The 72089-nt window shown below is 39.2% G+C and overlaps 2 protein-coding genes and 1 long non-coding RNA gene across 11 annotated transcripts; all 3 read right to left on the bottom strand.

Moving 5' to 3' along the window:
• Positions 1-29027: 29027 nt before the first annotated feature.
• On the bottom strand, positions 29028-44172 carry LOC110898751. Of its 9 annotated transcripts, none has more exons than XR_004891492.1 (11): positions 42809-44172; positions 42426-42719; positions 41308-41396; positions 36402-40422; positions 36019-36312; positions 34901-34989; positions 33278-34014; positions 30542-30602; positions 30419-30478; positions 30197-30311; positions 29028-29256 (listed from the first exon to the last, which is right to left on the bottom strand). It is a non-coding gene; the product is annotated as an uncharacterized LOC110898751 (long non-coding RNA). The 9 variants fall into 9 exon arrangements; XR_004891494.1 differs by having other exon boundaries at positions 29028-29524; positions 33841-34014; positions 42809-44170; XR_004891493.1 differs by having other exon boundaries at positions 33841-34014; positions 42809-44170.
• On the bottom strand, positions 30609-32073 carry LOC118491369 (glutathione S-transferase zeta class-like). The gene is made up of 3 exons (XM_035989106.1): positions 31804-32073; positions 31245-31298; positions 30609-31152 (listed from the first exon to the last, which is right to left on the bottom strand). The coding sequence occupies exons 1-3, from the start codon at positions 31882-31884 to the stop codon at positions 31042-31044; spliced, it is 246 nt and encodes an 81-aa protein (XP_035844999.1). The 5' UTR covers positions 31885-32073; the 3' UTR covers positions 30609-31041.
• A 2-nt stretch (positions 44173-44174) lies between the features above and the next one.
• Positions 44175-46492, bottom strand: LOC110898742 (glutathione S-transferase 2-like; the record flags this gene model as incomplete). Its single annotated transcript, XM_022145579.2, has 7 exons — positions 46414-46492; positions 45895-45955; positions 45746-45801; positions 45032-45117; positions 44887-44958; positions 44324-44377; positions 44175-44240 (listed from the first exon to the last, which is right to left on the bottom strand). Coding segments are annotated over exons 1-7 (474 nt in total), but the record flags the coding sequence as incomplete, so codon positions are not given.
• Between the last annotated feature and the right edge of the window lie 25597 nt (positions 46493-72089).

Genomic DNA, 72089 nt, shown 5'->3' with positions numbered 1-72089 from the left:
AGGATATTAATGGGGTGTCCGAAACATAAGCTTTCGATGCTGCCTTGCAACCCCCACAACTTGTTCGTTTCTACACCGACAAGCTAATAAACGACATTTCCGACATCGAAAACAACCAAATGAAAGCTTTGGTGAACTAGTTAAGCTTATTTTGAGATTCCAAATCCCTTTATACATCTCTTGGTTGCGGATTTACAACTTACGGAAAAACTTCGTCGGTAAGAATTAAAAGTGCTTTTATAGAACCGACGACCAAACGGAAGTCGTTTAAGATATCAAAATATAATTTCTACTAGTTTAGTAAATTTGTTAATAATAGATAACATTCCGAATCACTAATTACCCCCTAATGGTGAAAGATTACCCTAATCGCCATACTTAGCCTAATTACCAAAATATCTAGATATTTTGGTAACTTTTATAAAAAAAAATAATAATTACACTTTACCCTCCCCATGTGATGAACGTTTTTAAGTGGGTCCCACATCCTTCCTCACTTGCAAAAATATCCTAGATATTTCCTTTGTTGCAATTTGTGAAGATATGGATGATTAAAAGTCTAGTAATCCTTATCATCACCAACACTTTTCAAGAACTCTTACACCTCCCAAAACAAACACTTAAGACTCCATTTTCTTCTCCAAAAATTCAGCCATATACACCTCTAAATAACCTTCCTTTCAAGCTATTTGTTGATGATCAAGATGTACTTCTATGGAGCCTAAGGTGATCTAAGGCATCTCTAAGTTAAAGAAAGCACTTTCATCCATCCAAGAGCTTTCTACCATCAAGATCATCATCTTCTTTCCTCATCATATTCACTAAGATCATCCCTAGCCACAAGTGCTAGAAGTGAGCTTCTAAGTCTATTTTTTTTATATAGTTATTTATGTTTATGATTGTTAAAATAACTAGTAATAACTAAAGAAGCATACAAAATATTAAGAAGATACAAAGAAGCAAAATAATAATCATTGTGACACCTGTGTCACCGCGACCATCAAACAAATACCAAGCCGATGAAATATTGTATTTCATACTTGGGATCTTGTATAAATATGTGTATGTTTTGCACATATCAATTATTGTTCAATTTCAAACTCTACATTGCTTTCTAGAGCATTATACGCAAACTGGTGCGTAAACGTACTCAGTTTAATGCGAAAAATACTCCGGAACATCAACATATACTCAACATACCTTAAATAACCTTTACATAACTTAGAAATAAGTTTTGAAGGCTTGGGTATAGCAAAAACAAGTTAATTTGCTTACAGGGACTAAACTTGACAAACTGCGAAAGTATGCCAATTTGAACTGTAACGAACATTCCGGAACATGTTCATAAGTTAAACATACCCTAAATATCCTCTACATAGCTTAGAAATAGGCTTTGAGGTGTTTGGTATGCTAAAACAAACTTTTGGATCATTCAGGGACTAAAAGTGTCAAAAAGTGCACAAGTTTGCACTTTCGCGCATAACTTACGTTCTGAATACATCCGGACATCCAAAAATTTATGTAAGCATCCTTATATTATGCCTTAGTGTTTGGCATGAGAAAAATCCATTCGTCGCGTCATTTGGATCGTCTTTCGCGCTTATGCGCATTCCGTCGTAATTAAGCGAACATCGCGATCGTACGGCCAAACGAACCGACATCCGGAATATTTTTGAGCATATTTCAAGTCCCCTACACTTTAACTTCATCTTAGAGCCTTGAAATGAGGTTAACGGGGCTTAAACGTGCCAAAAATGGGCCAAAATACGTGTTTCTGAAGTGCAGGGACCAAAATTGTAAATTCTGAGCTGGGAACCTTAGGCGGGGCGCGTAAGGATTTACCAAATCCTTACGCGGGGCGCGTGAGACTGTCAGACAGATTCAATGTATCTATTTAATGCAGTTGGCCTTTCGTTCGATCAAGAGGCAATGCCCTTTCACCTAATCAAGAGCCAAGGGGCAATTTCTGACTTACCACAAGAATTTGACAAGTGTACGCTCGAGATCGCGGCACGATATTCGATAAACGATCCTAACGGTTCCACTTTTCCTATAAATACCCCCCCCCCCCGTTTTGTGTAAAAACCCACAAGAATCAGATCTAAAGCTCTAAGTTGGAACCATTGTTTCATACCTGAGCTATTTGATCTAGATTAGCACTCGGGGACCCTCCGTAAGTCTTCTTTCGCTCTTTTATTCGGTTTTCGAGTCCGAAAGTCAACGTTTTGTTGACTTTCTGCATTGACCAGCTTATGGTCGATGCGAAGTTCATGGAACTTCATAACGTGAGCGTGATCACGATGGTTATGGTCCGTAGTGACCATACCTACTGATTACCCCGTTATCTAGGCTCAGTGACGAGTCGTAGTTTCGGCCAAAATGCGCATTCTTGCGTATTTTGTAACCAAACTACTCGTGAGCATCAAAGCCGTTTGTTTTGATGCCAAACCTGTTTTCTAAACTTAGTTAAGCATGTTCTAACATGCTTAGCTCGTCACGTTTAGTATAGTGCTTATATAGGGTCGTAAGGTAAGCGATCTAAACCATCGCTTATACTTTCGAACCCGACCCATTTGGTCGATCTTTAGGATCCGACCAAACATATTAGGTGACCATAGCTATAACCTTCCGAGGTTATACCTTGTGGTCGCAATGTTAGGCGTTCCATACGCGTTCTACGCGAATGACGCGTTAGGGTGGCATAAGCTACCTCAACGGGTCGTGATGGACCGTAAGCACTTAGGTTAAGTTTCATTTTAGTATGTAGGCTTTGTTAAACCATATTACACGAGTCTCCATACTCGTTTGGTTTTCGAACCCGCGTACTGTCCGATCCTTCCGATTTGGTCCGGTATATTAACATAAGCTACCTATTAGGTGCCGTTGGTATTCCGTGATCTTTAGCATTATCTGGTTATTATACAAGGAACTCAAAGCAATCTCAGGTGAGTACATTGAACCCCTCTTTTACTGTTTTCTAAACTGTTTTGGGGTGAAACACATGTGCCTATCTGTTACTTTCATGCTTTCCTGTTTTCACATCATATACTTGCTATGTTCAATAGTACATATATAGTACATGATTTCATTGTGTTTATGCTATGTATGTCCATCGTGTGCATACTTAGCACAACACTTTACATTACATTTTCATGCTATGTATGCCCATTGTGTGCGTACTTAGTACATTGTTTTAGATTACATGCTATGTATGCCCATTGTGTGCATACGTAGTACATTGTTTCACATTGCATTTCTGTTGCATATGCTCATCCAGCATATGAACACGTTATACTACATTTTGAACCGTTGTACTCTACAATACATTTCATGCTACGTACGCCCATTGTGTGCATACGTAGTACATTGTTTCACATTGCATTTCTGTTGCATATGCTCATCCAGCATATGAACACATTATTCTACATTTTGAACCGTTGTACTCTACAATACATTTCATGCTACGTACGCCCATTGTGTGCATACGTAGTACATTGTTTCACATTGCATTTCTGTTGCATATGCTCATCCAGCATATGAACACATTACACTACATTTTGAACCGTTGTAACCATTTGACTATGTGAACCGTCTTACCCCTTTAATTTCATGAACCGTCTGTAACCATTGAACCGTGTAAACCAGTTGTATCCGTTGACATGGATTACATTTGACAATAGACATTTGACTATACATGAACATTTCTACCGTTGTTAAACATTTCATCTTGATGGTTTGGTTTGAGTAAGTGATTAAGTAACGAGGCGTGTGTAATATGATACAAGCATGGTGGATACGCCGCTGGTACTTCCTATATATAAGTGTTTGTATGGTATTACATATCGTAGCGTTATTTGAATCATTTCAATTTGAGACATATGACATTTTATACAAATAACACACTTTTCATGAGACATTGTTTTACAAACGACTTATCTTATACAAACTCATTTTACATGGTTATCCGTTTAAACATGCATTGTTCTCTTATTTATACATATCATTTGATCTTACCGTTTTTCAAATGATTTACAAGACAAAGCAAAATACGAGGTTCATGACTAAACATTTTCTCAAACTCAAGTCATGAATTCCGTTTTCACAAAACCAATGTATCTCACAGGCATTTTTATGCTGACGTACCTATTTTCACAAGTGTTTTCAGGAGATGATGCATAGGACTTATCAAGACATACTTAGGCGGACCTGTGCCTTAGTGACTTAAAACGAGACAAGAACTAGTTAATTTATGTTATGTACACTTTGATTCTTGTTCAGACAATGTAAACTTTCATGTTTGATTTATAAAATGAAACTTCATTTGCCATGGATTTGAAACAATTGATTCTGTTACAACACTCCCCGACGTTTCCGCCACGTTTTGTATGTTCTACGTGGTCGGGGTGTGACAATCATGATATATGTTTGTTTGTTTATGTTGTGATTTATGACTTATTACTTGCATATTTGATCATGTCATGATGAATATCATAAGAATAAATTTTTAGATGATGTTTAAATACATGATTTAACAAGTATACATGTTTATGTTAAAAGGTTTTTTTGTTAAACATAAATTTTATATGGATGATCATAATCTATGGTGTTGTTAAAGTATTTAGTGTTTGTCATTAAAAACAATACTTCTACAAGATTATGAAAACAAACATACAAGATGGGATTTTTGTAAAAGTGGTTAAAACTAGAATTAAAGCATGGATTTGAACTAGTTAACATATGTTATGATCATACCAAAAATCCTACATGATTTTGATATCATCTTAATGAGGTTATGTTATAAATCTCATGTGTTATTCTTTAAGAATGTTATGAGTAAATTGATTGGTGAATTCGAAAAGAAAATGCTATGTTTATTTAAACATGGTAAAGTTCATATTACAAAGGTTATATGGCCGATTTTTATTAAAAATCATATGTTAACAAAACCATTATTTTTGGCTAAATCTTTACAAGACTAAAAAGATTTTAAAGAATGTTTTTTTTTTATAAAAACAAAGTTAGATAAATATATATTTTTGAGAAAAATATATATTTGGTCACTTTAACAACTTACGTGCAATATGATACTTGGTGTATTAGTTATACATATCAAAACAGAACTTGAATTCAATGTAACAAATAAACATAAGATACATTACAATCAAAGTCTTACAAGACTACATAGAAATATGTTTTAAAAATAAGTTACGGACGATCCGAATGATCGGACACAAATTATGGTCAAAACGGACGACGGGCGAAGCTATAAATAACGCCAATCCGAGGAGTTACTATGACGTTTAGATGATCTTTCGATGCGAAAAATAAATATGCTATCGATAACAAAATTCGGATGTTTTTAAACTTATAAATTTTTATGTATTCTTATGACTAAAAAGTCTTTACTTAGTGATTTTATAAAAAAATGATAGAATATAATACAAATGGGCTATTTTTAATAAATGGACTTATTTTATACAAATGGGCTTGTACTTTCAAATGGGCTTATATCTTTACTAATGGGCTATTTTTAATAAATGGACTTATTTTATACAAATGGGCTTGTACTTTCAAATGGGCTTATATCTTTACTAATGGCTATATTTACTAAATGGGCTTAACATAAATACATGGGCTAAGCCCAATATCAAAACTCATGGGCTAAGCCCAATACCAAACATATGGGCCAAGGCCCAATAACATTAAGCCCAATACTATTTAGGCCCAATACTATTTAGGCCCAATACTATTTAGGCCCAAAACTATTTAAGCCCAATACTATTTAGGCCCAATAATATTTAAGTCCAATAACATGAAAACATGGGCTCTGCCCAATGACATATAATTGGTGAAAATACAATTATACAATTTATTCATATAAGACATAAAATCAAGAGGACAAGATCCGATTATACAACTCACAAGATACAAGATTTCATATATATATATATATATATATATATATACTTGGTGAAATATATATATATATATATATATATATATATATATATATATATATATAACAGTTTAACAATTCATACATCTAATACACAGTTCAACGAATAACAAATACAAACAAGTCTTAATACATATTCAAGATAGAAGACTTGTACATGAGCCAATACAAAGACCGAAGTGTTTAACAAATCTAGGACCTTTGTAGGTCGTGATACAATTCAAGACAACTACAAGTGAGGTTACAATTACATACAGTTTACGGATGCAATTCTGTGAGTTCATGTCCCCTTTTTATCTTAAATGCTTTTCAAGCTTTACAACTATCGGGGAAAATACATGTACAATAGTATGATAAGTCAAGGAATGAAACACCTTAGATCATGTGAGAAATTAGGGCCATAACTAAAGCTCCATTAATCCAAGTTTGGACCAAGGAACAAAAGGGTTAGATCTAATGGGTTTTAGCGAGCCCCACTCATGGTCATTCATTTGCCTAGGAGTGCGTTTGTTGCCCTACGACATGATGTCGATACAATTAAAATCGTCTAGGGTTGGATTGCTTCCTATTTCGTCACACATATTAATGTCCTTGCAAAACATTAATGATCACGATTTCATTGACGCTTTTCATACTATATTTGATTCAAATACGAATACATTCTACATTTTTCGGATGTATCATACACAACTAAACTGCATGAACTCGCTCAACGTTTGTTGATTTTTCTACTTAAACATGTATTTCAGGGAATTAGTGGACCTTGTCAGGGATTCTAATTCAAGAAACAAGTATCAAGACTCCATGCCATCTTTTGAAGGGTTTATCTATTATACTGCCGCTTTGCGGTGGCATAGTGGACAAAGCCTTAATGTTTAAAACTTTCGTTTTGGATGTATGAAATAGTAACAACTTATTTTCTTTGAATGGTTTGTAAATTATAAACTTAATGTATGTTGAGCATCTTTTGAACAATTATGGTAATGGTAATGGAGTATGTTTTATTCATTTAGTATGTTTACTTATATCGTTATGCAATGAGAACCAACAGATCACACCTCGCGCTTCCGCTACGAGCAGGGTGTGACAGATTGGTATCAGAGCTTTGATTGTAGTGAACCAGGATTCTTTCTTGAGTCTAGTCTACAATCACTAGGAACCTCTCACGAAAACAATTTATACAAGAACGAAAAGTTTTCATTGCATAAACATTTTTCAAGGTCCACTACAAACAAAAATTCATTTCATAAAAACCAAGCAACGACATTTCCATGGGTGAAGTCTATGAGAGATAGGCGCATTACATTAATAGACTATGTGCCTACAATACATTACATTATCAGTGCTTATACATGATAGACACATTACATTATCAGTTTACACATCATAAACAGTTTACAAGTTAAGCATATACAAATTCAACTTATGCAAGATAGAAATCCTTGTTAGATAGGATTTCATGTGATTTTATATATATATATACATGATTTATTTATATATGTGCTGTACAAAATATTTTGCCAAGAACAAAATACCTTCGACTTCAAACTCTATTATTATTTATTTACTCACACGATGAAAATATCGACCTCACATCTACTGCGGAGCTTATGGCGAACATGATTCCCAAGTGAAATCTTAAACTTAATTCCGTAAAATATGGTTGCTTTCTCGCGAATGCTGACATGCCTGACCATGATAATGACGGCGAGGCGGAGGTGGTAACCTTGGACAACAACTCCATTAGTGGGACGAGATCCCTGTGACTCATACCAATCAAGGTTGATATACTCTTGTCCCTACAAAGAAGATGAAGTACTCATCTTGAAGGTGCCCCTTCAGTTGTTATTGTTACGGATTCTTTCCATTTCTATTTCATCTAACGCAGTGCCGTTCTGTGAGTAATGACAACGAACGTTGACACGTGAGCTATCACGAAGGTCCCTCCGATGTTGAATGTATATTGACAATAGTGTTTCCTCTCTTACTGATCGGCTGCTTCGTACGAGAGAACGCTAGGGTGACCATGCATGGCAATTTATTATTATGGTGGCCAACGTAATAACAACTTGTAGTGCATGGGAATTCTGGTGGACTTTGCGGGTTAAGCTAATGATCACTATTCGTTCAAAATTCTTAAGTTATTACTTGAGATTCAATTTTTCTTATCTATTAGAACACGAACTGAGGTGGTTAGTATAATACAATACAATACAATACAATACGATACAATACGATACAATACGATACAATACGATACAATACGATACAATACGATACAATACGATACAATACGATACAATACGATACAATACGATACAATACGATACAATACGATACAATACGATACAATACGATACAATACGATACAATACGATACAATACGATACAATACGATACAATACGATACAATACGATACAATACGATACAATACGATACAATACGATACAATACGATACAATACGATACAATACGATACAATACGATACAATACGATACAATACGATACGATACGATACGATACGATACGATACGATACGATACGATACGATACGATACGATACGATACGATACGATACGATACGATACGATACAATACGATACAATACGATACAATACGATACAATACGATACAATACGATACAATACGATACAATACGATACAATACGATACAATACGATACAATACAATACAATACAATACAATACAATACAATACAATACAATACAATACAATACAATACAATACAATACAGGAAGACGACACGTATTCGTTCACACCTAACATTCGATCTATATCACGATTCAGTTGAGACTAGTCAGTTAAACAAACAAAACTTGTTAGCCACTCATGGAGGATTTTCCTCAACATTCTCGAAATTCTTGAACATGGGTTGGTTCCGTGGTGTCTATGACACTTTACCCTCCTTTACCTTACCTTACCTTATCATATTCCACCTTATCATATTTATTGGAAATGATACAATAAATTCCGTCGCTTGACATTTGTCTTTTCCCAAGGAAGGGTATGGCATGAAACATGCTGAAACTCCCTCATTGCATTCTATTCGACATTTATGGAGATTCTAATAATCTTGCTAGAGCTCATGAAACTCAAGCACTATTACCATAACTGTCACATGGACATGTAAGACAAAGGATTTTCTCTACTTAGGACGATCGAGGTCCATAGAGTAGGGAATACATATTATATGGACGAAGACCACTGGTTGGTTTCCCCTCCTCAACGAATTACTTTTTTTAGACATATGACCAATACACGCAAGAGGCATTACACCTTTTGGTTTTGGTTATCTACATTATTATTTATTGAAACATGTATGAACAATGTGGTCTTGAGGTTTTCATGACCGATTGATTGCATTCTTCATTCTTGGGCACATGATAGACAATATTCATCCAAATATATGCCTAGATTCTTTTAATAGTGTGTATTAAAAAGATCATGGCGTTAAAAGTATCAAATGTTTAAGTCAAAAGTTATGTGTTAAAAATCATTGCTTTTACACAAGACATGGTTTATACATGACATTGTTACGCAAGACATTGTTATACATGGAATTTAATGTTGGTATACACAAGACATTTTTGGTGGTTATTTGTAAGTGATGAGACGTGTGTAATATGATAAAAGCATGGTGGATACACCGCTGGTACTTCCTATATATAAGTGCTTATATTATATTGCATATTGTGGTGTTATTCAAACCTCTTCGACAAAGACAAGACAAGACATGACATTTTTGCACAAGACATGACATCCTCTACACAAGACATAATATTCTATTTCAAGACATGATATATTTATACACTACATTTCTATTGGTTATTTATTTAACCATACATCATTCTTTTATATCATCTGATTTTCATATCTATTTTCATATGATTTTATAAAAGAACTCGATCATACCTGGAGCCAATGTTGATGGTTACACTTGATGCTTTCATGGTCTCTCAAGGGTTGTTCCATACTGGGTAACACCCGAATTCAAACACACTGAGTGTTACATTTCGGGTTTAGCCTCGGAGATCCGAAGCATGACCGCATCATCCCACCCTACCTCAATCACTCAAACAGTAGTTACTCGACACGTTTCCAATCAACCAACATTTCACATCCATGTTATTTGATACTGGTGCCAATTTTAGCTTCATCTCAATATTTCACATACATGAGTTTCATGGCTAGGGACGAGATTGTCCTAGCTACAATTAAGGATTGGGTTATCCTACATCTAAACATATGGTTGGGTTATCCAACATCTAAACATATGGATCGGGTTATCCTACATCTAAACATATGGATTGGGTTATCCTACATTTAAACATAGGGTTCCTAAAAATATAGAGTGAAGTCCTCTCCACACAGAATTCCAAATGTACTTGGCCTAGAGCCATGTAAGCTAGACGTCTCCTCATTCTATAGAATCGACATACGGTAAACTAGTCGAGTGTAACATTTGTGCTTGTAATCATCATGAACAGTTCTATTATCAATAAAATAATGTTATTTGATCCCAATGTTTGTTTGGTTGTGTTTTACATTTTTCATATTTTGACTTTTGTTCAATTTCAAACTCTACATCGCTTTCTGGAGAGTTATACGCTAAGTGGTGCTTAAACGTACTCAGTTTAATGCGACAAATACTCCGGAACATCAACATATACTCAACATACCTTAAATAACATTTACATAACTTAGAAATAAGTTTTGAAGGCTTTGGTATGGCAAAAACAAGTTAATTCGCTTACAGGGACTAAACTTGACAAACTGCGAAAGTATGCCAATTTGAACTGTGACGAACATTCCGGAACATGTCCATAAGTTAAACATACCATAAATATCCTTTACATAGCTTAGAAATAGGCTTTGAGGTGTTTGGTATGCTAAAACAAACTTTTGGATCATTCAGGGACTAAAAGTGTCAAAAAGTGCACAAGTTTGCACTTTCGCGCATAACTTACGTTCTGAATACATCCGGACATCCAAAAATTTATGTAAGCATCCTTATATTATGCCTTAGTGTTTGGCATAAGAAAAATCCATTCGTCGCGTCATTTGGATCATTTTTCGCGCTTATGCGCATTCCGTCGTAATTAACCGAACATCGCGATCGTACGGCCAAACGAACCAACATCCGACACATTTTTGAGCATGTTTCATGTCCACAATGTTTAGGCATCATTTTAGGGCCTTAAAGTTGGCTTTACAGGCCTTAGAAGGGCTGAAAATGGCTTAAATACGCAACAGGCACCAAAAGTGTAAATTCTGCAAGTGGTGCAGATCAGAAGCCTCAGGCGGCCCGCGTGAGTTTTGCCTGAATGTTGAGGCGGGCCGCGTGAGACTGTCAGACAGAATAAATGTTGCATTTAATGCAGTTTGGCCTTTCGATCGATCAAGGGGCAATGCCCTTTCACCCAATCAAGAGCCAAGGGGCATTTTCTGACTTACCACAACATTGCGACAAGTGTACGCACGAGATCGTGGCACGATATTCGATAAACGATCCTAACGGTTCCACTTTTCCTATAAATACCCCCCCTTTGTTCCAAAAACCCACACAATCTGATCTTAAGGCTCTAAGTTGGAACCATTGTTTCATACCTGAGCTATTTGATCTAGATTAGCACTCGGGGACCCTCCGTAAGTCTTCTTTCGCTCTTTTATTCGCTTTTCGAGTCCGAAAGTCAACGTTTTGTTGACTTTCTGCATTGACCAGCTTATGGTCGATGCGAAGTTCATGGAACTTCATAACGTGAGCGTGATCACGATGGTTATAGCCCGTAGTGACTATACCTACTGATCACCACGTTACCTAGGCTCAGTGACGAGTCGTAGTTTCGGCCAAAATGCGCAATCTTGCGTATTTTGTAACCAAACTACTCGCGAGCATCAAAGCCGTTTGTTTTGATGCCAAACCTGTTTTCTAAACTTAGTTAAGCATGTTCTAACATGCTTAGCTCGTCACTTTTAGTTTAGTGCTTATATAGGGTCGTAAGGTAAGCGATCTAAACCATCGCTTATACTTTCGAACCCGACCCATTTGGTCGATCATTAGGATCCGACCAAACACCTTAGGTGACCATAGCTATAACCTTCCGAGGTTATACCTTGTGGTCGCGATGTTAGGCGTTCCGAACGCGTTCTACGCGAACGACGCGTTAGGGTAGCATAAGCTACCTAAACGGGTCGTGATGGGCCGTAAGCACTTAGGTTAAGTTTCATTTTGGTATGTAGGCTTTGTTAAACCATATTACACGAGTATCCATACTCGTTTGGTTTACGAACCCGCGTACTATCCGATCCTTCCGATTTGGTCCGGTATATTAACATAGCTACCTATTAGGTGCCGTTTGATATCCCGTGATCTTTAGCATTATCTGGTTATTATACAAGAACTCAAAGCAATCTCAGGTGAGTACATAGAACCCCATCTTTTACTGTTTTCCAAACTGTTTTGGGGTGAAACACATGTGCCTATCTGTTACTTTCATGCTTTCCATGTTTTCACATCATATGCCTGCTATGTTGTTAGTACATTATAGTACACGATTTCATTACATTTCATGCTATGTATGCCCATTGTGTGCGTACTTAGTACATTTGATTTACATTACATTTCTGTTGCATATGTTTACTCAGCATATGGACACATTGATTTACATGAACATTTCTGTTGCATATGTTTACTCAGCATATGGACACATTGATTTACATGAACATTTCTGTTGCATATGTTTACTCAGCATATGGACACATTGATTTACATGAACATTTCTGTTGCATATGTTTACTCAGCATATGGACACATTGATTTACATGAACATTTCTGCTTCGTATGTTTACTTAGCATACTTAGTACAATTGTTTACATCACATGCCTTCATTTTGTTATGACATTTGGTTTGTTTAACATGGGACAATACATTCATTAACATTAGCTACGCCGTTCGTTAGTAGGTAGTGGTACCATAGGAATTGACAACTCCCATTCCTGAAGTCTTGGGTTTGATAGGACTGGAAGGAGTGACCGAATTCGATATACATAACTTAGATGAACCTTTAATTTGTTTAAGGGTTTATCGCCACAGTCTCAAGGCTTGGATGTATGCATAGTTTACAATAACGCATAAATGTTAATATCAATAGAGCATGCATTTTTCCACTGAACATGACGTTGATTTAAACCACGTTTTACTTCAACGACTTGTTTTGTGCATTTTACATATGGTTTAAGTTGATACATTTCGCTTACCATACATGATACATTTTGGGATACACATTACATGATTTACATTGAACATAAACACGTTGACATTGACATACACATTTGGTGGTTTACATTGAACATAAACATTTGACATGGTTTACACAATAACACTTGACATTTGGTTTATACATGAACAATTTACATGGTGGATTGGTTTGGGTAAATGGTTTGAGTAACGTGCCGTACGTAATATGATACAAACATGGTGGATACGCCGCTGGTACTTCCTATATATAAATGCTTGTATAGTATTACATATCGTAGCGTTATCTAAGTCATTTCAGTTTTGACTCATTACATTTTACACAAAAAACATATTCTTCGCAAGACATTATTTTCACAAACAACTTATCTTATTCAACTCATTTTACTTGGTTACTCGTTTAACCTTACACTTATCTATACATATCATCTGATGTTATCGTTTTTCAAATGGTTTACAAAGCAAGACAAATTACAAGGTTCATGACTGACTGTTATTAAACATTCTTTAAACTCAAGTCATGAATCCCATTTTCACAAAACCTATGTATCTCACAGGAATTTTTATGCTGACGTACCTACTTTCACATGTGTTTTCAAGAGCTGTTCCATAGGATGTTGATCACGATACTAGGGCGGACCTGTGCCTTAGAGACTAAAACTGAAGATAGACTTAGTTAACTATGTTATAAACTCTTTGTTTTCCTGTTTAAGACAATGTACTACCCTTGTTTAATAAATAAAATGTAACTTTAATTTCCATGGTTGTATAACAATTAATTCTGTTAACAACACTCCCTGGCGTTTCCGCCGCGGTTGTATGTTATACGCGGCCGGGGTGTGACAGAAGAGTTGGTATCAGAGCCATTGGTTATAGGGAATTAGGTTATTAGTAATGCTTTGACCTAGACTATAACTTTCTAGGACCCTAACACAAGTTATCTTGTGTTTAGAGTTTAAAACATGCACATCACCTATCCTTAGGTGATAACCACAAGGGGAACTTCGGTTCCGAATCCGCTTTGAAAATTAATCATCTGTTCTAGGATGATTGATTGCTAGGTTTTGAACCCTCTGTTATAAGGTTTTGAACCCTCTGTTATAAGGTTTTGAACCCTCTGTTATATGGTTTTGAACCCTTTGGATGCTCAAAAATCTCGTCAAGGTTTTGGGGCTTTAATAGTGTGAACACGTGCGAACTGGAAGAGTGAATGCCTGTACCCTGAGTTTTCTGTCTAAGGCTAGAGTGTTCGTACAAATCCACATAATCGGACCAGTCACTCTTACCTGGGAACTCTTGGGGTGAGTGTTCACTTATAGGCGAGCATGTCTTCGCGATACACTAATTCTGACCCATTTACTTTGACTAGACATTTCATGTCACTTATTTGCTTTGCGATGCATAACCGCCATCTTTGCTTTTGTTGATTTTGCTTCATCTCATTCTCTTCATCCAATCATCTCACTCGTTTCATTTCATGTTTTTCTCTTCTAGAATGCCTCCTCGACGCGACAACCAGATAGCTACTGCCGAGCTGGCGGAGATTATTGCGCAGCAGATGGCTACTCAATTCCCGAATCTCTTCGCTCAATGGAACCAAGCCAACAACAACAACAATGGTACATGCAAATACAAGGATTTTAATTCGGCTAAGCCACTCAAGTTTAGTGGTTCTGAGGGAGCAACTGGGCTTCTTCAGTGGTTCGAGAGCATCGAGAACACTTTTTGCCACGTGCAGTGTCCGGATAATCGCAAGGTCGAGTTTTCTTCAAGCGTGTTTCAGAAGAGGGCTCTTACATGGTGGAATGGGGTTATGAGAGATCAAGGTGCAGAAGTTGCTCTAGCTCAGACATGGGCTGAACTGAGAGCTCTTATGATGAGGGAGTTTTGTCCTCGTCATGAGCAACGAGCGTTGGAGAAAGAATTTGATGTTTTGAAGCAAGATAGTGGCGAGCACAGGGCTTATACGGATAGGTTTGAGGAGTTGAGTCTGCTTTGCCTAACTATGGTTACCCCACTCGATAAGGCCATCGAAAGGTACATCGACGGCCTACCTGACTCAGTACAAGACATCCTTACTGGTAGCAACCCTACCACACTCCGTCAGGCAATCGAGTTATCAGCGACACTGACTGAGTCGCAGATTCGAAAGCATAAGCTACACAGGAAGGGTGACAAGGGCAAGAAGCAGTCGGCTAACAAGGAAGATAACAAGAAAGGTCAAAACAAGAAGGGAAAGGATTCTGGTTCCTCTAGGGGGTCAAGGAAGCGTAAGGCTTCCCAAAACTATGCTGTCACTGCCCAAGCTAACCAGGCAGCTCCCAACCAGCCTCCAGCAAAGAAGCCCTATTCAGGGAGTGCACCTTTGTGCAATCAATGCAACAGTCACCATCAGCCGCAATATCAGTGTCGTTTCTGTACTAACTGTGGGAAGTCGGGTCATCTTGCCGATGTTTGTCGGTTTGCTCAGAATCGCGCAGCTCAGAACCCTGCTCAACAAGTTGCTCAACAACAGGGTCAGGTTGCATGACCAAACTACCCACCAGGTGCTTGTTATAACTGTGGGGATCTGACCCACTACAGAAATCGGTGTCCAAGGCTAGCCAACCAGAACCAGAATGCAAACCAGAATCAGGCTCAGGCTCGAGGCCGAGTCTTCAACATGAATGCACAAGAAGCACAAGCAGACAACAAGGTGGTGAACGGTACGTTCTTTATTAATAATCAGCCAGCATCTGTTCTTTTTGATTCGGGTGCCGACAAGAGCTTTGTGTCATTGTCTTTTGAGACAATGCTTCGCGTGTCTAGAACGAAACTAGGTAAACCTTTGACAGTAGAGGTTGCCAGTGGTGAACCCATTGTTCTAAATTCTGTTCTACGCAACTGCCAGTTAAACCTTAACGACCATATTTTTCCTATTGACCTCACGCCAATGCAACTTGGAAGCTTCGACGTTATAGTGGGAATGGATTGGTTATCCAATCATCGCGCGGAGATAGTTTGTTCTGAGAAGATTGTTCGTGTACCGCTGTCGACAGGCGAGATCCTACAGGTTCGTGGTGAGAAGCCTGCCGGTGGTCTCAAACTCATGTCTTGTTTTAAAGCTCGGAAATATCTGCGAAAGCACTATGTGGCTTTCTTAGCACATGTTACAGCAGATAAAGGCAAGGGTAAGACTATTTCAGATATTCCTGTCGTTCGGGATTATTCCGAAGTTTTCCCTGAAGAGTTACCCGGTTTACCTCCAGCACGCCAAGTCGAGTTCCGTATTGATCTCGTACCTGGTGCAAATCCCATTGCCAGAGCTCCATACCGTCTTGCACCATCAGAGATGCAAGAATTATCTAAACAGCTTCAGGAGCTCTCCGACAAAGGTTTTATCCGTCCTAGCTTTTCACCTTGGGGTGCTCCCGTTCTCTTTGTAAAGAAGAAGGATGGATCTTTTAGGATGTGTATCGATTATCGTGAGCTTAACAAGCTTACCATCAAGAATCGATATCCCCTACCTCGCATTGATGATCTCTTTGATCAATTGCAAGGCGCTTCTTATTTTTCAAAGATTGATCTACGATCTGGATATCATCAGCTTCGGGTGCATGAAGAAGACATTCCCAAGACAGCGTTCCGTACTCGTTATGGACATTATGAGTTCACAGTCATGCCATTCGGTTTGACTAATGCTCCTGCTGTTTTCATGGACTTGATGAATGTCTACAAGCCTTATTTAGATAAGTTCATCATCGTTTTCATTGATGACATCTTAATATATTCCAAGACGCGAGCTGATCATGAACAACACCTTCGTCTTACTTTGGAACTCCTAAAGAAAGAACAACTTTTCGCCAAATTCTCCAAGTGTGAATTCTGGCTTAAAGAAGTTCAATTCTTAGGACATATTGTCAACGAACAAGGTATTCATGTAGATCCCTCCAAGATCAGTGCGATTAAGGATTGGGATACGCCTACTACTCCTACTGAGGTTCGTTCTTTTCTTGGTCTAGCGGGTTATTATCGCCGCTTCATTGAGAATCTCTCGAAGATTGCAGTTCCTCTAACTGCTCTAACTCAGAAGAACAAGCCATTTGAGTGGGGAGTCAAACAAGAGGAAGCATTTCTGACTTTGAAACAAAAGCTTTGCGACGCGCCTGTCCTAACATTGCCTGAGGGCAATGATGATTTCGTCGTTTATTGCGACGCATCTAAATTAGGTCTTGGCTGCGTCCTGATGCAAAGAAACAAAGTCATAGCATACGCATCAAGACAGTTGAAGATACATGAGAAGAACTACACCACTCATGATCTTGAGTTGGGTGCAGTTGTCTTCGCTCTTAAGATTTGGAGACACTACTTGTACGGTACAAAATGTGTGGTCTTCACGGACCACAAAAGTCTTCAACATATCTTTAATCAAAAGGAACTCAACATGAGGCAAAGACGTTGGGTTGAACTTCTAAACGACTACGACTGCGAGATCCGTTACCATCCTGGTAAGGCGAATGTCGTAGCCGATGCATTGAGTCGCAAGGAACGTACTAAGCTTCATTGTGTACGTGTTCAATCTGTTATTCAAACTGATATACAAGCCCGTATTTCTCAGGCTCAACAAGCTTGTGTTTCACAAGGCTTGATGGATAAGGAATTTCCTTATCACATAACACCTGCTCTTGAACTGAAGGACAATGGATCATATTACTTCATGGACCGTTTGTGGGTCCCGAGCCAAGATAATCTTTGTACCTTGCTTATGGATGAAGCCCATAAGTCTCGTTATTCTATTCATCCTGGCTCAGATAAGATGTATAAGGATCTTCGTATACAGTATTGGTGGCCTGGTATGAAGAAAGACATTGCCTTATACGTATCAAAATGCCTTACTTGTCTTAAGGTTAAGGCTGAACATCAGCGTCCTTCTGGTTTATTAGAGCAACCAGAAATCCCAGTTTGGAAATGGGAAAACATTACTATGGATCTCATTACTAAACTCCCGCGCACAAAGAAAGGTCACGATGCCATCTGGGTAGTCGTTGATCGTCTTACCAAGTCAGCGCATTTCTTGCCAATCCGTGAGGATTTTTCGGCTGACAAACTTGCTCAAATCTACGTGGATGAAATTGTAGCACGACATGGTGTTCCTTTGAACATCATTTCTGACAGAGATGCTCGTTTCACTTCTCATTTTTGGAGAACCATGCAATCTGCTATGGGGTCTCAACTCAATTTGAGCACAGCTTATCATCCGCAAACGGATGGTCAATCTGAAAGAACAATCCAGACACTGGAGGATATGCTTAGAGCTTGTGTGATCGATTTTGGTGGTAGTTGGGATTCGCATCTTCCATTGATTGAATTCTCCTACAACAACAGTTATCACTCCAGCATCAACATGGCTCCTTTCGAGGCTCTCTATGGTCGAAAATGTCGTTCACCAGTCTGCTAGAATGAGATTGGCGAGGCTCAACTTACTGGACCTGCCCTCATTTTAGAGACAACAGATAAGGTTAAGAGAGTTCGTGAGAACCTTCAGATAGCTAGAAGCAGTCAGAAGAATTATGCGGACTTAAAACGCAAGTCCTTGGATTTTCAAGTCGGTGATCGTATATTACTTAAGGTCTCACCTTGGAAAGGTGTGATCAGATTCGGAAAGAAAGGAAAACTTGCACCTAGATACGTTGGACCATTCAAGATCGTCGAAAGAATCGGCAAGGTAGCCTACAGACTTGAGTTACCTCCTGAACTTGGAAATGTTCATCCAACTTTTCACGTGTCCAATCTCAAGAGGTGTTTAGCTGATGAGAACCTCCACATACCGCTTGACGAAATTCGTGTGGATAAAACACTGAAATTTGTTGAGAAACCGGTGGAAATCATGGAACGTAAAGTCAAGTGGCTTAAACGCAAGCGCATTCCTTTGGTCAAGGTTCGGTGGGAAGCTAAACGTGGACCCGAGTTTACTTGGGAACGCGAAGATCAAATGAAGGCAAAATATCCGCATCTCTTTCCACGAGTCTCCTCTAAATAAATTTCGGGACGAAATTTCCACAAGTAGGGGAGACTGTAACATTTGTGCTTGTAATCATCATGAACAGTTCTATTATCAATAAAATAATGTTATTTGATCCCAATGTTTGTTTGGTTGTGTTTTACATTTTTCATATTTTGACTTTTGTTCAATTTCAAACTCTACATCGCTTTCTTGAGAGTTATACGCTAACTGGTTCTTAAACGTACTCAGTTTAATGCGACAAATACTCCGGAACATCAACATATACTCAACATACCTTAAATAACATTTACATAACTTAGAAATAAGTTTTGAAGGCTTTGGTATGGCAAAAACAAGTTAATTCGCTTACAGGGACTAAACTTGACAAACTGCGAAAGTATGCCAATTTGAACTGTGACGAACATTCCGGAACATGTCCATAACTTAAACATACCATAAATATCCTTTACATAGCTTAGAAATAGGCTTTGAGGTGTTTGGTATGCTAAAACAAACTTTTGGATCATTCAGGGACTAAAAGTGTCAAAAAGTGCACAAGTTTGCACTTTCGCGCATAACTTACGTTCTGAATACATCCGGACATCCAAAAATTTATGTAAGCATCCTTATATTATGCCTTAGTGTTTGGCATAAGAAAAATCCATTCGTCGCGTCATTTGGATCATTTTTCGCGCTTATGCGCATTCCGTCGTAATTAACCGAACATCGCGATCGTACGGCCAAACGAACCAACATCCGACACATTTTTGAGCATGTTTCATGTCCACAATGTTTAGGCATCATTTTAGGGCCTTAAAGTTGGCTTTACAGGCCTTAGAAGGGCTGAAAATGGCTTAAATACGCAATAGGGACCAAAAGTGTAAATTCTGCAAGTGGTGCAGATCAGAAGCCTCAGGCGGCCCGCGTGAGTTTTGCCTGAATGTTGAGGCGGGCCGCGTGAGACTGTCAGACAGAATAAATGTTGCATTTAATGCAGTTTGGCCTTTCGATCGATCAAGGGGCAATGCCCTTTCACCCAATCAAGAGCCAAGGGGCATTTTCTGACTTACCACAACATTGCGACAAGTGTACGCACGAGATCGTGGCACGATATTCGATAAACGATCCTAACGGTTCCACTTTTCCTATAAATACCCCCCCTTTGTTCCAAAAGCCCACACAATCTGATCTTAAGGCTCTAAGTTGGAACCATTGTTTCATACCTGAGCTATTTGATCTAGATTAGCACTCGGGGACCCTCCGTAAGTCTTCTTTCGCTCTTTTATTCGCTTTTCGAGTCCGAAAGTCAACGTTTTGTTGACTTTCTGCATTGACCAGCTTATGGTGGATGCGAAGTTCATGGAACTTCATAACGTGAGCGTGATCACGATGGTTATAGCCCGTAGTGACTATACCTACTGATCACCACGTTACCTAGGCTCAGTGACGAGTCGTAGTTTCGGCCAAAATGCGCATTCTTGCGTATTTTGTAACCAAACTACTCGCGAGCATCAAAGCCGTTTGTTTTGATGCCAAACCTGTTTTCTAAACTTAGTTAAGCATGTTCTAACATGCTTAGCTCGTCACTTTTAGTTTAGTGCTTATATAGGGTCGTAAGGTAAGCGATCTAAACCATCGCTTATACTTTCGAACCCGACCCATTTGGTCGATCATTAGGATCCGACCAAACACCTTAGGTGACCATAGCTATAACCTTCCGAGGTTATACCTTGTGGTCGCGATGTTAGGCGTTCCGAACGCGTTCTACGCGAACGACGCGTTAGGGTAGCATAAGCTATCTAAACGGGTCGTGATGGGCCGTAAGCACTTAGGTTAAGTTTCATTTTGGTATGTAGGCTTTGTTAAACCATATTACACGAGTATCCATACTCGTTTGGTTTACGAACCCGCGTACTATCCGATCCTTCCGATTTGGTCCGGTATATTAACATAGCTACCTATTAGGTGCCGTTTGATATCCCGTGATCTTTAGCATTATCTGGTTATTATACAAGAACTCAAAGCAATCTCAGGTGAGTACATAGAACCCCATCTTTTACTGTTTTCCAAACTGTTTTGGAGTGAAACACATGTGCCTATCTGTTACTTTCATGCTTTCCATGTTTTCACATCATATGCCTGCTATGTTGTTAGTACATTATAGTACACGATTTCATTACATTTCATGCTATGTATGCCCATTGTGTGCGTACTTAGTACATTTGATTTACATTACATTTCTGTTGCATATGTTTACTCAGCATATGGACACATTGATTTACATGAACATTTCTGTTGCATATGTTTACTCAGCATATGGACACATTGATTTACATGAACATTTCTGCTTCGCATGTTTACTTAGCATACTTAGTACAATTGTTTACATCACATGCCTTCATTTTGTTATGACATTTGGTTTGTTTAACATGGGACAATACATTCATTAACATTAGCTACGCCGTTCGTTAGTAGGTAGTGGTACCATAGGAATTGACAACTCCCATTCCTGAAGTCCTGGGTTTGATAGGACTGGAAGGAGTGACCGAATTCAATATACATAACTTAGATGAACCTTTAATTTGTTTAAGGGTTTATCGCCACAGTCTCAAGGCTTGGATGTATGCATAGTTTACAATACCGCATAAATGTTAATATCAATAGAGCATGCATTTTTCCACAGAACATAACGTTGATTTAAACCACGTTTTACTTCAACGACTTGTTTTGTGCATTTTACATATGGTTTAAGTTGATACATTTCGCTTACCATACATGATACATTTTGGGATACACATTACATGATTTACATTGAACATAAACACGTTGACATTGACATACACATTTGGTGGTTTACATTGAACATAAACATTTGACATGGTTTACACAATAACACTTGACATTTGGTTTATACATGAACAATTTACATGGTGGATTGGTTTGGGTAAATGGTTTGAGTAACGTGCCGTACATAATATGATACAAACATGGTGGATACGCCGCTGGTACTTCCTATATATAAATGCTTGTATAGTATTACATATCGTAGCGTTATCTAAGTCATTTCAGTTTTGACTCATTACATTTTACACAAATAACATATTCTTCGCAAGACATTATTTTCACAAACAACTTATCTTATTCAACTCATTTTAGTTGGTTACTCGTTTAACCTTACACTTATCTATACATATCATCTGATGTTATCGTTTTTCAAATGGTTTACAAAGCAAGACAAATTACAAGGTTCATGACTGACTGTTATTGAACATTCTTTAAACTCAAGTCATGAATCCCATTTTCACAAAACCTATGTATCTCACAGGCATTTTTATGCTGACGTACCTACTTTCACATGTGTTTTCAGGAGCTGTTCCATAGGATGTTGATCACGATACTAGGGCGGACCTGTGCCTTAGAGACTAAAACTGAAGATAGACTTAGTTAACTATGGTATAAACTCTTTGTTTTCCTGTTTAAGACAATGTACTACCCTTGTTTAATAAATAAAATGTAACTTTAATTTCCATGGTTGTATAAAAATTAATTCTGTCCACAACACTCCTCGGCGTTTCCACCGCGGTTGCATGTTATACGCGGCCGGGGTGTGACATCGAGTCAGGGAAACTTGTTAGAGGATGTTCCTTGGAACTTGGCGAGCAAAGATTCAGTATTGATCTCTTACCGTTGAGTTGGGTAGTTTCGATGTAGTGATTGGCATGGATTGGTTATTCGATAACCAAGCCAAAGTCTTTTGCCATGAAAAGGTCATTCGCCTACCACTACTGAACAAAGAGACACTTGTTAATCATGGAGAGAAGCACGACACACCATTGTGGATTAACAATTGCATGAAGGCACAGAAGTGCTTACGGAAAGGTTGTGTTGCCTTTCTGGCACATGTTGTCGACAAGAAGGCCGTTAGGCCGAAGCTGACAGATAATCCAGTGGTAAAAGGGTTTCCTGAAGTCTTTCCTGAAGACTTGTCGGGACTATAACCATATCGACAAGTCGAGTTACATATCGACTTGGTATCGTGAACCGCACCCATAGCCAAATCTCCATATCGATTAGCACCTTCTGAACCTTGTAGTTGACCGAATAAGGATATTGTGAGTTCATAACCCCCACTCTTTACCAATATACATCTTTATAAAGGTTTTGGGGGTGGAAAGACATACAAGTTTGCAAAAGTGCACAACATTTCGATGAATGGAAATTCATATTTCTAAACCATGTTACATATGAATTTCCAACTAACTCAAATGGTTTATTAAAGGTTCAAGCTTCTACTCTAAGATAGACTTACGATCGGAGTATCATCAGTTACGAATTCAAGAGGAAAGCACACCGAAAACGGCTTTTAAAAACTCGTTATGGTTATTACGAGTTTCTCGTTATGCTTTTTGGTTTAACGTACGCACTAGCGGTCTTCATGAAATTAATGAATCGCGTGTGCAAGCCGTATCTCGACAAATTCGTCGTAGTAGTTATTGACGACATATTAATATACTCACGATTGACTAATGAACACGAACAACAATTGAGAACCATTTTGGAGCTACTAAAGAAGGGGAAACTATACTTTAAATTTTCCAAGTGCGAATTTTGGATTCGCAAAGTACAATTTCTCAGGCATATAGTGAACGAGAAAGGCATTCAAGTAGACCCAGTTAAGATTGAAGCAAATGAGAATTGGGAAATTCCCAAGACTCCAACTGGAGTCCGACAATTTTTTTTTTGGGATTAGCGGGATATCATCAGAGATCTATTGAGATTTTTTTTTAAAATTACTCAATTGCTAACCTCCCTCACCCATAAAGACAATAAATGCGCCCCAATCGAAAAACAAGAAATAGCATTACAACTTATTCTTAAGATTGGTACATAGCATTTTACAATCTTATCATTATCCGACGATACCGATGACTTTGTTGTAAACTATGATGCTTTGCATCAAGGATTAGGTTGCGTACTCGTGCAACATGAAAAAGTTATCGTGCACACGTCGCGCCAATTAAAAAGTTCATAAGAAGAACTATACCACTCTCGACCTTTAGTTAGGCGCGGTGGTATTAGCTTTAAAAATTATGGCGACATTATTTATATGGTACTCAATGCATTATTTTCACGGATCATAAAAGTCTTCAACACATATTCAACCTAAAAGAATTAAATATGCGTCAACGATGTTGGGTTGAATTGTTGAACGACTATGATTAGGAAATAAAGTACCATCCGGGCAAGGCAAATGTTGTAGCTGACGCCATGAGCCGCAAGGAGCGAGTTAGAACACTGAGAGTTCAAGCATTAGAGAAGATGATTCACAAGCGCTCAAGGAAGAGCATATTCAAGCAGAAACACTTCGAGGCATGAAGGAACAATTAGCGCCGAAAGACGAAGGAACTTTATACCTTATGGGTCGAAAATAGGTTCCATTCTTTGGCGGCCTTCGAGATGATATTTTGAGGAAGCACATAGGCCTAAGTATTAAAAGAATACTATTGGTGACCTAACCTCAAAAGTGATATCGCGACTTATGTCGGAGAATGCTTGACTTACGCAAAAGTCAAAGCTGAATATCAGGAACTCTCGGACTTGTTACAACAAACCGAGATTTCCGTTTGGAAATGGGAACAAATATCGATGGACTTCATTACGAAGTTACCCAAGACCTCATGCGGTCATGACATGATTGGGTAATCATCGATAGACTAACAAAGTCCGCACACTTCTTACCAATTCGGGAGGAGGATAGTATAGAGAAACTAGCAGAACCTTATCTCAAGGAAATAGTGGCTCATCATGGAGTGCCTATTTAAATCATCTCAGACCAAGACGGTCGCTTCATTTCACGAATTTAGAAGTCAATTCAAGAGGCCTTTGGATCTCATTTAAATCTAAGCACGATCTTTCATCCACAAACTGACGGCCCGAGCGAACGGACAATCCAAACATTCGAAGATATGCTTCGTGCATGTGTTATGGATTTAGGCGGCAACTGGGATACTCATTTACTTTTGGTTGAGTTTTCCTACAACAACAGCTACCATACAAGCATACAAGCTAAACTGTTTGAAGCTCTTATGATCGAAAGTGTCGCTCACCGCTATGTTGGGCGGAAGCGGACGATAAACAACTAATCGGTCCGGAATTATTCCAAGAGACTACGGATAAAATCTTTCAGATCAGAGACCGTATCAAGGCGGCTCGCGATCGACAAAAGAGCTACGCGAACAAGAGACAGAAGCCATTATCTTTCGATATCGGAGACCAAGTCTTATTGAAAGTCTTGCCTTGGAAGGGCGTAGCGAGGTTCGGTAAGCGTGGGTAGCTTAACCCTCATTATGTAGGACAATTTGAAATCTTAGAAAAGATTGGCAGTGTTACCTACAACTTTAAGTTACCAGGCGAACTAAGTAGTGTACACAACATATTTCATGTGTCGAATCTTAAGAAGAGTCCAACACAAGAAACGGTTATCATCCCGGCGGATGAAGTTCACATTGATGACAAACTCCAATTCATAAAGCACCTGTTAAGGTCATGGACCGGAAGGTCCGAAGGAGTCGTAACATATTAGTAAAAATTCGTTGGGATTCTCGACACGGACCCGAATATACTTGGGAACGTGCAGATCAAATCAAAACCAAAATACCCTCATCTGTTAGAGTAGTCTCCTGCAAAGGATGACTCTGTTTGAATTTCGGGACGAAATTCTCAATAACAGGGGGAGAATGTGACAATGGCAAATAACCGGAAATTCCGTACAGTCTAATCACTATTCTTAGTATATAATTTCATGCAATTAGCATAATTTAATTACGTATCTGTGTCGTAAATTAGACGACAGTGGTAGGACAAGAAAACAATGAGATAATATATGTTGGTTTTCGTCGTATTGCGAAATCAATTAAATAATGTCCTAAAAGTGTTGGTAAAAAGTGTTGCGTGCACTATTCACGGTCACACTATTCATGCCAGCAAAACCGTGAAAACAGAACGAAACAAGGAAAAACGACACACAGCTAACATAACTGAGTCCGTTTATATAAGAAAACACTAATACGAAAACATATCTTACAAAGATACAAGACTTTCCGGTACAACGCCCTAATCGCTAAATCGTCCGTTTCACTAAAAATAAGACAATTTTAAATCGTCCAAAATAATAATTTAGCATTTCCGGGACTCCGGAAATATGACAAATGATGATAAACATATGGAAACAATATGAGGATATTAATGGGGTGTCCGAAACATAAGCTTTCGATGCTGCCTTGCAACCCCCACAACTTGTTCGTTTCTACACCGACAAGCTAATAAACGACATTTCCGACATCGAAAACAACCAACTGAAAGCTTTGGTGAACTAGTTAAGCTTATTTTGAGATTCCAAATCCCTTTATACATCTCTTGGTTGCGGATTTACAACTTACGGAAAAACTTCGTCGGTAAGAATTAAAAGTGCTTTTATAGAACCGACGACCAAACGGAAGTCGTTTAAGATATCAAAATATAATTTCTACTAGTTTAGTAAATTTGTTAATAATAAATAACATTCCAAATCACTAATTACCCCCTAATGGTGAAAGATTACCCTAATCACCATACTTAGCCTAATTACCAAAATATCTAGATATTTTGGTAACTTTTATAAAAAAAAATAATAATTACACTTTACCCTCCCCATGTGATGAACGTTTTTAAGTGGGTCCCACATCCTTCCCCAGTTGCAAAAATATCCTAGATATTTTCTTTGTTGCAATTTGCGAAGATATGGATGATTAAAAGTCTAGTCATCCTTATCATCACCAACACTTTTCAAGAACTCTTACACCTCCCAAAACACACACTTAAGACTCCATTTTCTTCTCCAAAAATTCAGCCATATACACCTCTAAATAACCTTCCTTTCAAGCTATTTGTTGATGATCAAGATGTACTTCTATGGAGCCTAAGGTGATCTAAGGCATCTCTAAGTTAAAGAAAGCATTTTCATCCATCCAAGAGCTTTCTACCATCAAGATCATCATCTTCTTTCCTCATCATCTTCACTAAGATCATCCCTAGCCACAAGTGCTAGAAGTGAGCTTCTAAATCTATTTTTTTTATATAGTTATTTATGTTTATGATTGTTAAAATAACTAGTAATAACTAAAGAAGCATACAAAATATTAAGAAGATACAAAGAAGCAAAATAATAATCATGATATATGTTTGTTTGTTTATGTTGTGATTTATGACTTATTACTTGCATATTTGATCTTGTCATGATGAATATCATAAGAATAAATTGTTAGATGATGTTTAAATACATGATTTAACAAGTATACATGTTTATGTTGAAAGGGTTTTTTGTTAAACATAAATTTTATATGGATGATCATAATCTATGGTGTTGTTAAAGTATTTAGTGTTTGTCATTAAAAACAATACTTCTACAAGATTATGAAAACAAACATACAAGATGGGATTTTTGTAAAAGTGGTTAAAACTAGAATTAAAGCATGGATTTGAACTAGTTAACATATGTTATGATCATACCAAAAATCCTACATGATTTTGATATCATCTTAATGAGGTTATGTTATAAATCTCATGTGTTATTCTTTAAGAATGTTATGAGTAAATTGATTGGTGAATTCGAAAAGAAAATGCTATGTTTATTTAAACATGGTAAAGTTCATATTACAAAGGTTATATCGCCGATTTTTATTAAAAATCATATGTTAACAAAACCATTATTTTTGGCTAAATCTTTACAAGACTAAAAAGATTTTAAAGAATGTTTTTTTTTTTTTTTTTTTTTTTATAAAAACAAAGTTAGATACATATGAGAAAAATATATATTTGGTCACTTTAACAACTTAAGTGCAATATGATACTTGGTGTATTAGTTATACATATCAAAACTAGGAACTTGAATTCAATGTAACAAATAAACATAAGATACATTACAATCAAAGTCTTACAAGACTACATAGAAATATGTTTTAAAAATAAGTTACGGACGATCCGAATGATCGGACACAAATTATGGTCAAAACGGACGACGGACGAAGCTATAAATAACGCCAATCCGAGGAGTTACTACGACGTTTAGATGATCTTTCGACGCGAAAAATAAATATGCTATCGATAACAAAATTCGGATGTTTTTAAACTTATAAATTTTTATGTATTCTTATGACTAAAAAGTCTTTACTTAGTGATTTTATAAAAAAATGATAGAATATAATACAAATGGGCTATTTTTAATAAATGGACTTATTTTATACAAATGGGCTTGTACTTTCAAATGGGCTTATATCTTTACTAATGGACTATTTTTAATAAATGGACTTATTTTATACAAATGGGCTTGTACTTTTAAATGGGCTTATATCTTTACTAATGGCTATATTTACTAAATGGGCTTAACATAAATACATGGGCGAAGCCCAATATCAAAACTCATGGGCTAAGCCCAATACCAAACATATGGGCCAAGGCCCAATAATATTAAGCCCAATACTATTAAGGCCCAATACTATTTAGGCCCAAAACTATTTAAGCCCAATACTATTTAGGCCCAATAATATTTAAGTCCAATAACATGAAAACATGGGCTCGGCCCAATGACATATAATTGGTGAAAATACAATTATACAATTTATTCATATAAGACATAAAATCAAGAGGACAAGATCCGAGTATACAACTCACAAGATACAAGATTTCATATATATATATATATATACACACTTGGTGAAATATATATATATATATATATATATATAACAGTTTAATAATTCATACATCTAATACACAGTTCAATGAATAACAAATACAAACAAGTCTTAATACATTTTCAAGATAGAAGACTTGTACATGAGCCAATACAAAGACCGAAGTGTTTAACAAATCTAGGACCTTTGTAGGTCGTGATACAATTCAAGACAACTACAAGTGAGGTTACAATTACATACAGTTTACGGATGCAATTCTGTGAGTTCATGTCCCCTTTTTATCTTAAATCCTTTTCAAGCTTTACAACTATCAGGGAAAATACATGTACAATAGTATGATAAGTCAAGGAATGAAACACCTTAGATCATGTGAGAAATTAGGGCCATAACTAAAGCTCCATTAATCCAAGTTTGGACCAAGGAACAAAAGGGTTAGATCTAATGGGTTTTAGCAAGCCCCACTCATGGTCATTCATTTGCCTAGGAGTGCGTTTGTTGCCCTACGACATGGTGTCGATACAATTAAAATCGTCCAGGGTTGGATTGCTTCCTATTTCGTCACACATATTAATGTCCTTGCAAAACATTAATGATCACGATTTCATTGACGCTTTTCATACTATATTTGATTCAAATACAAATACATTCTACATTTTTCGGATGTATCATACACAACTAAACTGCATGAACTCGCTCAACGTTTGTTGATTTTTCTACTTAAACATGTATTTCAGGGAATTAGTGGACCTTGTCAGGGATTCTAATTCAAGAAACAAGTATCAAGACTCCATGCCATCTTTTGAAGGGTTTATCTATTATACTGCCGCTTTGCGGTGGCATAGTGGACAAAGCCTTAATGTTTAAAACTTTCGTTTTGGATGTATGAAATAGTAACAACTTATTTTCTTTGAATGGTTTGTAAATTATAAACTTAATGTATGTTGAGCATCTTTTGAACAGTTATGGTAATGGCAATGGAGTATGTTTTATTCATTTAGTATGTTTACTTATATCGTTATGCAATGAGAACCAACAGATCACACCTCGCGCTTCCGCTACGAGCAGGGTGTGACAATATGCGTACTACTTCACATAATGTATGATTGAAAGTTAATGGAGCTTCATGCAAGATGACTTTACATTTTCTACTCAAATGACTTATCTATTTTGCTTTCAAAGGTATTAATCCGGATTTAAGGCCACTTAGTTTTTGACAATTAGTTTCCAGTAGGACTTTAAGATGGTACCTTTAGATTTTTCCTTCAGTTGATGGAAAATCTGGCTGGTTTTCTGGCAGGGCCTTTTGAATGGCAGGTACTGCTTGTATGCCTCACACGTCCTGGATAGTAGAGGGTAGTCGCTCTGTACAAACAAACGAATAATACGAAATTTCACAAACTAAATTGAAAATTATTACTTTAATATAATACTTTCAGAAGTGTGGACAGTTATGTTGAGAAGCTGCATACCATGTCAAAGTTGAATCTCACTTTTAAACTAATGATTTGTGGAGCCAGAAACAGATCAGCCTGCATATGTAATGTTCGTCGCTATATATAATTACACTAGATATTTTGTAAAAGAATTTATACCAGGTAAATTTCATCTCCAGTTGCATACTTCCCAGCGTGATCTTTAGTAAGATCTCCAAAGCTGCATTAGTTTACATCAATCAGGCAAACCTCTTATAATTTAGATTAATAACAGTACAGTGGTAACATGATAAAGCTAGTCTTACTATCAGTTCCAACGTTTGAAATAAAAATTCATGATATTATTTTCACAAAAATGTACAGCCGTAACATATTTCTGATGTAGTTATATATAACTACCGAAGATCGTTCTTCGCTACAAGTTCACATATCTTTCAATGATATTGTGTTCAGTATTGTTCTGCATTTTCCTTTTGACTTTGTGCATATGAAATAACTGTTTAATACCTACTGACCAATCATACAATAATGTTTATTTGATATATATATATATATACATAGATAGAAACATAGCTATTGAGATTTATAAAACTTTCTAACTTTATACTTGCAATTTACAGGTCACAACTTTTAGTTCATTTTTTATTTTTAAACCTTCATCAATGGCTGGAAAGAAAGTCAAGTAACGACTTACCAGCAAAGCCTTTTACAACATTCTTATAAACCAATTGAATTTTTGCATCTTCACCAACATTTTCTCCAATATAGTTCTACAAGTTGGGATAATGAAAGACATATACAAGTTCATGTGTTGCAAATTATTGTGATGGAATTTGGAATTAACAAAAGATATTTCACACACCATAACAGGTAATGCTAGAAGAGGTTGTATGCTCGAAGCAACAATATTTGCAGCCTACAATTTTGTAAGAATGTGACTTCAGAAATACCAAGAAGACGTAAGAATTCACCACAAAACTTAACCTTGATTATGCATCTACGACCATAAAAGGTACCTATACACATTAATAACTACTAAAACCACATTCAACATATTTATGTGCAAAAACAAGTAATCTTAAATTGCCTATTTATTAAAAATTGTAAGCATGTTGACAAGGTTTTAAGAAAGTGAAGATCTCAGTATCATAAAAAAAATGCCATATTGCCATGTAAAGCATTCGTTTTATTGCAGACACATGATTGGCACGTTCAACTGTTTTAATACATGTGAATGCCGCAAACATCATGGTCTTCACTTAATGGCTTCCATCAATCACACAAAGAGGTGGTTTTAGCTTTACGAATGCTGGCGAATAACTGTTATATTGGTAAGCCTTTCTGTGTAATCATCATCAAGTGTGTGTGTGTGTCTGTGTGTATGAGAGAGAACTAGGGAACAAGAAACCAGATGATATTACCTGATAATTTATTGCCTTTTTGGCAAGGTCACGAGGTAACAAAGGATGCTGAGGGTACTTCTCTTCAAGGTACTGTATCATATGAATTGAATAATAAAAAAGCTTGGGAATACAAATACAGCATTTCCATGAGGAAGTTACTAACCAATATGATTGCAAAAGAATCAGCAAGTACTATGTCACCATCCACAAGGAACCTCAGTAGGAGTAGTAGGCGTATCCCAATCCTTAATCGCACTGATCTTGGAGGGATCTACATAAATACCTTGTTCGTTGACAATATGCCCCAAAAATTGAACCTCCTCAAGCCAAAATTCGCACTTGGAGAATTTGGCGAAAAGTTGCTCTTTCTTTAGGAGTTCCAGAGTAAGACGAAGATGTTGCTCATGATCAGCTTGCGTCTTAGAGTATATCAAGATGTCATCAATAAAAACGATGATGAATTTATCTAAATAAGGCTTACAAACCCTATTCATCAAGTCCATGAAAACAGCAGGAGCATTAGTCAAACCGAACGGCATGACTGTGAACTCATAATGCCCATAACGAGTGCGGAAGGCAGTCTTGGGAATATCTTCTTTATGCACACGAAGTTGATGATACCCAGAACGAAGATCAATCTTCGAAAAATAAGAAGCACCCTGTAACTGGTCAAAGAGATCATCGATGCGAGGTAGGGGATATCAATTCTTGATGGTAAGCTTGTTTAGCTCACGATAATCGATGCACATCCTGAAGGATCCATCCTTCTTCTTGACAAAAAGAACGGGAGCACCCCAAGGTGAAAAACTAGGGCGAATAAAACCTTTGTCAGATAGCTCCTGAAGCTGCTTAGACAACTCTTGCATCTTAGACGGTGCAAGACGATATGGAGCTCTGGCAATGGGATTTGCACCAGGTACGAGATCAATACGGAACTCAACTTGTCGGGCTGGGGGTAGACCAGGTAACTCTTCAGGAAACAACTCTGGAAAATCCCGAACAACAGGAATATCTTGAATAAACTTACCTTTGCCCTTATCTGCTGTAACATGTGCCAAGAAGGCCACATAGTTCTTTCGCAGATACTTCCGAGCTTGAGTACAAGACATGAGCTTGAGACTACTAGCAGGTTTCTTACCACGAACCTGTAGGATCTCGCCTGACGAAAGCGGCACCCGAACAATCTTCTCAAAACAAACTACCTCCGCGTGATGCTTGGCTAACCAATCCATACCCACAATAATGTCGAAGCTTCCAAGTTGCATGGGCGTGAGGTCAATAGGAAAAATATGGTCGTTAAGGTTCAATTGGCAATTGCGAAGAACAGAATCAAGAACAACGGGATTACCACTCGCAACTTCTACTGTCAAAGGCTTACCTAGTTTCGTTCTAGACACGCGAAGCAATGGCTCAAAAGATAACGACACAAAACTCTTATCGGCACCAGAATCAAAAAGAACAGATGCGGGTTGATTATTAACAAAGAACGTACCGTTAACCACTTCATTGTCCGCTTGCGCCTCTTGTGCATTCATGTTGAAGACTCGACCTCGAGCCTGAGCCTGAGCTGGATTCGCATTCACCAATCTTGGACATTGGTTACGGTAGTGTGTCAGATCCCCACAGTTATAACAAGAACCTGGTGGGTAGTGAGGTCATGCAACTTGACCTTGTTGTTGAGCAAGAGGTTGAGCAACTTGTTGAGCCGGGTTCTGAACTGCCCGATTCTGATTAGCAGGAATGCGGCATGTAGCGGCAAGATGACCAGGTCTTCCACAGTTGGTACATTGACGACACTGGAGGTGTGGCTGATGATGACCGTTACACCTGTTGCACAAAGGTGCATTGCCTAGATAAGGCTTCTTGGCAAGTGGTTGCGCAGGCTGATTTGGTGCAGCTTGAGCCTGTGTAGTAACGGCGTAGTTTTGGGAAGCCTTTCGCTTCCTAGGACCCTTCGAGGAACCAGAATCCTTACCCTTCTTGTTTTTACCTTTCTTGTTTTTTTATTTTTAAACCTTCATGAATGGCTGGAAAGAAAGTCAAGTAATGACTTACCAGCAAAGCCTTTTGTCACACCCCGAAATATCAGAGCTGGCGTGACTGGACTGGTATCTTCATTGCACAGCGGAAGTATTTGAGCTAAGACTTCTAAACAGTGAACGGCCGCTAAGTACTCGAATTCCCATGGGTTCTTCTATTCCAACCGTTCCGTAGTTTTGAAAATGCAACCTGAGAAAGAACATGCGAAAAATCAACATAAAGTTGAGCGAGTTCATAGTTTGTTTGTTTTGTATCAAATGCGTTTTAAAACACTTGAAATCTTGCATTTGAAAAACCGGTTTATGAGATCTTAATATCTCAAAGCATTTGAAATGTCGTCTTTGTATATCGATAACGAAATGTTTTCTGTTATGTTTATAAACCGATATATGTAACTGTTGAGTTTGTAAACCAGTAATGAAATATTTTCTGTCATATCTGTAAGCTGGTATTGAAACGATTTCTGTTATCTTTGTAAACCGGTATTGAAATCATAGTATGTAGGATACCTATGGAATCTAAGGATCAATCAGTGTGTAGCTAATACACTGACCTATGCCATAAGTAAGTAACCAAACCGAGACAACTTTGTTATCAATTGGGATCACAAAAGCACTCATAAAGGGTTAACAAACCCGGAGTGGAGCGCGCCTCAAACTCGATAGATCTATACCTTTTGCACCTTGGTCACTACGTGATTAATGGTTACTAATGTCATCCTCCTACTTACGCACAGTGATCTGTTATCATCTAATTCCATAGCTACACACCTAGTGTTATTGGGCCTTTGCCCATGTCCTTGGGCCTTTGCCCATGTCCTTGGGCCTTTGCCCACGTCATTGAAACTCATGCATGTTTCGAAAACCTTGTATTGTTGTAAGAACCGGTAAGTTTGGATTAAACCTTTTGGTAAACCATTTGAGTTCGTTGAAATCCTGTTACGAAATGGTTTAGAAACATGTGATTTTTGTTTATCGAAACATTGTGTTTTTGCAAAACTTGCATGTCTTTCCACCCCCGAAAACATTTATAAAAAAAAATGTAAAACAGTAAAAAGTGGGGGTTATGAACTCACCTTGACATTCCTGTGCAATGCCAGCTTAGCGTGATTCCGTAGTGTTGTTCCAAGAACGTGTATTTAGCTAGCGTGCAACTACGACATTCCTACGAAGGAATACTTATAAGTTTTCTAATAAAACAACATAGTTAAACTACGTGTCCGAGCTCTACCGACTCGTTAACTAAACGACTCTAAGGTAGTGTTATCTTGGCTTAGAATTGCCATTCTATAGTTATTCGAGATCGACTTAGTTTTCGAGTGATTAATATATATATATATTTATATATATTCAAATATAACTATATACTTGCGATGCCGTGTTAGTCGTCGTGAATAGACATACGTAGGTGGATAGCGGTTCGTGTCGTTCTAGTTTTCGTAAGATGGAAATAAAAGTGTGTGTGTGTATATATATACATATATTTTAAGTCATGAGTTTAAAATATAAACTCCGAATTCAGTCATTTGAACTAAATATAAAAACTATATTTAGTTGGTAAGAGAGTCTAAAGTCGACATTTAAATTAAATATAAGTGATTAAATTGATTTTATAATCTAATACGAAGTAACGTCGTTTGAAATAAATATAAACAGTTATATTTATTTTATAAAAGCGTTTAGAAGTATCGGTGTTCAAAATAAATATAAACGTTATATTTATCTTGTAAAAGTATTCGGAAATATCGATGTTTGAATAAATATAGAAAATTATATTTATTTTATAAAAGTGTTCTAGTTTCAACATGTTTTGGAAATCGCCGCTAACTTAATTATGTCTTTATGATAAACTCGAATTTTGTTAAGTAATAAGTCACCAAATAAATACATCCGTATTTGCATTTATTAATAAAAACTCGGACAGTTTTTATAACAATATACGTTTCGTAAACCAAGTTTTTAACGAAAATCGTGCAAAGTTCCCTTTGTTTTTCGAATAACCCGACATAAAAAGTCGTCGTATTTTTGTCAAATCTCAACAATAATACAATCAATTCACATAATGTATACTAAATCTTTATCAAATACGACAAAAATAAAACGTAATTAACCACTAACGGTATCGGTCGAGCTCGGTTTCGCGTTTAACTATAAAAAATCTAACGTAACTAATTCGCTACGCTTAAAACTTTACCGGGTCCTTCGTGTTGACCGGGCGTTGACCTGTTTGACCGTTGTTGACCGAGTTGACTCGGTTTGACCGAGTCACCCGAAACCGAGACTGAGTCTGACCCGAAGCCGCTTGACCCGAACCACTGACCGAACCGAATCTGTTGACCAGTTGACCCGTATTGCCTGAGTTGACTTGGTTTGACCGAGTCAAACCACTGTTGACCGTTGAGCGCGGCTGACCCGAAGCAGCATGACTCGAACTGAACCCTTAACCGCGTTGACTCCTGTTGACCGAACCAAACCGAGAACCCGAGATCTGACCCGTATTGAACAGTTAATTCTTAACCAAAAAGAATACATATAACTAACATATATTTTGAAATCTGAAGTTTATACGACATTTACCTTAAGAAAAAGAACTAGAACATAAACTCTCTGAGCAAATTACTAACTCACAACATCAACAGTCAGCCGAAATTCAAAATCCACCAAATCTGAACTCAAAGCCGCCTAGCACCACCGGCGCCAAACCCGAACAAAAATTGATCCGAACTGAAACGTCACCCAAACCCAAAACCCGTCTTCGGACATCGTCATCATTATCACACCGGGTCTTCATCATCTTCGCCGCATCATCAGTTCACCGGCAAGGTCGCCAGAAAAACGAGCAATAACCCCCCCCCCCCTCCGTCGTTGCCTCTCGCTCTCTCTGTTCTCTCTGTGTATTGTCACCGCACGCCACCACCATCTGGTGGTGGTCCTTTAATGGAGTAAAAAGGAGCTAAAATGGTGATTTTTAAGGTGAGGAGAAGGTTGGAGAGTCATGGGGTCTCATCGGCACCGACTCCAGACGTCGGAGCTCGAGAGGAGCAGGGAAAGGGGGGCTATTGTGGGTGTTCGTGATCCACCGGAGAAGTGGCCGGAATCTGATCGAGTTATTCTTGTGTGAGAGAGAGGGATGAATGTTCTGTGGGTGTGGTGGTGTGTTTAGGGTTTGCTTAAGAGAATAATGAAAGAGAAGAAAGACCAGATGGGATTGTGTGCGTGTTTGGTCTGAGGTTTCCCATCTCAAAGATAAGGTTAACACTACAATTTATACTTAGGGTTTTCTTGTGGGCTCGGGCTTGGACCCAAGGCCCACAAGCCCCATCTCGTGTTTCAAGTGGCCCGTCAGCATATTATGAACCCGTTTTCAACCCGATCGTTGTAAAAATTCCGTAGGATAAAATTTTAGGATCAAAAATACGTAATTAGTGTCGGTAGTCGTTATTGGCGCGTCCGATCGTCGGTTGCGTAAAATCGCGTAAAATGTTCCGTCTGTCGTTTCTAACTCGTTTTTCGATCCGTTTTCAACTGCGGGTAATAAAATTTAAAAACGAAGCTAAATATATCATATTATATTAACATCGAGACGGAATTCACAGCCGGTGCTTTCGTTTCGTCATTGATTGTCGGTGCGTTACTGTTTCCGCGTTTTTCGTTCGCGTTTGCGTTTTGTGTTGTTCGAAAACATGACGTTTTCACAAAACCACATTCATAAGTATAAGTTATACGTATAGACTTTGTATTTGTCGGCGTTGTCAGTAATTTTTACGGTGTTAGTTCGTTATCACTTAATATCCAGCAGATTTCCCGAAAATCCTCATACGCGCATTGTAACGTCCGATAAGCGTTCCTAGGCATACCAAGAGCCTAATTAAGTTAATTCGTGCCTTAACGCTATTAATCATTGCCTTAAACGTTTGTTAATCGCGTAATTAAAGGGCGTTAATTACCGGTTGTCACATTCTCCCCCTGTTGTAGAAATTTCGTCCTCGAAATTTAGTCTATGTTATCTCCTCAGAGTTGTGTTGTTCGCAGGTAAGTCCGAATAATACCAAAGTGAATGACCGCGTAATCAAGTTAAGACTTATTCAGATTACGTGAACGTAAGGACATTTTGCATTAATAAGAACCCAATGGTTCAACTGAGTTTGTTCTAGAAATCGATGTCAAGTGAACGAAGCGTAGTATATCACCAATGCGACCAAGTTTACGGGGTTCAACAAGGGAGGAAATTTCGACCAAGAGAATTCCGAATGAACGTTCACAATATGCAAATCAATTTTTTTGAAACAATAGAATTTACTACCAACGAAATCTAGCGTTGGTTGTTGTATAAGTGAAACTCGAATTCAACAAACTCAAATAAGTAGAATCATAAAAATGATTTATCAACTCTTGAACCATTAAATGAATAGAATCAACGTGTTGCAAGGATACACCAAAATGAAATACAACCGAACCTGGTGTAAAGAGCGTACGTGAATGAAACAAAGAGCGTACGTAGTTTTGCATGAAACGATCGATCATGATTAGCGCAAGCTACAAGTTTATACCGACGCCACAAGGTGTCGTTGTGAATGAAACAATTCAATAATAGCGGTGACCGAACAAATATCACCTGTGTTTTGCAGGAAACGCTCGATCATAATTAGCCCAAGCTACAAGTTTATACCGACACTACAAGGTGTCGTAGAGATTGAAATAATTCAATAATAGTGGTGATCAAACAAGTTCACCGTGTATGAAATCAGATGAAAGGTTCAACAAAGTAAATCTGAATGTTTGTTTCAAACAAATCTCATAGGATTTTCGATTGAAATGAAACAAATAAATAATGTTTTTCGATCAAAGATGAAAGAGCACTAAGTATCGCAAAATGTTCGATTGATGATGAATGAACCGTTAAGAGGTACACCGGAATATGACATAAATTTGTGTACCATTATCTTAACACACGATTGTGTTAAGGTTGCTTTAATATGATAAACCAACAAAGCGGATTTAATATCAATAAACAAATAAATAATTAAATTCGTACATAATGTGAGCAACGAGATTAGCGCAAGCTTCAAACTCGTGAGAACGCCACCACAAGGTGATCGTATTCAAAGAAACGATTCAATGAAGTCGAAGACCAAACAAGCTTGTTATGGTTCAAAGCAAATAAAGTGCTTGTTGGGGTTATTTCGAATATGATGGCCTCAATCCATCATATGGAGTCTTGAATCGAATATATATTACGAGCAAGTTCAACAATTGTACTTGATTTGAACACATTCCAACAATGAATGCATGTATCAATAAGAAAGTTTCGACATGGTTACAATGAAAAACCATGTATACCACACAAAAGAAACCGAGTTTTCCAAGAGATCCGTTGACTCGATAACAAGGAGTCAACACTTAACAATAACGTAGGTCATTTAGATCACAATGCAATGATTGGATAAAGCAACAATTTCGAGTGAAGCAACATGCGTAACAAACAACGCATGTGTAACGTATGAATTTGTCTAGAATGAAGCAATTGTGTATTCGCTATTATGTAAGAAAATCTCCGTGATGAAATGACCATTAAGGGGGAGTAGAAATGCAAAAATCTACTCACTATATGCAAGAAGTCGAAATTTCAACAAAAGAAATTTAAGGACTTTACCTGGAAGTTCACGTGATGATCGGTTGCTAGATGAGATTACCATGGAATGCCGAACATTGCGTATTTGCCATTCATGAAATAGGGGAAATGCGAAGACGTGTGACTTCTTTTGCAGCGCCAATAGTTGTGCGTCTCATTAGAGTAAGTATAGATTGTTGTGAAATCCCAGTTAAATGTACCTCAGCGTGATTCGTGTCATTTGCAAGATCATGTGGCAAAGTACTGCATTTCGGTTGTTGTTATCCCGCTGACGGGGTTAGCATCGTTGTTGTCGTGACCATTGTGGTCTCCCCAAGGCCTTGCCTCGAAAGTCGTGTGTGATGTACTCCGACGTCCGTTGACGTATAGTTTAAGTTTCATGTATACTTGTGCACTAGCGTTTCGTTCCACGTAGATTACCTGCTCGGGTAACTAAAAAGCATAGACAATATAGATAATGACGTTTGCCCGAGTTGTTAGTCACGGTTTCTAAATGAGGATCTTTAATGAGTTTCAACATAAGCTTTACAAAGGTCTTAATTGCATGTTATCCAAAACTCTCAAAGTTTTGCTTAATGTATGAATCTGTTTCGTGTATCGTGTATCAAACGCAACTTTTGTGCATGTTTAAAATCAAAACAGTTGACTCATTGTTCTTGGCAACGGTTGGAACCCATATTCGAGTCTTAGGCCTTCTGTATGCGTTCAATTCTTGATATCTAAGTCCCTAGAGGATAGTGAGGTTAAAGCCTAGGTGTTTCTACAAAAACCTAATTCGCTGAAACCTATAGCTCTGATACCAATCTGTCACACCCCGAAATATCAGAGCTGGCGTGACTGGACTGGTATCTTCATTGCACAGCGGAAGTATTTGAGCTAAGACTTCTAAACAGTGAACGGCCGCTAAGTACTCGAATTCCCATGGGTTCTTCTATTCCAACCGTTCCGTAGTTTTGAAAATGCAACCTGAGAAAGAACATGCGAAAAATCAACATAAAGTTGAGCGAGTTCATAGTTTGTTTGTTTTGTATCAAATGCGTTTTAAAACACTTGAAATCTTGCATTTGAAAAACCGGTTTATGAGATCTTAATATCTCAAAGCATTTGAAATGTCGTCTTTGTATATCGATAACGAAATGTTTTCTGTTATGTTTATAAACCGATATATGTAACTGTTGAGTTTGTAAACCAGTAATGAAATATTTTCTGTCATATCTGTAAGCTGGTATTGAAACGATTTCTGTTATCTTTGTAAACCGGTATTGAAATCATAGTATGTAGGATACCTATGGAATCTAAGGATCAATCAGTGTGTAGCTAATACACTGACCTATGCCATAAGTAAGTAACCAAACCGAGACAACTTTGTTATCAATTGGGATCACAAAAGCACTCATAAAGGGTTAACAAACCCGGAGTGGAGCGCGCCTCAAACTCGATAGATCTATACCTTTTGCACCTTGGTCACTACGTGATTAATGGTTACTAATGTCATCCTCCTACTTACGCACAGTGATCTGTTATCATCTAATTCCATAGCTACACACCTAGTGTTATTGGGCCTTTGCCCATGTCCTTGGGCCTTTGCCCATGTCCTTGGGCCTTTGCCCACGTCATTGAAACTCATGCATGTTTCGAAAACCTTGTATTGTTGTAAGAACCGGTAAGTTTGGATTAAACCTTTTGGTAAACCATTTGAGTTCGTTGAAATCCTGTTACGAAATGGTTTAGAAACATGTGATTTTTGTTTATCGAAACATTGTGTTTTTGCAAAACTTGCATGTCTTTCCACCCCCGAAAACATTTATAAAAAAAATGTAAAACAGTAAAAAGTGGGGGTTATGAACTCACCTTGACATTCCTGTGCAATGCCAGCTTAGCGTGATTCCGTAGTGTTGTTCCAAGAACGTGTATTTAGCTAGCGTGCAACTACGACATTCCTACGAAGGAATACTTATAAGTTTTCTAATAAAACAACATAGTTAAACTACGTGTCCGAGCTCTACCGACTCGTTAACTAAACGACTCTAAGGTAGTGTTATCTTGGCTTAGAATTGCCATTCTATAGTTATTCGAGATCGACTTAGTTTTCGAGTGATTAATATATATATATATTTATATATATTCAAATATAACTATATACTTGCGATGCCGTGTTAGTCGTCGTGAATAGACATACGTAGGTGGATAGCGGTTCGTGTCGTTCTAGTTTTCGTAAGATGGAAATAAAAGTGTGTGTGTGTATATATATACATATATTTTAAGTCATGAGTTTAAAATATAAACTCCGAATTCAGTCATTTGAACTAAATATAAAAACTATATTTAGTTGGTAAGAGAGTCTAAAGTCGACATTTAAATTAAATATAAGCGATTAAATTGATTTTATAATCTAATACGAAGTAACGTCGTTTGAAATAAATATAAACAGTTATATTTATTTTATAAAAGCGTTTAGAAGTATCGGTGTTCAAAATAAATATAAACGTTATATTTATCTTGTAAAAGTATTCGGAAATATCGATGTTTGAATAAATATAGAAAATTATATTTATTTTATAAAAGTGTTCTAGTTTCAACATGTTTTGGAAATCGCCGCTAACTTAATTATGTCTTTATGATAAACTCGAATTTTGTTAAGTAATAAGTCACCAAATAAATACATCCGTATTTGCATTTATTAATAAAAACTCGGACAGTTTTTATAACAATATACGTTTCGTAAACCAAGTTTTTAACGAAAATCGTGCAAAGTTCCCTTTGTTTTTCGAATAACCCGACATAAAAAGTCGTCGTATTTTTGTCAAATCTCAACAATAATACAATCAATTCACATAATGTATACTAAATCTTTATCAAATACGACAAAAATAAAACGTAATTAACCACTAACGGTATCGGTCGAGCTCGGTTTCGCGTTTAACTATATAAAATCTAACGTAACTAATTCGCTACGCTTAAAACTTTACCGGGTCCTTCGTGTTGACCGGGCGTTGACCTGTTTGACCGTTGTTGACCGAGTTGACTCGGTTTGACCGAGTCACCCGAAACCGAGACTGAGTCTGACCCGAAGCCGCTTGACCCGAACCACTGACCGAACCGAATCTGTTGACCAGTTGACCCGTATTGCCTGAGTTGACTTGGTTTGACCGAGTCAAACCACTGTTGACCGTTGAGCGCGGCTGACCCGAAGCAGCATGACTCGAACTGAACCCTTAACCGCGTTGACTCCTGTTGACCGAACCAAACCGAGAACCCGAGATCTGACCCGTATTGAACAGTTAATTCTTAACCAAAAAGAATACATATAACTAACATATATTTTGAAATCTGAAGTTTATACGACATTTACCTTAAGAAAAAGAACTAGAACATAAACTCTCTGAGCAAATTACTAACTCACAACATCAACAGTCAGCCGAAATTCAAAATCCACCAAATCTGAACTCAAAGCCGCCTAGCACCACCGGCGCCAAACCCGAACAAAATTTGATCCGAACTGAAACGTCACCCAAACCCAAAACCCGTCTTCGGACATCGTCATCATTATCACACCGGGTCTTCATCATCTTCGCCGCATCATCAGTTCACCGGCAAGGTCGCCAGAAAAACGAGCAATAACCCCCCCCCCTCCGTCGTTGCCTCTCGCTCTCTCTGTTCTCTCTGTGTATTGTCACCGCACGCCACCACCATCTGGTGGTGGTCCTTTAATGGAGTAAAAAGGAGCTAAAATGGTGATTTTTAAGGTGAGGAGAAGGTTGGAGAGTCATGGGGTCTCATCGGCACCGACTCCAGACGTCGGAGCTCGAGAGGAGCAGGGAAAGGGGGGCTATTGTGGGTGTTCGTGATCCACCGGAGAAGTGGCCGGAATCTGATCGAGTTATTCTTGTGTGAGAGAGAGGGATGAATGTTCTGTGGGTGTGGTGGTGTGTTTAGGGTTTGCTTAAGAGAATAATGAAAGAGAAGAAAGACCAGATGGGATTGTGTGCGTGTTTGGTCTGAGGTTTCCCATCTCAAAGATAAGGTTAACACTACAATTTATACTTAGGGTTTTCTTGTGGGCTCGGGCTTGGACCCAAGGCCCACAAGCCCCATCTCGTGTTTCAAGTGGCCCGTCAGCATATTATGAACCCGTTTTCAACCCGATCGTTGTAAAAATTCCGTAGGATAAAATTTTAGGATCAAAAATACGTAATTAGTGTCGGTAGTCGTTATTGGCGCGTCCGATCGTCGGTTGCGTAAAATCGCGTAAAATGTTCCGTCTGTCGTTTCTAACTCGTTTTTCGATCCGTTTTCAACTGCGGGTAATAAAATTTAAAAACGAAGCTAAATATATCATATTATATTAACATCGAGACGGAATTCACAGCCGGTGCTTTCGTTTCGTCATTGATTGTCGGTGCGTTACTGTTTCCGCGTTTTTCGTTCGCGTTTGCGTTTTGTGTTGTTCGAAAACATGACGTTTTCACAAAACCACATTCATAAGTATAAGTTATACGTATAGACTTTGTATTTGTCGGCGTTGTCAGTAATTTTTACGGTGTTAGTTCGTTATCACTTAATATCCAGCAGATTTCCCGAAAATCCTCATACGCGCATTGTAACGTCCGATAAGCGTTCCTAGGCATACCAAGAGCCTAATTAAGTTAATTCGTGCCTTAACGCTATTAATCATTGCCTTAAACGTTTGTTAATCGCGTAATTAAAGGGCGTTAATTACCGGTTGTCACACCTTTTGCAGCATGCTTATAAACATCTTCACCAACATTTTCTCCAATATAGTTCTACAAGTTGGGATGATGAAAGACATACAAATTCATGTGTTGCAAATTATTGTGATGGAATTTGGAAAAGATATTTCACTCACCATAACAGGTAATGCTAGAAGAGGTTGTATGCTCGAAGCAACAATATTTGCAACCTACAGTTTTGTAAGAATGTGACTTCAGAAATACCAAGAAGACGTAAGAATTCGCCACATAAACCACAAAACTTAACCTTGATTATGCATCTACGACCATAAAAGGTACCGGTACACATTAATAACTACTAAAACCACATTCAACATATTTATGTGCCAAAACAAGTAATCTTAAATTGCCTATTTATTAAAAAATGTAAGCATGTTAACAAGGTTTTAAGAAAGTGAAGATCTCTTTATCATACCATATTGCCATGTAAAGAATTCGTTTTATTGCAGACACATGATTGGCATATTATTACATTCAACTGTTTTGATACATGTGAATGCTGCCAACATCATGGTTTTCACTTAATGGCTTCCATCAATCACACAAGGAGGTGGTTTTCACTCTACGGTTGCTGGCGAATAACTGTTATATTGATAAGCCTTTCTGTGTAATCATCATCAAGCGTGTGTGTGTGTGTGTATGAGAGAGGACTAGGGAACAAGAAACCAAATGATATTACCTGATAATTTATTGCCTTTTTGACAAGGTCACGAGGTAACAAAGGATGCTGAGGGTACTTCTCTTCAAGGTACTGTATCATATGAATTGAATAATAAAAAAGCTTGGGAATACAATTACAGCATTTCCATGAGGAAGTTACTAACCAATATGATTGCAAAAGAATCAGCAAGTACTATGTCACCATCCACAAGGGCAGGCACATACCCAATAGGATTCATCTTCAAATACTCTACACAAGATCAAAAGGGAGTAGTAAGTTACAATATATAAATAGGTCTTGCAAAAGAGTTAGTGCCACATTTTACTATTTTTAACCCCCCTTCAACAAAAAAAGGAGTTCATACCATCCATAGTCACAGGCTACCCTAAAAGACCCGTGTACCGCGGTACAAAGTCAGCCCAATCTCTAAATTGGACCGTTCCCGATTGTGTACTATAATGGTGTTCCAATTAGTAGATACACGTTTTTAATCAATCCGAAATGTGTTTCCGTTTGTAGTGGCTAGCGTTCCGGTACGCATTCTAGAAACTTGCAGCATTGACCATTGACCTTCATACTGAAGGCACACCCCCTCCCCTGTCACCTAAGGCGTGGCACCGGGGTATGGCCCTTTTCAGTTCCTTGTATACTAATACAGGCACGCGTATAGCGCCAGGTGAACGGCCAATTATTTTACTCAATTACTAATAGTTTCTTGAAATGAGTATTTTTATTTTGTTACATGAGTTCCTTAGTTGGTTATGATTTTCATCCACAAGTTTGATTTACTTTGTCTCAAAAGTATTATAGCAATTTGTTTTTAAATAGAGGAAGAAGAAGATAGAAAGCAAGCCCAACCCTAGATTTAAATGGTTACCAGGATGACTTTGCTCGTTTTTGAACAGATTAATGGCCTTGTATTCATAATCAAGCCCTGTTAGCAGCAATACACAAACAACAACAGATTGAAATTAAGCATCTGTAATTAGGTGGTCAAATAACATTCAGTTTGATGAATTAAAAAACCCTTTCAAATTGAGAGCAATGCGGACAGAAAAGAGCAACTGCTCATGAAGAAAGAATACAACTGCAGCTTACTTGTCTACATGTGAATGAATATGTTTGTTAGTGTGAGAAATCAAACTCGAAAGTGGAATAGAGAAAGAAACACACCATATTGATCAATCTAGATGATGATGAAGCTCTTGAGTAAACGATCAAGACGACAGACCAGATAAGTCAATGCTCCAAAACCTGGTGATTTCGCAGCACGACCAGACGCGATGAAAATCACATCAGAGTCAACGTTCTAGATACGCTACAGGAGTTGAGTTTTTAGAGCAAGATGTCACGGGATTAGTTTTAAGAATAACTCCGTGACAAGAGCATCCCAATAAGGCGTCTTTTTTTTATGTTTTTATTGTGCCAAATGCCAAGGTGGCATTGCCCCATCAATCACATATATTCTCTCTCTTGCCCTATATTATCATCCAAAAACAACACTCTCTCTCATCTCTCCTCTTTCCTCATTCCCTCTCACAACACCTTTCTCTCTTCTCAAATACATGTTTTCCTCTACATACACCACCACACCTTCTCTCCTCCACCTCACACCATCTCTCATCCACCTCACTTGTCTCTCTCCTTAAAAACATCAACATACATCCTATTGTGGATGCTCTAAGAACAATTAAAAACGCCTAAAAACATGTCCAGTCAGCTGTCACATCATAAAAACACTCACCCTTCAAAAACATCAAAAACCCACCCAATAAAAAAATACAAAAACACTTAAAAACATTGCCACATCATCACCACCTTTTACATTTAATTTTAGAGTAAACTGCAATTTTACCCCCTGAGGTTAGGGGTCATTGGCATGTCTACCCCCCTAAGGAAATAATTGCAATTTTAACCCCCACTGTTCAGCCTTATGTCGCACTTTTACCCCCCGGACCATGTTTCCGTTAGATGTTAGCGACTTCTGTTAATGGTCAAAGGGCAATTAGGTAATTTCGCTTTAGTGTTGACCTGCAACCTCATTTAATCACCAATTCATCACTTTGAAACCCTGAAGTAAACCCTAAATCGAAATTGAAGACCTCTGCACTGGCGATCAGGCATTCTTCAACAATTACAACAGATTAGAAGTCTGTTACGAGCATGGATCTTCGATTGTGGAAGATACGAGCTGAAGATCAGTATTTCGAACCGGGTGAAATGTACCGTAAGTGACATGCAAGCACAAAGGGGTCTGAATTAGGTAAAAGTTTAACTTTTTTCTGTGTTAATTTGTTGTTGATTTGTGTTTACAGGAGAAACCCCATCTCAATTTACCATTAAAATTCACCATGGAGGTAGTTTTGTAGAAAACCCAAATAGGAGATACCTTGGTGGGAAGATGAACTACATTGATCATGTAGATTGTAGAGTGTTGAATACTGATGTTTTAGAGGAGATGGTTAAGAAATTAGGATACAACGATGGTTTGTTTTTCTGCATTCATTACAAGGAACCGTACTGTTCGTTGGATTTTGGTCTTAGTACATTAAAATGTGATGTTGACTTAGTAGGGGTCTTTGCTAATGTGCGTCAAGGAGCCAACATGATAGACATGTATGTTGAACACGGGATGTCAACAATATTGGAAAATACAAGTGAAGGTCCTGTAGGGGCATGTAAAGTAATTGTTCCAGCATCATTTACAATAAATAATCAGAATCATAGTATGAATGAAGATGAAGAAGAGAGTGAAGGAAGTGATCCTGATTATGAGTATGTTGAGGAAGATAATTTGGTTTATGAAATAGAGGTGGATATGCAGAGGTTCAGGGCTAATGTTGATTTTACTAGGGAAGAGCTGGATGGTTCAAGTGATGGGGATCATGATGATGACAGAAGCGAAGAAGGTCATGTGTCTATAGACCTGGAGGATTTTGAAAGTGGATCGGATGAAAATTCAACCCTTACAGATAAGGTTGCAAGGAAGATAAGGAGGAGAAACAAGAGTGCTTCAAAAGGTCCAAATGATATGCCATTCTATATTGGTCAGCTTATTGATGACAAGAAAAAGATGAATCAGATGGTGAAAGATTATGCTCTTAAGGCAAGGAGGGATGTGTTTATTCTAAAAAATGAATTGTTAAGGTATAGGGTAGTATGTTTTGGAAGCAATCCACCACTACTTGGTCCTGTAAAAAGAAAGGGAGAAGAGGGGCAAAATAGTAAATGCACCAAAGTAGGGCAAAAATACAAGCACCTTAAAAGGCATACCAAGCCCACATGTCCTTGGGCAGTTCACATCTCAAGGAACACAGACAAGGATAAGTGGTGTGTGAAGACCATTCATAATCAACACAATTGTTTGACAACAAGGGCCGTTTCTTTGTATACAATGAGTTCGATTGCCAGAGAGATCCAACCTATGATTGAAAGCAATCCAGACATGCCAATTCAAGCAATCCAAAGTCAACTGCTTCGGAAGCATCAACTTGAAATATCACTTCCTAAGGTCTTTAGAGCCAAAAGGATAGCAACTACGAAGATCTATGGTGATTACCAAGAACATTATGGTCTGCTAAGGTCATACTGTGATGAACTTCTAAAAGCCAACCCAGGTAGTACAATTAAAATTGATGTGGAGCCATGTGGGAACTCAGCTAGTCCTACAAGGCAGTTTCGGAGGGTTTATTTTTGTTTTGCCTCTATGATGAGAGGATTTAAGATGATTGGAAGACCATTGCTGGGTGTGGATGGTTGTTTCATGAAAGGTCCATTTCCTGGACAGATCTTGAGTGCTGTTGGTATTGATGGGAACAATAGCATATATCCAGTTTGTTATGCCCTTGTTGAGGCAGAAACAACACAAACCTGGAAATGGTTTTTGCAACTGTTGAGAGATGACCTAGGGTGTACGGTTAACTCTTGTTTCACCTTCATCAGTGACAGACAAAAGGTAATAAGTTGTTAAGGTCATGTTGTCTTAATTAAAACATTGCAAAAAACTTTTGTAGCAAAATATTGTCATTAATTGCATTTTGTATCACAGGGTCTGATTCCTGCTATGCTAGCTGTTTTTCCTAATGTTGAGCACAGATTTTGTTTGAGGCACATTCATGAGAACATGAAATCCAAGTGGCGTGGAGATCTTTACAAGAATTTTCTTTGGTCAGCCGGAAGGAAGACATCTATTCCATACTTTAACAAAGCTATGGAAGAAATTAAGACAACAGAACGAGCTATGTATGACTGGCTGAATGAGATCCCATTCACCGCTTGGTCAAGAGCATATTTTTCTGGAAGAGCTAAATGTGATATGTTGCTGAACAACATATGTGAGGTTTTTAGCAGACAAATCGTAGGAGCAAGGGACAAGCCGATTATCACATGCCTAGAATTCATTCGGGAGCACATGACCAAGAGAATAGTGAATGTCAAGAAATTACAAGCAAAGTGTATGGGGCCACTCACTCCTCATGCCACTGAGGTCTTCGATGAGATCAAGAAACAGGCTGCTGAAATGTCTGTTTTAATGGTTGATTCGGACAAGTATCAAGTCACAGGTCCGAGATCACAATGTGTTGTGAATGTTAAAAATAAAACTTGTGCATGCAGGAAGTGGGATTTGACAGGGATGCCTTGCAAACATGCAGTTGCAGCCATATGGGATATGTCAAGGAATAGCATTGATGCTGGCATACCAGAAGAGTGGGTGGATGAAGTGTATTGGCTGTCAACATGGAAGAAAGTTCATTACAATGTCATAGAGCCAATCAACGGGCCGGAGATGTGGACTCCTTCAGAGTGTCCAACAACACTCATCCCACCAAAGCATCATACACAAGTTGGAAGGCCAAAGAAGAAAAGAAAGAAGGCATATGGTGAAAAAGAGCTTGAGAAGGAGTTCGACAAAGGAGGTAAAATGACCAGAAAGGGTAGTAGCATCAAGTGTGGTAAATGTGGGAATATGGGTCACAATGTCAGGAGCTGCAAAGGACAAGGGGCTGAACAATCCATTGCTTCACAGGAATCACACACTGCCACTCAAGGTGCACCAGTTTACAATCTTGACGAGTGATGGATGGTTTGTAAGTTTGGACTATGTTTGTTTGTTTGTCAAGTTCGTTCAAGACAATGTTTGGTTTGTACCTTTATGTTTGGTTTGTTCAAGACAATCTTAGGTTTCTACCTTTATGTATGGTTTGTTCAAGACAATGTTAGGTTTGTCAACTTTGGTTTGTACCTTTATGTATGGTTTGTTAAGTTTGTATTTTGGGTTCTATACAAATATGGCCGCATGTTTATTTACAAGTCTTTATGTTTGGCTGCTTTAGTACAAATAAGAGGCAGAAAGTGAATCGATTACATTACATTGCAACATTTAGTACAAATAAGAGGTCCAACATACAAACTTAAAACCAAACAAAATCTAGCCTATTTCCAGTGACAATCATCCAAACAAGACCAATCTGAATCAGAACCATGCTCCCCTTCATATGGGTCAAAGTACCAATCATCATCTTCATCCCAATATGTGTAATCCCATGCATGTTCCAACACTTCAGGGTCATAATCCTTTGTCGGATCTCCAAATATCTTTTCATAATCAGTTTCTTGCTCCATGTAAGGTCTGAGTATCTCAGAATCTTGATCCTCAAAGTAGACATAACTGTCTGGTTCTTCGGCTGCAATGACGTCTTCATCCTTACCAACATCTTTGTCTTCATCCTTACCAACATCTTTGTCTTCATCCTTACCAACATCTTTCACAATGTCAACATCCTTACCTACACTGTCACATCCCCCAAAATCCACACGCGGAGTATCACCGCTTGGGAGCGTGACTGACCAGGATCAAGCCACCAATCATATTGAACATGTAATTAATAAGTAAAAGTAAATGCCATTCAATCACCAATATGAAAGGTGTTCAAAAACACAAGTATGTTATCACTGTTTAGCGGAAGCGTATAAATAAAACCCAACATAATAAAGTATGAAATGTCATAAGTGTTTAACGAAACTATCACGATCCAAGCCCACAACGACCAGCTCCTCCCTGTGCAAGCTCCATGTATCTAACGACCTGCAAGGCATGTAACAGAGGATCAACAACTAGTTGAGCGAGTTCACAGTTTATAGTTCAGTAATTGTTATAGTATAATAAGCCTTGTGTTCGTTCAGTAAGTCAAGTATCGTATTAGTTCGTATCGCGGCCCTTCAGACATGTATGCGAAGATTAGTGAAAGTTCTCAAGTAATCTAGACTAGGTATGTTTGTATCGCGGCCACCCTGGCATGTATGCGAAGTTTAAAGTATAGTTCGCGGCCTTCCTAGGCATGTGTGCGAAGATTAGTCATAATATCGCGGCCAACCCTGGCGTGTGTGCGAAGATCAGTTCAATTAGTACCCTTAGTCTAGTTGTATCTTATCAATCACCTTCCTCACCCAAGGATCATATCATATCACTACGTTCCATTATCTAGAGATGTACAAGTAAATAAATCCAATCCCATTCCCACCCTGGGAACCCCATGCCTTGGCTGTGTGAACTCACCTTGGTTTGCTCGGTATGCTCAAAGGGTTACATGTTCACAATTAATCAATCACGACCTATCGTACGTACGTATACATAATCAGTTTCGAATTCGCAATATTTCACATGTACTCTATGTCACAAAGTGTGTTTGGCAATTGACAACATGCACCACATAAGCAGTTAGTAAGTTCTCATGCAATTTTATGTTTCACACTAATGTTCATCACAGTTTGTACTAACATGGTTATTGATTCACATACTTGAGAGTGTCGCAGTCTTAACGAAGTTAGCAACTTGTCAGGGTCAATCATGTTATAACATACATTCATAGCTTCACTTTATCATCACACAAAGTCAGACAGGCCTTGCCATATCTAAAACTCGGACAAGGAGTGAGGGGGCTTCCCCTGTTTAAAAGTCGGATCATGAGGGGGGTTTAAAGCTCGGACAGGGGTAGGGGGTTTACAAAACTCGGACAACATTTGAGACAAGAAACTCGGACCACAACACACCCCCTGAAACTCGGACCAATGTGTGAAGGTTAAAAATTCGGACAATAGTGTGTGTGTGGGGGGGGGGGGGTTTAAAACTCGGCCCCTAGTTCTCTTTGCCCAAAACTCGGACTACATGTCTTATGTTTAAAGGTCAGACCCTATGCTCCTTTAATAAAAGTCGGACATAGGTCTTGGAGTTAAAATTCGGACCATCACAACATCATGTAATACTCGGACACTAAACAACATAAAAGATCGGAACTTTTGTGGTTTGTAAAGATCGGACACTTAACAACATAAAAGATTGGACCTCTAGCAATCATATTAAAGCTCGAACTCCATGTTATATATACAAAATTCGGACCATTCAATATGTTGCAAAACTCAGACAATTCAATCCAAAACTCTGACTAACAATTATGTTGTAAAACTCAGACAATTCATTCAATCACGCGTTTCTGTATAATTGTAACAGTTACGTACTAACCCTCGTACGATCAAAACCCTAATTCATGTTTTCATAATGCAGAATCAATCAATCATCAATAGTTTTGACCAATCAATTATCTAAATCATCAGGCAACGTTTACACAACAATCAACATCAATTCCCAATAATCAGAATCCAAAACCACAATCACAGAACATCATATGAAAGCTAGGGTTTTCATGAACACACAATCAAGAATCAAGAACAACAACAAATCAAATAATCAATTAGGGTTTACAAGTATTACATAATCAAGGATTGAAAGCAATCAAACAATCAATAAACGATTACCTTGTATTGATTCTAGAGAAAATGTGGAATCAAAAGTGCTGAATGTCTTGTGCCAATGATGATGGTGATGATGATTGCCAGAGAAAGTGAAAGTACGTGCTTGGATTTTTGTGCAATGATTAGTGAAAAAGGGATTAGGGTTAAGTATCACTAGGATTTCACTAATTGCTCTCTACATCCTCAAGTATTAACTTTTACACATGTACACCATCTCACAACAATTTCACAGTTTCACCACCAAGTTTATGCATTTAACAAATTTATCACAATTAACACATAACCATGCACAATCACACAATATACTTCATTGTATCAAAACGTATACAATTCCATAGCAACAAATTGTGCAAATAATTAACTACACAAACAATGAACGTGCAATAAATGCGAAATAGGAATCTTGGAAATTCGAGTTGTCACATTATCCCCAACCTGAAAGAAATTTCTTCCCAAAATTTAGCATGCGGTTACTCAGGAAGCTAGGTAAATTGTATCGTTCACTGGTTTTCCTGGGGTGTCACATCATCCCCCCGTTGGTTTGGAATTTCGTCCCGAAATTCTGTAGTAGTAGCTTCAGCCTCAGTAGTGGTTGTACTGTTCGCGAATAACTGGGGATACTTTTCTTTCATTTGATCTTCGCGTTCCCAGGTGTACTCTGGGCCACGACGGGAGTTCCAACGAACTCGAACAAGAGGGATTCTCGTGTTCTTGAGGACCTTAACATCCTGGTCCGTAATTTCAACTGGTTCCTCGACGAACTGCAACCGCTCGTCGATAGTGAGTTCCTTAAAAGGAACTATGAGGGTCTCATCTGACAGGCACTTCTTCAGATTCGACACGTGGAATACGTTGTGAACTGCACCGAGTTCAGCCGGTAGGTTTAGTCTGTAGGCTACTTTGCCTATTCTTTCAGCAATTTCGAACGGTCCGACATATCGCGGATTGAGTTTGCCCCGTTTGCCAAAGCGAACCACACCCTTCCAGGGTGAGACTTTGAGTAAAACCCGGTCCCCGACCTGAAATTCCAGTTGCTTCCTACGCTTATCCGCGTAGCTTTTCTGACGGTCGCGAGCTGCCGCCATACGCTGCCGTATCTGCGCAATCTTTTCTGTGGCGTCCACTACAATCTCTGGACCCGTGATCTGACTATCCCCCACCTCTGCCCAACAGAGAGGTGACCGGCATTTACGCCCGTACAATGCCTTGAATGGAGCGGCTTGAATGCTGGTGTGCTAGCTGTTATTATACGAGAACTCCACCAAAGGGAGATGCTTTTCCCAGCCGTTGCCGAAGTCTATAACACATGCCCGAAGCATGTCTTCAAGAGTCTGGATCGTGCGCTCAGACTGCCCATCCGTCTGAGGATGATATGCTGTGCTCATGTCTAACCGTGAGCCAAAAGATTTGTGCATCGCTTGCCATAGCTCTGACGTGAATCGTGCATCCCGATCCAAAATGATGGAGGTGGGCACCCCGTGCCTTGAAACAACGTGGAGAACTTATCCGTTTCCTTTATAGCTAGGAAGTGTGCAGACTTGGTGAGTCGATCCACGATCACCCATATAGTATCATTCCCACGCTGGGATCTGGGTAGGCCTGTAACAAAATCCATGGAAATTTCTTTCCATTTCCATTGCGGTATCTTGGGTTGCTGAAGTAGGCCCGCTGGTTTTTGATACTCCACTTTGACTTTTGCACATGTCAAACACTTGCCGACGTAAGTCGTGATGTGGGCTTTCATGCTAGGCCACCAATATGTTGTTTTGAGATCGTGGTACATTTTATCTGACCCTGGATGTACCGAGTAGCGAGACTTGTGTGCTTCATCCATCACAAGTTCCCGTAATCCGCCATAGAGTGGGACCCAAATATGCCCCGTTACATAGTAGGCGCCGTCTTCCTTTTGTTCCATTCGTTGCCTTGAGCCGCGTAAGGCTTTAGCCTTGACGTTTTCGGGTTTCAACGCTTCTATCTGAGCAGTTCGTATCTGTGCAGGAAGACTGGACTGAATAGTGAGCTGCAAAGCTCGTACACGCCTAGGTGTAGTGTCTTTCTGACTGAGGGCGTCAGCCACAACATTGGCTTTGCCTGGATGGTACATGATAGCGCATTCATAATCGTTGAAGAGTTCGACCCATCGTCGCTGACGCATATTCAATTTCTTCTGCTTGAAGATATGCTCGAGACTCCTGTGATCGGTGTAAATAGTGCACTTGGTACCGTACAGGTAGTGTCGCCATATCTTAAGCGCGAAAACAACAGCTCTCAGCTCTAAATCATGCGTCGTATAGTTCCGTTCATGAACTTTGAGTTGACGAGAGGCGTAGGCAATAACTTTATCCCGTTGCATCAATACACAACCAAGCCCCTGTATCGATGCGTCACAATAGACCATAAAATCATCTGTGCCCTCTGGCAATGAGAGAATAGGTGCACTGCATAGTCTATCCTTCAGGTACTGGAAAGCCGTTTCTTGTGTATTACCCCAACGATAGGTAACACCTTTCTGTGTCAACATTGTAAGCGACTGTGCGATCTTGGAGAAGTTTTGATGAATCGTCTGTAGTACCCCGCCAAACCCAAGAATTGGCGTATTTCCGTTGGTGTACGCGGTGCAGGCTAGTTCCTGATCGAATCTACCTTGGATGGATCAACATGAATCCCATCCTTGTTTACCACGTGGCCTAGAAAGTGGACTTCACGAAGCCAGAAGTCGCATTTTGAAAACTTGGCGTACAGTTGTTCCTTTCGAAGAAGTTCCAAGATAAGACGTAAGTGCTGCTCGTGTTCCTCCTGACTCTTGGAGTAGATCAGGATGTCGTCGATGAAAACAATGACGTCTAGATAGGGTTTGCACACCCTGTTCATAAGATCCATGAAAACTGCAGGCGCGTTCGTAAGCCCAAATGGCATGACTAGAAACTCGTAGTGACCGTAGCGAGTTCTGAATGCTGTCTTGGAGACGTCCTCATCCCGGACTCTCAGCTGGTGATACCCTGATCTCAAGTCTATCTTGGAGTAGTAACTTGACCCTTGCAACTAGTCAAATAAGTCGTCTATACGAGGAAGAGGATAGCGGTTCTTCACTGTTACCTTGTTTAGTTCGCGGTAATCGATGCACATCCTGAAAGTGCCATCCTTCTTTTTCACGAATAATACTGGAGCTCCCCAAGGCGAAGAGCTTGGACGAATGAAACCTTTATCCAAGAGCTATTGTAGTTGCTTAGACAGTTCTTCCAGTTCTGTTGGAGCCAAATGATACGGTGCACGAGCTATAGGTGCTGCTCCTGGAGCTAGCTCGACTTGAAACTCGACCTGGCGATGAGGCGGTAGACCAGGTAAATCTTCTAGAAACACCTGAGGAAATTCGCGTACAACTGGAATATCCTCTATTCTTTTCTCTTTCGTAGCTGCATCAGTAACTAGTGCCAAAATGGCAGTGTGACCTTTTCGTAAACATTTCTGAGCCTTCAAGAAAGAGATGATGCCAACCACAGCACCACTCTTGTCGCCTTGAACTTCGAGAGGTTCTTGACCAGAACGAGGTATACGAATAATCTTCTCCTTACACAAGATCTCTGCTTGCTGCTTGGATAACCTATCCATGACGATGACGATGTCGAAACTACCCAGAACTATAGGAATAAGGTCGATGGAGAAAGCTTGACCAGCGAGGATAAGATTACAACCCTGAACTATTTGTGTGGTCTCTATATTTTTACCATTCGCTAACTCTACGACATGTTTGGTGTTTAATGGAGTTGGTGCACGTTTTAACATTTGGCTAACTTTCAATGACACGTAACTTGTATCCGCACCCGAATCAAACAATACAGTAACATAAAAGTCGTCAAGAAGAAACTTACCCATGACTACGTTGGGATCATTTCTGGCATCACCCTGCCCCAACACAAATGCACGACCCCTTGCTTCATTGCCGTTGTTATTCCCACCATTGTTGTTGTTGTTGCCATTTCCCTGATTGTTGTTGTTGTTGCGATTCTGGTTCTGGTTTAACTGGGGACAATCTCGCTTGAAATGCCCTTCAGCCCCACACTGAAAACATCCCCTGTTGCCCCGCTGATGCTGCTGCTGATGCTGGTTCTGTGGAGCTGGTGGTGGGTATTGCTGATTCTGATTTGAAGGTCGCGAACTCCTGCAGTCTTTAGCTTCATGCCCCATCTTGAGACACCTCTGACAATGTTCCTTGCGACACCGTCCACTGTGGTGTCTGTTGCACCTATTACAAAATGGGTGAACTCCTCGATATCCACCCTGCCCCTGATTGCCCGAAGAGTGCTGACTGAGACTCTGATAACTGTCAGTTTTTCGCTGTTGAACCTGTGACTGAACTGAAGCTAAACCTTTACTGGAATCCCCATCCCATTTTCTTTTGTTGTCACTGGGAGTAGCAGAAGTAGTAACAGCAGTAGTGGTAGCACTGATGCGTTTTGGCAGCTTGTTCTGATCCACTGCCTGATCCGTAATACGATGAGCAAGGCACTGAATAGCTTGGATATTATCAAGATTAGCCGATATCACATGGCTCTGGATCTCTGGCGCTAACCCCTTGAGATACAACTCAATGCGCTTGACTGGAGGGTCCACCATAGTTGGACACAGCACGGCCAGCTCGTTTGACCTTTTAGTGTAAGCTTCAATTTCTGACCCAGTCATTTTCAAATGGTAGAACTCATCTTCCAACTTGTGAATATCTTCACGTGTGCAGTATTCCCTTTTGATCAATTCCTTGAAATCATTCCAAGGTGTGGCGTTAGCAGCTGCCAACCCTAGGATTTGTACTTGCGCGTTCCACCAAGTTAACGCGATTCCTTCCAAAGTACCAGTGGTGTCACACCCTGGCTTTGCGGAAGCGTGGTTAATTTGGTGTGACTTCTTAATACCATAGCTTAATCATAACAAAGCTATATGAATTAAAAATATGCAAGATCATCCATTAAAATGAAAAAAAATATCAAAACATTGTCTTAACGGGTTAACACCCTATCAACCATATACTTGTCCCACAAACATTACAACCCTAAACATAACATAACATAACATGATTCGAGGACTGTGTCTTGTCCAGGAAAGAGTCACATTCCCCAAACCCTGGATGACCTCGGTGACTAATGCAGCGGAAAACATGCCATACCGTGCCAGATCTTTAATTCCCTGAAATACATGTAAGTTGAAAAATCAACAATAATGTTGAGCGAGTTCATGTGTAAGTGAGTAAATAAACCTTTGTATTTATCAAAAACCCTGGTATGTAGCAAATAAGGAAAAAGAGATCACCAATGGTTTGCAAGGCCATTGATATGTGTGAAATGCAAGTAGGAAGGCTCAAACCTAGCAAATTTATGCGTCGGGAACAAAGTCATCCCAAGGTCCGTTATGCTGGACCTGGGACTGGGCTCGCTACACCCAAATAGATCTACCGCTCCTGCCCCTCGGTCCTACCCTGAGGATTAATGACCTCAAGTTTCCGCCTACCCATTCACATGATCTAAAAGTAACAAACCTCCTTACGCTAACCATACCATGTATAAAGTATTCATAATCCATGTAACATGTATTTCACCCCCGCAGTTTAGAAAACTGAAAACAGTTAAGAGAAAAGGGGGACATGAACTCACAGTTAGTGCGTCGCTATACCAAGTACTCCGAATGTCAGGAAGCTGTGCAACGACCTACATGTGCTAATTCTATTAGACGGATGGCCGTGCCTTAGCTTTATAGTTTTAGTTTCGGGAACAGTTAGACAACCGTTCCTTGTATATACTTGGTAATTAATTTCCTTCCCAAGGATGGGGGATTTAATACATGTGCAATCAATTTATAATATTAAGTCTCACTTAATATATATTTACTTCTTATTTCAAAATATAAATATTTTTCTCAAAAATATTATATTTTCTCTTCACTTAATACTTTCCAAAATAATACGTTGACAAAATACGCGTTCATGAGTATTTCCGTATAAAGCGTAAGTTACGTTTTAACGATTAAGTGGTAATAATAATTACCGGTGTAACTAATACGTTTGTCGTGTAAGCGTTTGTATTATTTTGGGTTCGTCAACGTTTGTAAATATTATTTTTACTCTAAAAATAATATTTATATATTTTCACAAAATAATCATATACAGTGTGGTGAAAAATATATTTATCGAATAAATATTTATCATGTTTAGTTTTTGTGAAAATCCCACCTCCGATTATTTAATAAATAAAGTCATGGCGAAATATATTTTGAAAACATCTCAAAAATAGTTTAACACTTGTAAATAATTCTAAGTGTTAGATTTTAGAAAAATTTCGCCAGAGTTTCCCCTGTAACTGGAGGTGGCCACGCTTTCAAGCGTATCATTTTCTTTTACAAAATCACTTCAACAATTTCTTGATTCAATCAAACAATTTCCGACACATCAAACTAGTCGACTAGTATGTAAATCGCATTATTACATGAACTTGTAGTTTTTCCGAAAACTATAGTGTAGGTCTCCTTATATTTGGTGGATCTTTGCATAAAATAGTTTAATCTTGTAAAAACCCCGTTTTTAGAATAAATCATTCTTTACAACTTCCCGTCATTTTTCTCAAAGATTGTTATTTTGTCGAAACTTCTTATTTCACAAGTGTTTATACAATTGTGGTTTGTAAAATCATATTCATTAGTTTGTCATCCGACTTTTTATAAAACATGATTTTCTTGACACTTGGTTCTACGAAAATACCACTTGCACATACGTAGATCCGCTAGTTTTAAACACCATTTTACTAGTAAAAATACTTTTACACAAGTTCATGTTTCTCGTGTGGTAGAGTTTCACCTTTTAACCCTCGTACCGATAGAAACAAGCTATGTCAAGATCTATGATCTTAACAAAGTCGGGTTAAACGATGATCCGAGCCACCACATCGTAGATCGGGCCTAAATAATCACCATATTCAAACACTACAACTTTTACACAAGTTATGATCTTTTATCCAACAAGATTCAAGTTTTAGTAAACTTTAAAGATTCAAAATGCATGTTTCCGACTTTTAACCGTTACAATTCTTATTAACCACCTTAGATATGTTCGAGAATGAGATTTAAGCATTATACCTCTAGCTCGGGGCTAGGGAAGAAACTAGGCGAAAATGTGATGGATAAAAGCAAGGTAACGAGGTCATTCCACTTCCGTTTGCTCCGAGGCTCCTAACACGTGACCCTTGAAGCTTGTATGTGCTTGGAATGGATTGAGCAAGACTCGACAATGGATGGATGGGTGGATGAGGGTTCGGCCGAGAGTGGATGGGAGAGGAGAGAAAGAATTTTGTTCGTGATTGTGGTGTGAATGATCTCATGTGCTTAGTGTTGATTTTATAGACAAATCAAGTGCCATATGTCCAAGGGATTTTATGTCTTCAAGATATTATACATAAACCATTATAATAATCAAAAGTGTACTCTCTTTGGTCACATTGTGACCGATCGGCCCAAGGGGGGGGGTCATTTGGTTTGATTTCAATTGTTTAGTTAGAGATTAGTTATATTAAACCAAGTTAGATAGGGGTTAACTCGGTTAGTGGTGTGATGCGTTATAAAGCGGGTGTTAGGGTAATCAGGGACCCTAACTGGCTCAGAAAAAGACTAACAATATTTTTGGCAATATTTTTATGTTCCGGGTATAGTCCGGTTGTTCGGTTGGATAGAAATCCGTTAAAGAGCTTAAGTAAGCTTTTAAGCGTCGTTAATAATATTTTTAGTGACACAATTTATTTGTAAAAGTGCCAGGAATACTTCCCCATGTTTTGGCACTTTATTAGTTAGCTAGAAGCTGGTATGTTAATAAAAGTGCTGTGTTTTGTGCTTAGAGTACGTTTTAGGCACATCCAATCATTATATCTTACTCCTAGAGACGCAGTTCTACAACCCTTGTATCCCTACACACACTATGGGTGTAGTCAAATATTTCTGGCTCATACAGGCCCTTAGAGGCAGTGTCTGCCTGATGCTGGCTTTATCAGCATGTTCAATAGGTTATCCGTTCAAATGCTACTGTGCTTTTAGTGCATCATGTTTGTCACTAAGGTTCAACTTGTAAATAAAGTAGTGACGGAAATCAAAGTATGATGCAGGAATATACAAGTACTAGAAATCAAGTAGCAGTTCATCAGTATTTTCGGTTAAGCACAGTAATTAAGCAACAATTAATAGTTAATTAAGTCGTACGGATACCTGGTTTAGTGAGGGTTGTCACATTCTCCCCCCGTTAGAAAAATTTCGTCCCGAAATTTTAAGCTCTGCTTGTAGAAGCAGGGTTCTCAGAAAATAAGTGGGGGTATTTCTCTTTCATTCGGTCCTCACGCTCCCAGGTGAATTCAGGACCATGTCTAGCATTCCAACGAACTTTGACGAGCTTGACACTGCTCCGGCGGGTCTTGTTCCCAAAGCGTGCCACCCCCTTCCAGGGTGATACCTTCAACAAAACCATCTCACCAACCTCAAACTCTAGAGGTTTCCTGCTTCGATCCGCGTAGGCTTTCTGCCTGTCACGAGCCGCGCTGATGCGATCTCGTATCTGTGCGATCTTGTCGGTGGTTTCCTGGACTACTTCAGGACCAACCAACTGTCTATCACCAGCGTCAGACCAACAGAGCGGGGATCTGCACTTGCGCCCATATAAAGCTTCGAATGGCGCGGCACCAATACTGGTGTGGTAGCTGTTATTGTATGAAAACTCAACCAAAGGCAAATGCTTATCCCAGCTACCGCCCAAATCCATCACACATGCTCTCAGCATGTCTTCTAATGTCTGAATCGTCCGCTCGCTTTGACCGTCGGTCTGCGGGTGAAAAGCTGTGCTCAGATTCAACTTGGGGCCAAAAGCTTCCTGGAAGGATTGCCATATCCTTGACACGAACCTTCCGTCTCTATCAGAGATAATCGAGAGAGGTACTCCATGGCGTGTAACAATCTCTCTCATGTAAATTTCGGCCAGTTTGCTCGTATTATCCTTCTCTCGGATAGGTAGGAAGTGTGCTGACTTCGTTAAACGGTCCACTATTACCCAAATAGTGTCATGGCCTCTTGGCGTTCTTGGCAACTTCGTAATAAAATCCATAGAGATTTGTTCCCACTTCCACTTGGGGATCTCTGGTTGCTGCAGAAGTCTCGAAGGCTTCTGGTATTCTGCCTTAACCTTGGCGCATGTTAAACATTTGCTCACATAAACAGCAACATCGCCTTTCATCCTAGGCCACCAATAGTAATCTTTAAGATCCTGGTACATCTTATCCGCTCCCGGGTGGATGGAGTACCGCGATTTGTGAGCTTCATCGAAAATAACCTTCCTTAAACCACCAAACAAAGGAACCCAAATCCTTTTCTCAAAACATAACGTTCCTTCCTTGTTTGGTACCAGTATCTTCTCCATCCCACGGAGATACTCTTCTGCAAGGTTTCTTTCCTTGAGAGCTTCTTGTTGCGCTGCACGAACGCGCGAGGAAAGATCGGTCTGAATGATCATCTCCAAAGCTCTAACCCTTATGGGTTTGATCCTCTCCTTACGACTTAGGGCATCAGCGACCACATTCGCCTTCCCTGGGTGATACTTTATCTCACAGTCGTAGTCGTTCAGCAACTCGACCCATCGTCTTTGCCTCATATTCAACTCCTTCTGGTTGAATATATGTTGGAGGCTCTTGTGATCTGTGAAGATTGTGCACTTCGTACCATAAAGGTAGTGTCTCCAGATCTTCAAAGCGAAAACCACTGCGCCAAGCTCCAAATCGTGCGTGGTATAATTCTTTTCGTGCACTTTCAGTTGGCGTGACGCGTAGGCAATAACCTTTTGGCGTTGCATCAACACACAACCCAATCCTTGACGCGAAGCGTCGCAATATACCACAAAATCATCAGTACCTTTTGGTAGAGCTAAGATTGGCGCGTTACAAAGCTTATCCTTCAATACCTGAAATGCTTCCTCCTTTTTAATTCCCCAATCAAACTTCTTATCCTTCTGCGTGAGGAGTGTCAATGGTTGAGCGATCTTTGAAAAGTTCTCGATGAACCTTCGATAATAGCCAGCCAAACCCAAGAATTGCCGAATCTCGGTTGGCGTCTTTGGCGTTTCCCAATCTTTGATCGCCTCGATCTTGGTGGGATCCACGTGGATTCCATCTCCGTTCACCACGTGCCCAAGGAATTGCACTTCCCTTAGCCAAAACTCGCACTTAGAGAATTTGGCGTACAACTGTTCTTTCTTTAGCAGCCCCAGAATGGCTCTAAGATGCTGCTCGTGCTCAGCCTTCGTCTTTGAATAAATCAAAATATCATCGATGAATACGATCACGAACTTATCCAAGTATGGCTTGCAAACCCGATTCATCAAATCCATGAACACTGCAGGTGCGTTTGTCAGACCAAACGGCATAACGAAAAACTCGTAGTGTCCATATCGAGTTCTGAAGGCTGTCTTTGGGATACTCTCCTCCTGTATCCGTAGCTGATGGTATCCAGATCGAAGATCGATCTTTGAGTAAAAGCTTGAGCCTTGAAGCTGGTCGAATAGATCATCGATCCTTGGCAGGGGATACCTATTCTTGATCGTTAGCTTGTTCAACTCTCTGTAGTCAATGCACATACGGAAACTACCGTCCTTCTTTTTGACAAACAAAACTAGAGCTCCCCAAGGCGAGAAGCTTGGTCGGATAAACCCCTTATCGAGCAACTCCTGAAGTTGTGTTGACAGTTCCTGTATCTCAGACGGAGCAAGTCTATAAGGTTCCTTAGCCACAGGCGCGGCGCCTGGAACTAAGTCTATGCGGAACTTCACTTGCCTCTGAGGCGGCAATCCAGGCAAGTCTTCAGGAAAGACTTCTGGATATTCCCTTACGACAGGGATGTCTTCGATCTTCGGCTCGGCAGCCTTTTTATCCACAATGTGTGCTAGAAAAGCAACACATCCTTTCTGCAAACACTTTCTCGCTTTCAGGCAGCTAATCATCCTTAACGACGTCTCACGCTTCTCCCCATGGACAACAATGGTCTCACCATCATCGGTCGGGATACGAATAATCTTCTCGTGACAAACTATCTCGGCCTTGTTACTCGATAACCAATCCATCCCTACTACCACGTCGAAGCTTCCCAACTGGACTGGTAGTAGATCCAGAGCGAACTCACGCTCTCCCAATTCGATTACGCAACCTCGAATCACCTCGTTAGCCTCTACTAACTTCCCATTCGCTAATTCGATCGAGTATGGAATATCTAATTTACTAGCGGCTAAACCAAGCATATTCTTAAATTCTAGCGATACGAAGCTGTAATCGGCACCAGTATCAAACAAAACGGATGCATAGCGTTGGTTTACAGGGAACGTACCAGTGACAACATTGGGATCCTGGCGCGCTTCCCTTGCTTCTATGTTGAAAACTCTTCCGCGTGCTTGGTTTAATTCTGGGCAATTCCTTTTGTAATGCCCAACATCACCGCAGTTAAAACATCCGGGCCTCTGCCTGTTCCCACCATTGTTTCCCGCTTGGTTGTTTCCCTGATTTCGATTCATGGCGCCCGCTTGGTTAGCATGATTGGCACGGTTTCCATCACCTCCCTGGTTTCCTTGTGGGCGGTTCCCAGCACCACCACGGTTGTTCCTATTCCCATATCCTCCTTGACCTCCCCGGCCAGCAGTGGCCCAACAAGTCTCCTTCAGGTGGCCAGCCTTTCCACATGCTTCACAAACCTTTAACCCACAACGACCAGAGTGATGTCGTTGGCATGAGTTGCACTTGGGTTGTGCACCCATATATCCCTTACTTTTCTTTCTCCCACCAGCTGTATCTTGAGCTGGCGCATTCGATTCCCCTTTCTTAACCACCATCCCGGTGCCCTGCTTGAAATTTGAAAACTTTCGTTTATTCCCACCTGACGACTCCATATGAGTCTCTTTCTTCTTGGGCTCAATTTCATCAAACTTGTTCAACCGAATTGCCTCTTCGGTGAGAGCCACACTCAAATCAATGGCTTCTGTGATAGTTGCAGGTTTGGAGGAGGTCACCATGCTGATTATTTGAGGAGCCAATCCCCAAATGAAGCGTTCAATTCTCTTGAACTCAGGTGTGACCATGTAGGGTACCACATGCGACAGGTCGTGGAATCTCTGGACGTACTCTGCTATCTTAGGACCCTCCATTTTTAGATGCCAGAACTCGGTCTCCAACCTTTGAATTTCGGCGCGAGAACAGTACTTCTTGCGCATGAGTTCTTTCAGCTCGGTCCAAGTCAGTGCGTAAGCAGCTGCTTCGCCAAGTGTTTGGACTTGTAGATTCCACCATGATAGGGCTCCATCCAAAAATAGCCCTGAGATGTAAGTGACTTGTTGATCCAGCGCGCATTTGCTCATGCGAAGTACGGATTCGGTTTTCTCAGCCCAGCGGACGAAAGCAACAGCACCACCTTTGCCATCGAAGTTTACGGGCTTGCAGTCCAAGAACTATTTGTAGGTGTACCCATGAGGTGGGTTGTTGTTGTTGCCAGTGTTGCCAGAGTTGCTTCCACTCATTCCTCCTTGCGAGGCAGCATATTGAGCAATAGCAGCAGCAATGACTTGCTGTAGTTCGTCCTGAATCGTAGGCATTGGCTGAGGTTGACGTCTTGGCGGCATCTTCTAAAGATGTGTTTACGTTGGTCAGGCCATAGTAAGCATACGTATATAGTAATAGTAATAGCACATAACATCTCATGTTATCAATATATCACACACAATATCCCATGTTACGATTATTATACACACAACATCCCATGTTACAACATCCCATGTCACAAACATCATACACACAACATCCCATGTCACGAATATTATACACACAACATCCCATGTCACAACATCCCATGTCACAAAAATATAAATAAGTAATCAAGTGAATCAGATATGGTGAGAATACTGCGATTGCCATATATATCGAGACCATAATGTAGTAAGTGTACCAGTACATCACTGTGTCATACATACATCAATCAACTAGGGGCTACATCACCCCTGTCCAAAAGCTATATCATGTCAGTGTCAAATACATCGAGTACATCAAATATGTATCAACAAAAGTCAGTATCATCAGATGGTCTTCAAAATGTTGTGCAGTCACAATCGCTGTTGTCTCACCAACGTCTACCTATACAGCACTAATGAGCTCTATGCAGATGGCGGGGGAGGAGGGGGAAAGTGAGGGTAAAGCAAGCGGCGTAACAGAAGCCAATCCTCCTCCATAGTCTGCTGAGTGCGAATAACAGAAGTAATCTGCTGCTCCAGTGTCAAGAGTCGGGCAGCATAATCTGAAGGTAATGATCGAAACGGCTGAAAAGGTGAGGATGTCTGACCATGGCATGGACATGGTGGTAGCTGAGCTCTCTCAAGCTCCTGGAGACGCTGCGTGTGTGACTCATGCTGATGAACGAAGGACATCAAAACGTCCTCTATAGTGTGTCCAACATGAAACGGATGGTATGGATCAGTAGGTGGCATGGCTGGTGGCGTCGACCAAAGCAAAGGCTCACTGGTGGGGTCAAATGGTGCCACATGAAATGGTGAAGTTGAGGGTGGAACAGATGACATCTGGGGCATGAAGGGAATAGACATCGGTACGTGCCCAAAAGGATGGGCTGAAGAGCCCTCTCCAGGCCTCGCTGGAGGTACAAACTGAGGAACCTGAAAAGTAAAATCAACAGGTCGTGTAACAGGGATCTGAGGGGGCAAAGGTGGAACATCCTCGTCAGCAGGTATCCAACCGTGCTGAGCATCCTCATCAGGTGGATCCATGTGGTCAGCAAATAGTGCGTGCTCAGGCTCGAGTGGAATGGGATCAAATGGAGGAGCAACGACAGGGTCAACTGGTGCAACAGGATGGTCAACCGGTATATCAGCAACAAAAAGTGGATCAACAACAGGATCGATAGCAACAACATGATCACCCTCCAGATGATCATCAACGGGCGGGTCAGCCAGAACGGGCTCAACTGGGATGCCAGCATGTACGGGGTCATGCTCGGGCATAGGATGTGACACCCCAGGAAAACCAGTAAACGATACAACTTACCTAGCTTCCTCAGTAGCCGCATGCTAAATTTCGGGACGAAATTTCTTTCAAGTTGGGGATAATGTGACAACCCGAGTTTTCAAGGTTTCCATCTTCGCATTAATTACACCTTAATTGGTTAAGCTGTTTGTTTTCACGACGATACACCTTTGTAATATATTACATCGTATTGTGATTGACATGATTTATATTGGTGTGCATCATAGTGTGTTGTTATATATGTTGATGTATAAATAACATGCTTGTATTGATGATGTGTTTGTGTAACTAAGAATAACAAAAATGGAGCCATGAACGAAAACACCTCATGTGTTTTCGCCCACCATTAGACCAACGAAAAACAAATGGGCTTCGGCCCAGTAGTGATCGATTTTGATATTCAGTTATTAACCTTCAAAAAAAAAAAAATTATCTAGCAAAAACCTAATCACCTCTCATACACTCTCTCGCTTTTCTTTGGAACCCGACGGCTGCCCTGCCCTCGTTCGAAGTCAGATCCTCCGAGTGGGTCGTTCTTTGTTCGGTTAGTGTTTTCACATTAAATTAACTTCAGTTTTATATGGATGTTCAAAGTGTTTCGATTCCACTATGTATGATAAGATCCATTATATAATTAATGAGAAACTCGATGATGATGTAGAGTTTCAGGATTGATGTGATTGAACAATTTATATTGAAACATGTGAATGTGATCTACTGAATATTATTAAAATAACCAACATGTGATCTACTGTCAAGTTGTAGAAATATGTGAAAAGTATAAAGGGCCATCATAAATATTAACTGTTGGTGATAATGATTATGAGCATTGGAATTGACTTGTATGATTAGAAACCCTCATAATTGTCGGCTATAGTTCTCATATTTGCATGTGATTTTCATAAGCCATGTGTTTGCTATTTGTGTATGTTAAATGACATGTTGATTCTTTTCGGTCCAATGACACCTTTCCGAGTAGCATTGATATCACAATTGTCCCCTACAATATTCTTGTTATGATTATTGGTATGTAGTAGTCAAACCCACCATTTTATTTGGTCCAATGATTGCCGCCCACCATGCTAGAAGTGCACATATATTGTCTGTTGTAGATAATTGAAATTGGGAGTCAACCTTGTTTAAATCGTGATGTGGCATTGGGGGATATTGGCGGCTGGGAAAAGGGGGTCCAATCGGAATTAATGACATGTGTTACTTAGCCATTGTCGGCTAGAACAAGTGTGGTCCTATTGAGTATAATGAAATATTACACATTCCAACACATCAAAAGCCTAATGGGCAGTGCATGTGGTGTAACAAGGGTCCGAGTTTCTATCAATGTATGATCTATGGTCCGAGTTCTATCAGTTAACAAGATGTCCGAGTTTAAAAGTCGGACCCTAATTGAATGAATCATGTGCAATATATCCTAGGTCGTGTGTAACGGACTTAGAGATTTATAAACCCTAGAAGCAATAACATACCGAGCAAACCAAGGTGAGTTCACACAGCCAAGGCATGGGGTTCCCAGGGTGGGAATGGGATTGGATTACTTTATTGTACATACTCAGTTGATAGAACCTAACGATAGAACTACGACTAGACTAGTAACACTTATTGAACTGGTCTTCGCACACCTGCCAAGGGTTGGCCACGATATTATGACTGACTTCGCACACCTGCCTTTGGAAGGCCGCGAACTGGAATTTACTAATCTTCGCACACCTGCCTGGTAGGCCGCGATACAGATAAACCTAGTCTAGAATACTCGGGATGAACATCCCCTAATATCTTCGCATACCTGCCTGGGAGGCCGCTGTCACACCCCGACCACGTGTAACAACAAAACGTGGCGGAAACGTCGGGGAGTGTTGTAACAGAATCATTGTTTCATAACACATGGAAATTTAAATATTATTTTATTGATTAAATGAACTCGTTGTTCTATTACAATCACATAAGTACAACTATGATCTTCCAAGTTTTAAAGTTGCTAAGGCACGAGTCCATCCTAAATGTAGCATGTATCAACAATCATCTCAAGACAGCACCTGAAACATGTGTAAAAATAGGTACGTCAGCATAAAAATGCCTGTGAGATACATAGGTTTTGTGAAAACGGAGTTCATGACTTATGTTTGAGAAAATGTTTAGTCATGAACTTTGTAAATTTGCTTTGTCTTGTAAATCATTTGAAAAACGATAGGATCAGATGATATGTATAAATAAGAGAATAATGTATGGTTAACTGAATAACCATGTAAAATGAGTTTGTATAAGTTAAGTTGTTTGAAAAACAATGTTTTAATAAAACGTTTATGGTATATATAAAATATACCTTGGTTTTAAGAAAGTTGAATAAGTAACATATTAAAATATATTTTAGTTCCAATATTGTTAACCCAAGTGTACTAAATAACGCCACGGTATGTAATGCAATGAAAACACTTATATATAAGAAGTACCAGCGGCGTATCTACCATGTTTTCATCACATTACACTCGTTCCGTTATCTAAACACTAACCAAAACCAAATCGTTTGATAGATGGTATATTAAATATACTTTAGTTGTTCAAAATAATAGTTTTCCGTAGTATATTACAAGTATACCTTGGATTTATAAATAACACATTAAACCATGTTTTAGTTATGTAAGTAACATATCACAATATGCTTTGGATGATTACAAAATATATGTTGGTTCTGTACAATACCACACATGAGAGTATATCAAACTATACTTTTTGGGAGTATATCAAAATATACTTTAAAGGTGCGATTTAAGAATTCATTCAGACCTGGTGCATCAAACTACACCTTTGAGACTATAAGGATACCACAAAGGAAATCCCTATTTGGATGGAGAAACAAATTGGTTTCAGACATTCCATGACAACAGGAATGGGGTGTCTAGTCCTATAGCGCTATATCATACTACCAATCGGTCTGGTGAACAAAATAAGTACTATTCCAACAATTACTTTTGTAGTCCTTGAGAAATCAGTGTTTAAACCATAGATAGTCATTTAGTTTGTCAAAAGATAAATACTAACATGTATAATCAATTATACTTCGAAATCATGAAAATAACAGATAGGTACACATGCTTCACCCCAAAACAGTTTGGAAAACAGTAAAAGATGGGGTTCTATGTACTCACCTGAGATTGCTTTGGATTCCTTGTATAATAACCGGATAATGCTAAAGATCACGGAATATCAACGGCACCTAATAGGTAGCTTATGTTAATATACCGGACCAAATCGGAAGGATCGGACAGTACGCGGGTTCGTAAACCAAACGAGTATGGAGACTCGTGTAATATGGCTTAGCAAAGCCTACATACTAAAATGAAACCTAATCTAAGTGCTTACGGTCCATCACGACCTGTTTAGGTAGCTTATGCTACCCTACGCGTCGTTCGCGTAGAACGCGTTCGGAACGCCTAACATTGCGACCACACGGTATAACCTCGGAAGGTTATAGCGATGGTCACCTAATGTGTTTGGTCGGGTCCTAATGACCGACCAAATGGGTCGGGTTCGAAAGTATAAGCGATGGTTTAAATCGCTTACCTTACGACCCTATATAAGCACTAAACTAAAAGTGACGAGCTAAGCATGTTAGAACATGCTTAACTAAGTTTAGAAACAGGTTTGGCATCAAAACAAACGGCTTTGATGCCCACGAGTAGTTTGGTTACAAAATACGCAAGAATGCGCATTTTGGCCGAAACTACGACTCGTCACTGAGCCTAGTTAACGTGGTGATTAGTAGGTATAGTCACTACGGACTATAACCATCGTGATCACGCTCACGTTATGAAGTTCCATGAACTTCGCATCGACCATAAGCTGGTCAATGCAGAAAGTCAACAAAACGTTGACTTTCGGACTCGAAAAGCGAATAAAAGAGCGAAAGAAGACTTACGGAGGGTCCCCGAGTGCTAATCAAGACCAAATAGCTCAGATATGAAACAATGGTTTCAACTTAGAGCTTTAAGATCTGATTTTGTGATTTTTACACAAGGGGGGGGGGTATTTATAGGAAAAGTGGAACCGTTAGGATCGTTTTATCGAATATCGTGCCTTGATCTCGTGCGTACATGTGTCCAGTGGATAAGTTCAGTGAACTTGACCCTTGGCTCTTCATTGGGTGAAAAGGCATCGCCCCTTGATCGAACGAAAGGCCAGATTCTGCATTAAATGCAAAATCTTTCTGTCAGACATGTTCACGCGGCCCGCCTAAGGATTTGGCAAATCCTTACGCGCCCCGCCTAAGGTTCCCAGACCAGAATTTTCAATTTTGGTCCCTGCACTTCAGAAACACGTATTTTGGCCCATTTTTGGCACGTTTAAGCCCCGTTAACCTCATTTCAAGGCTCTAAGATGAAGTTAAAGTGTAGGGGACTTGAAATATGCTCAAAAATATTCCGGATGTCGGTTCGTTTGGCCGTACGATCGCGATGTTCGCTTAATTACGACGGAATGCGCATAAGCGCGAAAGATGATCCAAATGACGCGACGAATGGATTTTTCTCATGCCAAACACTAAGGCATAATATTATAATGCTTACATAAATTTTTGGATGTCCGGATGTATTCAGAACGTAGGTTATGCGCGAAAGTGCAAACTTGTGCACTTTTTGACACTTTTAGCCCCTGAATGATCCAAAAGTTTGTTTTAGCATACCAAACCCCTCAAAGCCTATTTCTAAGCTATGTAAAGGATATATATGGTATGTTTAACTTATGGACATGTTCCGGAATGTTCGTTACAGTTCAAATTGGCATACTTTCGCAGTTTGTCAAGTTTAGTCCCTGTAAGCGAATTAACTTGTTTTTGCCATACCAAAGCCTTCAAAACTTATTTCTAAGTTATGTAAAGGTTATTTAAGGTATGTTAAGTGTATGATGGTCTCCCGGAGTATTTGTCGCATTAAACTGAGTACGTTTATGCACCAGTTTGCGTATAATTCTCCAGAAAGCGTTGTAGAGTATGAAATTGAACAAGAATTGATATGTGCAAAGCATACACATATTTATACAAATCCCAAGTATGAAATACAATATTTCCTTGGTTTGGCATTTGTTTGATGGTTGAAGTGACACAGGTGTCACAGTCTCCCCTACTTTAGGAAATTTCGTCCCGAAATTTAATTCTAGAGGAAACTCGTGAGGACAGCTGTGAAGGTTTCGCCTTATAATAGATCCATTGAACCCTTAGGTAAAACCCTGGGCCATGTTAGGATTCTTTAGCGAATTTGTTAACCCTCAGAGTGAATTCCTTGAAATAGTAAAACATGAAATTTTGAACTACTGATTGACGAACGTTTCTTA

This window comes from Helianthus annuus, chromosome 4 (genome assembly GCF_002127325.2).
Source record: "Helianthus annuus cultivar XRQ/B chromosome 4, HanXRQr2.0-SUNRISE, whole genome shotgun sequence".
NCBI lineage: Eukaryota > Viridiplantae > Streptophyta > Magnoliopsida > Asterales > Asteraceae > Helianthus > Helianthus annuus.
This window is presented reverse-complemented; position numbering and strand designations above follow the sequence as displayed.

Excerpts from the sequence above, each read along its gene's own strand:
- LOC118491369 (XM_035989106.1), bottom strand. The coding sequence starts at position 31,884 with ATGATACAGTACCTTGAAGAGAAGTACCCTCAGCATCCTTTGTTACCT. Across the intron at positions 31,299-31,803 it reads AAAAGGCAATAAATTATCAG|GCTGCAAATATTGTTGCTTC; the intron begins GTAATATCATCT and ends ACAAAATTGTAG. Across the intron at positions 31,153-31,244 it reads TTCTAGCATTACCTGTTATG|AACTATATTGGAGAAAATGT; the intron begins GTGTGTGAAATA and ends CCCAACTTGTAG.